General features: G+C 30.1%; 1 long non-coding RNA gene across 4 annotated transcripts; it reads left to right on the plus strand.

Annotated features, from left to right (window-relative positions):
• The first annotated feature begins 24,428 nt into the window (after positions 1 to 24,428).
• Positions 24,429 to 27,463, plus strand: LOC149518875 (uncharacterized). Of its 4 annotated transcripts, none has more exons than XR_016342206.1 (3): positions 24,429 to 24,730; positions 25,965 to 26,659; positions 27,184 to 27,463. It is a non-coding gene; the product is annotated as an uncharacterized LOC149518875 (long non-coding RNA). The 4 variants fall into 4 exon arrangements; XR_016342208.1 differs by lacking the exon at positions 24,429 to 24,730 and adding an exon at positions 24,740 to 25,131; XR_016342207.1 differs by lacking the exon at positions 24,429 to 24,730 and having other exon boundaries at positions 24,740 to 26,659; positions 27,080 to 27,463.
• Positions 27,464 to 72,089: the final 44,626 nt, after the last annotated feature.

The raw sequence follows: 72,089 nt of genomic DNA on the forward strand, positions 1-72,089 counted from the left end.
GAGTTTAGGATAGGATTGAATTTCAAAACTCATATATTATCTTCAAAGTTTTATCTTCAATTCCTGAGCTCATCAAGACCTTAGCTAAAAAATTTTAATTTTTGATTTTCCCCTTTTCTTTTTTTTTAAATAAAAAACTAGATAATTAAAGATCATAAACAAGATAAATGAAATTAAATAATTAAATTAACTAAAGAGATAAACAATAATGATAAAGTAAAGGGGATAAATAAGATTTTTAAATATATATATATATATATATATACAGATAAATACACTAATAGGATAAAGTAAGAAATAAAAAAAAAATATATATATATATATAATCCAAAATTCAACAATTGGGCTTAAATTGAGTTCTACCTTGATTTGTTTGAACCCCAAACTAAATAAAGTGTCTACGATGGGCATGCACACCTAAGCCTTTATCTCTAACATTACTCAATAATCCATCACAAGTCGACGAAAAATCTATTAGGATAAAATAACCTTAAACAATATTCAAATTGTATATGTTATGCAACAAAAATCAAATTATTCCTTTTATATGAATATAGTAGGAATTAAACAAATAGAGCAATACCAATTTTAGCAAATAAATCACCAAACCATAAGCACACACACACAAGCAATTTTACATGGAAAACCTCCCTAATACGATTATGAGTAGTAATAAATAATCTCCACTATCAAAATAATGAGAATACAAAGTTCTCTTTAACTAAAATTAGAGGCATACAACCACAATATCTCAATATTAAACAATATTGACAAAAAAAAAATTTGCAAGAGAAAATTAGAGAAGTTTCACAAAATTTGGAATTAATAAACACCTATGAAATTAATAGGCAAAAAACTTAAAACCCAATCTCCATCGTTCAAATTGAAAAACAATGAGTCATGAACATGCTAATAAAATTTTAGTAATCAGATCACAAATTGACCTCAATAAAACTACTTATTGAAATGGCATAAAACCTCTTTTCTTTCTCCTTTTTTTTTTTCTTATATGCCACTTAACTACCATTTCTTTTTTTATGCCACTTCCATAAGCCATTCCATATGGAGGAAACCTATGCCCAACAAATCTCCCCTTTTCCAACTTTGTGGAGGGAATCTCTATCCCAACAATTTAACAACAAACTTTAAGCTTTTTTCTTGGTAGTGCCTTTATTAACGTATCAGAGCCATTTTGATTAGTGCGAATAGTTTCAAGGTTAAACAAGTTGTTATTGAGAACATCTTGTAACCAATGATAACTCACATCAATATACTTTGATATTTAATGAAAAGTAGAATTCTTTCTAAAATGACTTGCTCTTTGATTGTCATAAAATATCACAAAACATTGTTGCTTAAAACCAAGTTCTTGTATGAACTTTTTCATCCACAACAACTTTTTCCATGCTTTAGTGGCTACAATATACTCTAAATCTATTGTAGAAAATGCAACACATTTCTATAGTCTCGATTGTCAAGATTTAAACCCACGTGAGAATGTAATGAAATAAATTGAAGTATACTTTCAAGAACTACATCTCTTGCCATATCTGTGTAATCAACTAGTATTGGTTTCTCTATTTCAAAAGTGAGTTAAGTCGAAAGTGCCTTTTAGGTATCTCATAATCCACTTAACTGTATCACAATGCTCTTTTCCTAGATTTGACATAAAATGGCTAATAACACCAAGTGTATGTGCTATGTTTGGTTTGGTACATACCATTACATACATCAAACTTCCTACTGTTGAAACATACGAAACTCTTCTCATGTTTTCCTTCTCCTTAGCTATAGAAGGACTCTATGTAATACTTAGCTTAAAGTGTGTAACAAGAAGATAGCTAACCATTTTAGCTTGATCCATTTTGTATCTTTCAAGCACTTTTTCAATATAGTGCTTTGATGACATGTATAACTTCTTCGCTACTTTGTCTCAACGAATTCGAATTCTAAAAATTTGCTTTGTAGGCCCCAAATCTTTTATAGTAAAAGATCTTCTCAATTACTTTTTTATATGGCCAATTTTAGAAGTACGCTTACCAATAATCAACATGTTATTAACATAAAGCAATAATATACTATAATCATCATCAGATAATTTTCACACAAACACACAATGGTTAGAAATCATTTTTCAATAGCCTTGCTCACCCATAACTAATTCAAACTTTTTGTAGCATTTTGTCAGTGCCTATTTCAATCTAAAAAGACTTTTGTTCAACTTGCACACATAATTTTTTTCCTTTTACTACAAAATCCTTTGGTTGCTTCATGCAAATCTAATTATCCAAGTTACCATAGAGAAAAGCAATTTTGACACCATCTGTTTAATTTTGAAATCAAGACAAGCTTCTAAACCCAGAGCCACATGGATAGATGATATGTTAATAGCTTAAGAGAAGATTTCATCAAAGTCAAAACTTTTTTATGATTGAATCTATTAACAACCAATCTAGTTTTGAAACGTAGTTGTGAAGTGTGCTTTTCTAGCTTCATTTTGTATACCCATACGTTCTTCAAAGCTTTTTTTCTCCTTAGGTAGCTTTATTAAAAAATATTACTCTCATACAAAGATTTCTTCTCATCCTATATGGCATCAACCCTCTCTTTCTTGTGTTTATCTTCTATGGCCTCTACATAACATCTGAGTTCTTTCTATTAGTTAATAGCACATACTCATCAATAAAATACCCTCTAGAAGGCTGACGATCTCTAGTAGACCTCTTGAATGAAATGTCTACTAAAACTTCTGATGGAACCTTTGATATTGGTGATTGCACATGGGTATTTTACATACTTAATTTTGTTTGGGATATTTTATCACTTTAATCTGGGCTTAGTTTGCAATTGAGTTTTAACCATAATTTTTCAAGCCTGTTATACAGTTCATTTTCAAATGCTCAAGAATAAGGCCTAATGTGGGCTACATGGTGATGTCTGTTGTATTGACCCGAATAATACCCAAAATGATCCAATAAAAGACTTGATAAAATATGCCTTTTTAAAGCACATGAATGACCATTATTGCCATCAAACAAAAAAATAAAATAAAAAATAAATAAATTATAAAATAATATTAATAATAATAATAAAATTTAATTATTAAAAAAAATGAGCTTGGCCCAAAATAAAATTATTAAAGCCTAAGTGAAGCTAAAATAAAACAAATAAAAGAAGCCCAAAACTAGTTCAAAAATAAATAAATAAACAAAAGCTCAAGTGGGCCACAAAATCAAAGCCAAGGCCCCAAAAGTATTGGTCTCTTTTTAAAGCCCAAGGCATAGCCAAGGGGCCGATAACCATACATGGGAGGAAGCTTTACATGCAAGGAAAAATGAGTTGCTGCTGGCTGTCCCCGGACATAGTTCTTTCAGGCAGTGGCCATTTTGTCCATGGTCCATTGGATGGTCGGTGCAAGGCCAAAAATTAGAACACACTGATTCTGCTCGTTCCCGTCCTGCGCTTCAGGCCTTGTCCCTCGTTGTGGTCAGTACTCCATCGTGCAAAGAAAAATAAGCTGCTGCCAAATTAAAAGCGGAAAAATGGTATAAGCAATGGGACATGAAAAACCAAAAAAAAAAAAAACTGACGAAGGGAACGTGGGGCGTGAAACAGGAAAGGAGGAAGAAACAGAAAAATAAAAAACTGCAGCAGAAGGTGGCATGAGATCGTACAGTAAGGAAAAACTGGAAAAATAGAAAGTGAAGAAAGCCAAAAAAATGACAGCAAGCAGTAAGAACCAGACGTGAGGGGAAGCAAAAAAAGAACCAGAGAAAAGAGAAGCAGTAGCAAAAAAAAAAAAAGAAGTAGAAGGCTTTCGGGACAACAAGAAAATAAAAAGGAAGAGAACAAAAAGTCAAAAAATAAAAGGAACGTAAACCAGGCGGTAACAGAGGAAGCGAAACCAGTAGCAGCAAAAAGGCGAAACGGGGAAGGGAGCAAGTAGGGACCAGCAACAGAAGAGAGGTGGCTGGGTTGATGGAGGCGTGAACCAGGCGGAACAGAGGAAAAGAACTGAAACCAGAAAACGCAAGAAAACCTGGAGCAAGAGTAAACGAAAAAAAAAAACAGAAAAGACATGTGCACGCAGCAGAAGAACAGGGAAAAAAAGAAAGGCAGAAAAGCAAAATGGAAAACCAGAAGAAAAACAGGAAACGGCTATGCAGAAAAGAAAAGGAAAAAAAAAAACCTTAAAAAAGGCAGTCGCAGAAGAAAGGAGAATAAGGTATCCCTTTTGTTTCTCTTCTAGTTTGTTTTCATGCACATGAATAATGTTACCATTCCCATGTGCGTTCTCCTTTTATTGTCTCTGGTTTAGCTGGCAGAAGCTTAGGACTTCATGTTTTTTTTTTTTTTCCTACTTGGTCAACAAAAGATTAAAGCTTTATTTTTTTTCCTTTCTTTTTCGGTTTGGTTGGCAAAAGCTTTTAAGCTTCATTTTTTTCTTTTCACCTGTAGGTAGTTTCTGCATGAAAGCATATAGCTTCTTATTTAAATTGCGATTGTGGTTGCACTTTCGATCGTATCGTATTTATTGTAATTATAAAAATAATGGATAAAATAATGGTACTTACACTTATTATGATCGTGATTTTTTTTTTTATAATTTTGAACAACTTATCATAAAATGAAATAAATAATAATTATAAACATGCTTATTATATTTAAAATAATTTATAATATTTTAATTCTTTAATGTATATATTAAAATAAATATTTTAAATTTTTTAGTTTTGAGGCATAGATCAATATACATATCTAAAATGTTGATCATTAATATATCATTGAATTTTTTCAATCTAAATGCTATAAATGCATATCATTGATGATAAATTATTATTATGAAATTGATATTACAAATTAATCTAATTAAAAAGAATAATAATGAACATTTAAATATTTTTAAATACAATTATTAAGGTAAATATATTAAAATCTAATTATATGGAATAGACACATGTAAAATCACTTGTACATATCATCTCTCATTTTCTTTTAAATTTTTCATCTAAAATCTTCAAAACATTCCGAAAAACTTATTTCCCATCATTATTTGCTTTTGTTCTAAAATTTTTTATCTAAAAATATTTGGTATAAAAAAATTAATAATAAATATACTTAACAATATTAAAATTTTATTATAAAAATATTTTTTAGATAATTAAAAATTAAATTAACTATTTAACAACTAACAACTCTATTAAATTTTTATCCAAATCATAAAAAAAATTCAAATACCCATTTTCCAAAAAGTAAAAGAAAGAGATGGCCAAAATAAAAAATAAAAACCAATTTATATCTAACATCAACCTCCCTCTTATTTTTTACTCTCTATTCACTTTGTTTTTTATTCCAACATAGAGTCACCCACGACCCTATCCAACCTCTCTCTTGTTTTTCCCTCAAGTGATTTCAACTCTCTCCCTTCCATTGGATTAATTTGGGAGCCGTTTGCAATTGCTTTATGGGATCATATAGTTCTTAAATTGCCAAACCAAAAGATCCCATACCTCGATAAAATGGGTTTGGCGGTTTAAAGGTTGGTTCTTTCACTGGAGCTTTATCTTTACATTGCCTTTGTTTTGATTATTTTGATTGAGGTTTAAATTCAACTAAATAGTTTGGACTTGGGGCATGGTTTTTTTACCATTTTAGTATGTGTTTTCATTTTATTTGATGAGAGAAAAACATAAATAGTGACTTTAACGTCCCATTACAATCATATTTTTTTCGTTATGTTATTATTTATGGCCATAAGCAACCATTATTGGTGTGATTACCAATCGCACCCCATCACGGATGAATAATGGGAATGGCAGGTGGTGTTACAGCTAAATAACAGCCGTTATATCACATTGCAAACACTATTTAAAACCTGGGCTTTTGTCTTTTAGGGTTCACTAGTTTCTTTTTTTTTTTTTTTTTTGCACATAGATTATCATAAACACAAGTTTTTCAGGTTTTATTTTTCCTTTTCTTTCTTTCTTGTATTAAGCATATATGTGGGAACATAAAGCTCCATCATTCTCAAGCTTGTTGTCTTGTTGTATAGGGAATTTTAAGGCTTCCATCTTTCCATGGCTTTTGGCATCTTTGCTCTGCATATGGGTTGTTAAGGGATTTGCATATGGGCTATTAAGGTACATGCATAAGGGTTGTTAAGGGATATGCATGTGGGCTATTAAGGGACGTGCATAAGGGTTTACAGCTTCACTTTTTCTTTATATTTGCAAGTTGGGGAGTTTAGCCCTTTTCCTTTCATGTTGACTGCAAGACTTTAAAGCCAAGGGATGAAATTTTGACGGCTATCACACCTCATTTTTCCTATGTTTTATAACTTTAAACAAAAGAGAAAAAGTTGTCAAGGTAACATGAAATTGACTTTGAAATTGCAAGGTAGGGAGTCCTAAGTTTTTTTAGATAGAATTTTTTTAATGAAAAGCAAAGTTTTAAAATATACAGAAAGTTTGTATAATCTCAATAAAGTTTATTTTCATGTATGTTTCATATCATTCAAAATCCATGCATTTTTTTGTATGTTGTTTAATTTAATTACAATTTAAATTTTATGCATTTTTAATTTTCATGTTGGTTAAATTTCTATGCTCATTTTAATCTTTATGCAATTTTCATGCTTTAAGTTACTTTTTATACAATTTATTTTTCACACAATTTAGATTTATGCAAAAAAAATTAATAATAAAATAAAAATATATAAAAATCAAATAATAATATAAATATATATTTTATAAGAAAACAAAGATTTTAAAATACCTGCCTAGATGTTGGAAGGAATTACAAATCGTGTTAAAAAATAATTGCACCTACATGTTGGAGAATTATTAAATATTAAAAATAAAATAAAATAATAATAATAACAATAATATAATAATAATAATAATAATAATAATAATAATAATAATAATTTTAAGGAAAAGCAAAATACAAAGAATATAAAAATTCATTTTTTTTAGAGAAATTATAATAATAAAAAAATGAGTTTACTCAAAAAATCGATCTAAATGTTTGAGATTTTTAGATAGATTTGTAAATTTTTGAAATCCTAAAATAAAACTCTAGGTGAAACCTTAAACTCTAAGTGAAACCCTAAATTCTATATAAAATCTGAAACCTTAAATGAAACGCTGAAACCATCCCAAAATTCAAGGGTTTATGTAAAAATCTTTTGTGAAATAACTTGTTCTCAAATGTCGCATAGATGATAGGGTATTTAGGAAATTTTATTTTATTAAGAATTTTAATATATTTTCATAACTTAAAATAATAAATTAAATAAAGAATTGGGATTTTAAATATAAAAATTATACCCAAACTCTATCTAGAGGTTAGAGAGTTCATATGATTTTTTTATATTTAAGGATCTACTTTTAAATTCACATCTCATTGTCACTTATTACATATATTTTCGTATATTCATTTTAAAATTAATGTTCACACTTGTTACACATATATATATATTTATTTAATGTAACTATTTATGTTTATTGTTAATTATAGCATTTTTCATTTTTATTGCATAAGGAAGATTTTCAAAAAAAAAAAAAAATTGGTTTCAAATAAAATAAAATTCAAATAGCATTTTGAGAAGTATAATTTTTGGTACTCTACTAGATATTGGGAAGTTGCCAACAATTATCATTTGTAAAGAATGTTATTTTTATTATTAAAGGAATATTATTGTAAATCTTATATGAAAAAGATTATCTTTGAATTCTACTTAAATATTGAAGAATTTGTAAGATATTTCTTTTATTTGAATATTTTCACAATATTCTTAATTAAATATTTTTAATTGATTTTCTTTCTTATTTTAAAAAAGAATAATTATTATTAAATTTTAAATAAAAATTATTTTTGTCCAAAATTATAGATAGGGCATGGTTAATTGGTATCAAATTTTATAGGCACTTTGGGAGTGCTAATCATTCCCTACGCGTAACCGACTCTCAAATCCAATCTTGTTTTCATAGACCAAAATTATCTTTTTAATAAACTTCAAACATGTTTTATTGTTTTATTAAAAATATAAAATTTTTGGGTGGCCAATCACATCCTAAAAAAGATTAGTGGTGACTCCCTACTTTTTCATGATTTTAAATTTTTATGTCTAATGATCGAGTGTTTGGAATGATACGTTATGATAGATTGATGACTTCATTGGGGACTTTGAGAGTTAGGCTAAAAATTTTAATCATGTGCTATCAAAAGTTTTAGATTTAATTGATTTTATTTAATATTTAATGTAATTCTCTTTATTTTAAGTTTCTTTTTAAAAATTAATGAGTAAATTGCATATTAGTTATTATCTTTTTTTTTTATTTTATTATTTGTAATTCATTTATATTGTTTAGTTTGATATACTACTTTGCACATTTTTGCACATTTTTGCACATTCATTTACATGTATGAGCTCTAGACTTAGGCTCTGTTTTTATTAGTAGGAAGTTAAGTAGCTATGCTTTTATGATGTAATAATCTCTTTGCATTTTTTAGTGAAACACTTTCACTCAAATCAAACCCTTTTTAATTGTAGCCTATAATGGGTGAGGATTGGTGTGTCTTATTAGTTTGTAATAGATGATAATGTAAGGTTTGATCTGAGAACCTTTAGATAAATAAGTTCTGACTCAGCATATAGTGAGCCATAGAAAGCCTGCCTAGGGTAGAGCCATACCACCTTTTTTAGAAAATCACAAAAAATTGGGACATTGTATATATTCCATTATTTTGTTGTATTATATGGTGGTTTTGTTATTTTTATTATTTATGTGTTTGGATTATTAATTCATTTTATTTTGTATAGTCTTTAATTTTGTTGCATATATTATATAGGCATTAAATTTTAAGATGAGGTATTTTTTTGGGTCAATCAATAGCAAAAGAAACTTTTATGAAGCCATCAGTAGTGTCAGCCTCTTATAGGACTTATTTTGAAGTTAAAAGCCAGTCAAAAAGCACTCAAAGAAAAGAAGAAGATTGCTTAAGATTGGTCATATCTCTACACTTCCATAATTAGTACATATGGATTTGAGTTAGAATGATATAATCGAGTTAGAAACCATATGGCAGTAGTGGGGAATAAAAAAAAAATAGTCTTTCTTGAAGAAGTATGAGGATGCGGCACTACTTATGTCATTAAAGATTGATGAGTCACTAGTTAAGGTTGCAATATAGCTTTGGGATCCATCTTATCAGTGCTTCATGTTCAATCAAGAAGACTTAACCCCCACAATTGAAGAGCACTCATCCCTACTCTGGATAGCGTCTACCAGTTAAAGCAAGATCTATTGGAAAGTGTAGAGACCACTAGATATACAAAGAAATTAGCAAAAATCATACAAATAGGGGTCAAGGAAATAAACAAACATAAGAAAAAAAAAAGGGTCAAGACAATTCCATCAGTCTTTCTGTTAGAGCATATGAGGAAGCATATTAATGATGATCTTCGAATTGCATTTGTTTGTTTTGATCGTGTATGGGTTGATGATATTCTCTAGGTATTAGGATACATAGAAGCATCAGTGGTCGATTTCTTTAAGCAATTGGAATCCTTCATCAACCATCTTGGCTGAGACCATTAGATCGTTAAACTTTTATCAAAAGAAAGATAAAAGATGGTTTATAGGAAGTGCTTAGTTGCTTTATATTTGGATATCGTTTTAACCTTTCTCTATTCATTTTGTTCCTATAAAAAAGTTTGTCACTAAGGAATGGCGGAAAGATTAGACAAAAAACAATTGATGACATTTTTTCTAAAGTTTACTATGAAGATGTAACATGGAAAGCACCATGAATGCTTCCTATAACCATTTTATACAGTTGTAGAGATGAGCCATGGGTACCATTACTAATAATATAAGGGGTAATGAGTTATGCACCTTTTATAGTCTAGAGGCAATATGATTCTTATCATTCATCCTTATGACTCATAGACTCAGTTTGTTTGCGTTTGATTATAGGGCCCCCGATTATATGAAAAGGTCTGAGGTCATCAAGGCAAGAAAGCAAATTAATCAAATGAACCTAGCTAGATATACAGATAATGTCGCAAAAAGTTACCTTATATAAAGAATGAAGAGAGTCAATGAAATTAAGCCCTTACCAACAAATGTTTCATATCAGTTGCCTATCCCTACATCTGAGCATGTATTGTTAAAGCTTGAGATCACCCAACAAAAGTTTGAGATTAAAAGAAAAGATGAAGAAAGAGAATACGATAATGATAGATTAAGTCAATCAGCTAAGGTATGATTTAATGATAAAAGATGATGCATTATAAAAGTGGAACAAGGAACGAAAAATTGAAAAGAGATTTGTAGGATCTTTACCAAGAGATTAAAAGATTGAGGATGAAAATTGGTATTTCAAGGGGATTTTAAAAAAAAGTGAAAGAATTGAGAAAAATGGTGGAATAATATAAGAATAGTGCTAAAAAAAATGAGGAAACAATCTTTACACTCACCAAAAAGCAATGAACATGGAAAGATAAGTTTTCTGGAGTCTTTATAAAGATAGCCAAGTACCATTAGGAAAATGAAAAGCTAAGGGCCAGATTAAAGGAAAAACAGAGTAGGAATCTAACTTGCAAAAAAAAAAAATTTGGAATAGGAGCTAATGAGTTTGGAAATCTAGCTACTCAAGAATGAAACTAAATAGATAAGATTTTGATTGAATGGTAAGAAAGGGAGGATGAATAGGCCTATACTTGCAATATGAAAGTGAAGGCTCAAAAAATATGACAAGCAAAAAGCATAAGAAGGCACCAATATATAAAGCATTTGACTTCTTAGATTTATAAGGCTGAGTAGAAAGCCAACGAAATGGTGGAAAGAGCTGAAGAACTTAAATGAAAGATCTTAATGACTTAAGATTATAGTTAACGATTATTGAGTTTTTTACGTAAAGCTGGGAGTAGTATACTCAAATTAGGTGTTTTTGTGGTTTTAATGCATGAATGATTAATTAATGTACAATGATTTCTATGGTTAATGAATGTTTCCTTTACTTAGATTGATCTAAAATAATACCTCATTTGCATTATATTACATTCGTTGCATACATATAAATTAAGAAAAGCAAAATAATAATAATAATAATAATAATAATAATAATAATAATAATAATAATGATTATACCATGTGTTTTAATTCATGAAAAAAGAATAGAGATTCAAGGATAGCAAAGTCAAAGATATCAAATCCCCACAAGCATAATACCTAATCTAATTTTCTAATCATGGAAGAAAAGAATACAGCCAGGTTTGAAAGGGTTGAGAAGGCACAAAAGGAGATAAAGGAAAAAATCATCGAAATATAATTGAACATCAAGGCACAGATGTTTGAGTTAAGACATTTGTTAATTGGCTCCCTAAAAGGCAAAAAAGTTGTTGGCACGCAAGGATTAGAAAATAGGATAATGCGGAGGAACCAGCATATCCTTTGGGGTTCACCCCACATCGAGTTTTTGCTTATCAGGGAATTTATTTATGGCCACTGACTGCATAACCTTACATGTGTGACAATTTATCCGCTAGTCAATCCCAGATACATGTAAATATCAACCAAGGATCAGGCCCTGTCGATCCTATTATAACATAAATTTTGGATGATCCTATTGAACAAGAAAAGCTAATTAGCATGTCTAAACTGGTAGTGAATGTTGAGATGCAAAACAAGTATGACTTATTTGAAGAAAGACTTATTGGGGTGGAAAGAACAATGTTTTTGAGAGCATGGATGCTAATGAACTTAGTTTGGTGTTTGACTTGGTCATTTCGACAAAATTTAAGGCTTTGACATTTAAAAAATATGATGGAACTAAATGTTTTGAGACACATTTGGCTCAATATTATCACAAAATGGTTGGGTATACTGGTGATGAAAAGCTACTTATTCATGTCTATTAAAAAAGTTTGATTAGGGTAAAAGCCAATTGGTATTATAGTTTGGAAAATAGCTAAATTTGTATTTTGAGAGATTTATCATGAGCATTTTTTAAGCAATACCAGCACATGTTAGAGATGGCTCCAAGCTTATTAGCCTTTCAAAACATGAGAAAAAGCTTCAATGAGAGTTACAAAGAATATGTTGCTAGATGAAAAGAGGTTGCATTGCAAGTTCGACTACCTTTAACTAATAGGGAGCTGAATTTTTTATTTATGGATACCCTTCCTTTTCCTTATTATGATTTGATCAATAATACATCATCAAAATTTATCAATTTGGTATGCTGTAAGCAAAATTGAGGATTGGATAAAAAGGAAAAGAATTATTGATGCCAATGTGAAAATTCATAATGAAAGGCAATGGAATATTTTCAATGAATACACCGAAAAGGTAAATGTTGAAAGGCGAAATGAGAGAAACCTCATCATGATACAAGACGATATGGTGAATGACTATTTTCAATTGTCACCATATTATTCATAACCGGCACCTTAGGCTGATAACTTTTTTTAATCATCTCATCTATGTGCTCTAGTTTCTTTACTATAAACATTTACAGAATAAAAGATTAACCCAAGTCATTCATAAAGTCATAAGAGAAAGAGAGTTAAGATGTATCATTCACTCATAATGTTTTACTCTGAGCTCTTCACCTTATTTTTCAAAAATCATATGATATCCATTGTCCATGCAAAACCCAGAAAGTCTCTCTACCCTAAGTGATATGATCCCAATGCTAAGTGCAAATTCCATAATGAGGTCGAAGGGCATTCCATAAAAGACTATACTACCTTAAAGGATACAGTTTAGGTATTGATTGATGCAAATCTCATGAAGTTTAAAGAATTGGTTAGCAATTATGATGATTGGTAACGGTGAAATTGAAGGTCAATGATGTAAAAACTAAAGCATCAAGTGAGGAACTTTCTTTTGCTTTGTCATTGATGCAAAAGCTGAAACACCAAGTGAGGAACTTTCTTTTGTTTTGAATGTCATCTCAATAACACTATTAGGATGTGAATTTTTTTGGGTTTGTGTTTAAGTGTTTGCATTGAATGAATGAATGTTGTGCATCATAGTCATTTGAGGTTTTTTTTATTCCTTTTAAATTTTAGACTTATAGATTTTTTTTTTTGAAAAAATAGTAGAAAGGAAAAAATTATTAGATTTGAATAAAGCCTAACATGGTTAAGTCCCAAGGTTATAGAAAGAGAAATGACATAAAAAAAGAGAAAAAAGAAAAAGAAAAAAAGTTTTGTGTTAAAAAAAAGTCACCGATGAGTTGGCAACCACTATTAGGAATTTGTCAATTACCTAAACACATTTTTTAAATCATTCAGTTGATTCCATCCATTAGCCATAACTCTTTAAAAGTCATAAATTAGAATTTGTGAACTTTGCCCTTGCCTGATAATGTATGATATCAAAAGGTGGTATTCTTTTCCCAAGCAATGAATAATGAAATAGCTAATTGAAAAAGAAAAAAGAAATGTGGTCCTTAAAAGATCAGACAAACATGATATTTTTTGAAGAATTTAAATATGGCAATTTGATGTGTTAATGTTATACTATAGCTCCAAAAGTTTTCAAAACCAAAGCCAACCCATTTCATATAAAATGACCTCAGATTTACTAATCTTTTAGCATTTCACCCCAAAATTGACTTGACCCATGTGTTTTAGGGCACGTTGATAAAAAATGAAAGACCTTATTGCCCTTAAGATAACTTGAGTTATGATCAACCCATTCGTGCTTTTTTTTATAGAGTGACTTAAATCATTTGATACCTTAAATAGATTTATTCCATATGATCATTTTCTTGTAATAACTTTCATTAAGGATAGTTTGTCAAAATGAGGCATCTTTCATGAATCACACTATTGGAAACTGAAAAAGTGGATTAAAGTTTAAGTTATGGAAGGGCATGTAAAAAAATAAGAGAAAAAAAGAGAGAAAAGAAAAAAAATATTTATGACATCATGCACCTAAAAAAATTTAAATAAATCCAAATAAAGACTGACAAAGCCATATATTTTGTAAAAGAAACAAGGAAAAAAAGAAAAAAAAAAGATGAAAAAAAAGAGAAGAGAACTTTTGAAATGAAGAACATTTTTTCAAATTCATTTTCTCAAATAGAACTGATATTCAATTTAAGTGATCATGTTTGAAATGATAAATAGCCATCTTTTATCATCTTTTTACAAATGTAAAAATTTATCGCTTGTTACCCCTTTGAACCTAATAAAATTCTTTTAAAAGTAAATCCTAATTAAGGATCATCTTCCACACTGGAGGGCAAATGAGATGCATTTAGAGGTTAAAAATAGTGATGTCCAAAATGGAATCTCATGTGTTGGGGCAAAGGCCCTATATAAAAACTCTTAAAAGTTTTGAATCCACTTAAAGAAAAAAAAATGAAGTGAAAAAATGAGAAAGAAAAAGGTGAAGAGAAAAAGAAAGAAAGAAAAAAGGAAAATAAAAAAAGAGAAAAAAATTAATAAGAGGAAAGCACAAGAAAATGATAGGGAATATACCCAAAGTGAATCCTTTAAATGAAAGAATGATCCTTAATTCTAATTACCATTAAGCACCTATTTTGGGCTTGTCTTTCCTTTTTTCTTTTTTTATTTTGAAAATCTTGAATCTTGACTTATGCTATATCCTATGAAAAGTCCATATTCGATTACGCATGGATGCTTAAAAATTAAAAGATTTCTCTTGGAAAAATAACCTTGAAACCTATGAATCTTTTGGTCCCTTTTTATTACCTAATTTTCTATTTGGATTATTATCTTCTTTTTAGGATAAATTTAAATTTTTAAGTGCATGGTGTTATAATAATAATAATAAAAAAAAAGAGAAAACGAAATATAACAAAAAAACAAAAAAATAAATATGGCTTTAAGGTGAAAACTCTATAAGAAAACAGTCTAGAGCAAACCTTGAAAGCCACTTCTAATACTAAATAAGATGGATACTGAACAAAGATAAGTTAGACCTTTTTGAAAGACTCAAAATATCAAAGTCTCAAAAGTTTGAGGAGTTTGATTTCCAAAATCTCAGCTTTTTTTTTATTCCCAAATAACCTTTCAAAATCTTAAACTTTTACAACTAACTTGGACATATATCAAAATGTCACATTTAGAGGCTAAAGAAAGTGTTGAACATGTTTGGTTTTCAAAGGATTCATGTTTTTAAAAAAACTTATCTTTCATCTATGAGCTTACATGGAAAAGTATATACCTCTTTTATCCCCTTTAAGTGGAGAAACCCTTTTGAATGAACAAAAACCCCAATGTACTAAACCATTTAATCCATTTGGAAAGACAATTTTCACTTCTTCATTTCTAATAGGGATCACCAATTCTCAAGAAAAATTTAGATCTAAATTTTTTGGCACTTTAGAAAGAATTTAAGCCTAGTTTAGTTGGCACCCAAGTTTTAAGCTCAATTTAGTTGGCACTCATAAAAATTTAAATTCAATTTTTCTAGCACTCGAGAAAGAATTTAAGCCCAATTTAACTGACACTTAAGTTTTAAGCTCAGTTTAATTAACATGCAAGCTAAGATTAGCTAGTACATAAGCTTAGTTTAGCTTACATGTAAACCCAGATTAGCTGGCATACAAGCTTAGATTAGCTTGCACATAAACTTAATTTAGCTGGCATATAAACCCAATTTATCTGGCACATAAGCCCAAATTAGCTAAAAAAATACACACCCTTTTTATCCCCTTTAAGTGGTGAAATCTTTTTGGATCAACAAAAATCTTTAGGTGCTAAATCATTCAATCCATTTAAAAAGAAAATGTTCACCTCTTTTATTTCTGATAAGGATTGCTAGTTTTTGAAAAAAAATTTAAGTTCTGTTTAGCTAGCACCTAATGAAAATTGAAGGTCAGTTTAGCTTACACCCCATAAAAATTTAAGCCTAGATTGTCTAACACCCTATAATGAAAATTTAAGTCTAGTCCAGCTGGCACCTAATAAAAATTTAAGCCTAGATTAGTTAGCACTTAATGAAATTTAGGCTCAATTTAAGTAGCATTAATAAAAATTTAAGCTAGTTTAGTTGCACCTAGGTTTTTAAGCTTTAATTAGTTGGCACTTATGAAAATTTAAGCCCATTTTAGCTAACACGTAAGCTTAAAATTAATCAGCATAGAAGCCCATATTAGCTAACACGTAAGCTCAGATTAGCAATCATTTCATTCGACTTGTGGTTTAGTTACCACCACTTCATTCGACTTACGATTTAATCTCGATCATTCTTATCTTTTGACTCACAATTTAATCTTGGTCGTTTTAAGGTAAAAAAAAAAAGAAGAAAAAAATAACAATAAAAATAAAAAATAACAAAAAAAAACTTATGAAGCAGCATCCGGACATAATTATTGTCTATGTCTTTGCATTATTGTTGATTTTCAAAAATATGCAAAAAAAGTTAGCTATAAACACCTAAGTTTATCAAAGATATTTTATCACTTTAACTTGAGCTCAATTTGCATTTAGCTATGACTATTAATTTTTGAGCTCAATTACAAGATTTATTTTCAAATACTCAAGGATGAAGGTCAATATGGGCCCTATTATGAGACTTGTTGCATGGACTCGAATAATATTCAAAATGACCTAATAAAAGATCCAATCAAATATGCCTTTTTAAAAGCTATTAATGGTCTATTGTTGCTATCAAACAAAAAAATCAAAACAAAAAAAAATAAATTATAAAAATTATTAAATAATAATAATAATAAATATAAAAATTAATTATTAAAAAAATGGGCTTGGCCCAAAATAAAATTATTAAAGCCCAAGTGGGCCACAAAATCAAAGCCGATGCCCTAAAGTATTGGTCTCCTTTTAAGCCCAAGGCATGGTCAAGAAATGGGCCTATTAACCATGCATAGGAAGAAGCTTTACATCCAAAGGAAAATGTGCTGCTGCTGGTAGTCCCCTAGACATAGTCCTTTCAGACAGTGGCCGTTTAGTCCATGATCCATTAGATGGTCAGTGTAAGGTAAAAAATTGAAACACATTGATTCTGCTTGTTCCCGTCCTGCGCTTCAGGGCCTGTCCCTCGATGTGGTCAGTACACCATTGTGCAAAGAAAAATGAGCTGCTGCCAACTTAAAACTTGAAAAATGGTATGAGCAATGGGACATGAAAAATAAAAAAAAATCGATGAAGGGAACATGGGGGGTGAAATAGGAAAGGAGGAAGAACCAAAAAAATAAAAAATTGTATCAGAAGGTGGCATGAGATCATGCAGCAAGGAAAAAACTAAAAAAAAAAAGAAAGCCAAAAAAAAAGACAGCAAGCAAGAAGAACCAGATGTTAGGGGAAGCAAAAAACAACTAAAAAAAAGAAAAACAGTAGTGAAAAACAAAAAAAAATACAAAAAAAAAGAAGGAAAAGGCTTTCGGGGACAACCAGAAAACAGAAAGGAAAATAATAGAAAGCCAAAAAATAAAAGAAACGCGAACCAGACGGCAGCAAAGAAAGCGAAAGCAGTAGCAGCAAAAAGGTAAAATGGGGAAAGGAGCAAGTAGGCACCAGCAGCAGAAGAGAGGTGGTTTGGTTGATGGAGGCATGAACCAGGCGAAATAGAGGAGAAGAAACAAAACCAGAAAATGCAAGAAACCTAGGGCAGGAGCAAGCGAAAAAAAAAAGGGAAAAGACGTGGGCACGCAGCAGAAGAAGAGCCAAAAAAAAAAGGCTAAAAAGTAGAAAGGAAAGCTAAAAGAAAAACAAGAAACGACAGTGCAGGAAAGAAAAGGGAAAAAACTGAAAAAGGCAGTCGCAGAAGAAAGGAGAATAAGGTATCCCTTTTGTTTCTCTTTTAGTTTGTTTTCATGCACATGAACATTGTTATAATTCCCATGTGCGTTCTCCTTTTATTGTCTCTGGTTTGGCTGGTTGAAGCTTACGGCTTCATGTTTTTTTTCTATTTGGTCCACAAAAGCTTAAAGCTTTATGTTTTTCTTTTCGTTTCTTTTTCGGTTTGGTTGGCAAAATCTTTAGGCTTTATTTTTTTCTTTTCACCTATAGGTAGTGGAAGCATAAAGCTTCAGTCTTTTAAGGTTCACTGGTTTCCTTTTTCTGCATATATATCATCATAAACACAAATTTTTCCAGTTTTGTTTTTCCTTGTCTCTTTCCTATATCAAGCCTGTATGTGAGAGCATAAAGCTTTATCATTCTCAAGCTTGTTGTTTTGTTGTTTGGGGAATTTTAAGGCTTCCATCTTTCCATGGCTTCTGGTTGTTTGCTCTGTATGTGGGCTGTTAAGGGGCGTGCATGTGGGTTGTTAAGGAACGTGCATGAGGACTACTTGTAGGGAAGCATACAACTTCACTTTTTCTTTATATTTGCAAGTTGGGGGTTTAGCCATTTTCCTTTCATGTTGATTGCAAACTTTAAAGCCAGGGGATGCATTTTTTATGACTATCAGACCTTTCTTTTCCCATGTTTTATAACTTTAAACAAAAGAGAGTAAGTTGTCAAGGTAACAAGAAATTGACTTTGAAATTGCAAGGTAGGGAGTCCTAAGTTATTTTAGATAGAATTTTTTTTCTTGTTTTTAATGAAAAGCAAAAGTTTTAAAATATGCAGAAAGTTTGTATGATCTAAATAAAGTTTATTTTCATGTTTGCTTCGTATCATTCAAAGTCCATGCCTTTTTTTTTTTTTAATTTTGTTTAAATTTAATTGTAATTTAAATTTTATGCATTTTTAATTTCCTTGTTGGTTAAATTTTATGCTTATTTTAATGCATTAATTTACTTTTTATACAATTTATTTTTTTATACATTTTAGATTTATGCTAAAAAATATAATAATAAAATATAAAAATAGAAAAATGAAATAATAATAATAAATATATATTTTATAAGAAAGAAAAATATTTTAAAACCTTTGCCTAAATATTGGAGGGAATTAAAAATCGTGTTAAAAAATAATTCTGCCTAAATATTTGAGAATTATTAAATATTAAAAATAAAATAATAAAAGATAAATAAATAATAATAATTTTAAAGAAAAGGAAAATATAGAAAAATATAAAAATTTATTGTTTAGGGAAATTATAATAATAAAAAAAATGAGTTTGCTTTGAAAATTTGTCTAGATATTGAAGATTTTTAGAGGAGTTTATAAAATTTTAAAACTCTAAAATTAAACCTTAGGTGAAATCCTAAATCTTAGGTGAAACCTTAAACTCTAAATAAAACCCTAAAATCATCCCCAAATTTAAGGATTTATATGAAAATTTTTTGTGAAAAAATCTAAATGCCGCCTATAAAATGGGGTATTTAGAAAATTTTATTTTATTAAGAATTTTCATATATTTTTGTAACTTAAAATAATAAAATTAAAAAAAAGAATATAAAATGGAAAAAATAAAATTTTAAATATAAAAAATCGCACCTAAATTCTGTTTAAAGATTGGATAATCCATTTGATCTTTTTATATTTAAGGATCCGATCTTAAATTCACATATCATCGTTATTTATGATATACATTTGTATTTATTCATTTTTAAATTAATGTTCGCACTCATCAAACATATATTTATATTTATTTATTTTAATTATTAATGTTTATTGTTAATTATAGCATTTTCCGTTTTTATTGCATAAAGAAAATTTTCAAAAAAATTGGTTTCAAATAAAATATGTTAGCCTTAAATTGATCCTCATTTTGAAATGACAAAACATTAAAGCTAAATAAATTTGATCAAGATTTTGAAAAATATTTACTTAGTACATGTTCTTAAGTTTTATATTTTGGTATTAAATAAATAATATGATTTTCAAAGCTTAAACAAACCTTTCTTTGTTTCATATTTCTCAAATCAAACCTATCTTTAAAGATTATTTATTTAAGCTTAAATGAAAGTCCAATTGTTTTTTTTAAAGTGAACTTATTCATTTTGGACTTAATACAATTTTGATAACATCGGTTTTGAGAAATAGATTAACTTAAGAAAGTTGTTTTACAATAACAAAATTTTTCAACATTGAATTTATTTTATTTTTCTGTATTAATTCATAAAGTTTTAATAATTAAATTTTATATGGTTGGAAGCTCTTTGAGTTTACTTTCTAATGGATCAAACAAAATCAAAATCAAAATTTTTTAGGAAAAGATTTTGAATTTTTACTACACTCTGTAGTTGTCTAAAAACTGCATAAGAGGTAGATTTAAAAATTCACTATAATTCGTACACAAAGAATTAGATTATAAATTTTATATAGATAGAAAGCCCTTTAAGTCTAGTTTCTAAATCTTCAAATGGTTTGTGATTTGGATTTGTATAACTCAAGTTATGATCAAATTAGTGAGTAGAGTACAAAACGAGAAACAACCACCCAGCTTGGACAGGATCGATTCCTTCAGGGAAGGGATCGATTGCTTTTTTACCCAGAAACAAATTTTTTGTTAAAATGGTGAGAAAGGATCGATCACCCCCTTAACCAATCAATCCCCTACATAAAGGGGTCGATCGGGTAGGCATTTTCAAAGGCAAATTTGGCTTCCAAAAGTGAACCAATCGATCCCCTAAGGGAAGAGATTGATTGGGTCTGGGCATGATCACTCTAACGGCTACTTTTTCATGCTTCCAATGGCTATTTTCTTCTCCCAAACACTTCTAACAGCCATTTCCTCAAATTCTCTATAAATTGGGTACTCTAACACACCAAGCAGGTTGATGTATCAAGAGAGCAAGAGCCAACAAGCCATATTTTCATTCTCTCAAAATAATCAAGAGTTTTTAGAGCTTCAAAGTCTATATCTTTATATTTATTGTATCCAAATTATATTCGTTATTCATTCATCATTTTTTTGTACTTAAACTTAGCAAACACTTAGCCTTAGAAAGGTTGTTCTATTATTTGCAAAATTAATTTTGATATATAAAGGTGGAAGAGAACAAGAGATGAGGTATCCTCTTGAGAGCTTTATAATGAGATTAGATAAAATACTACAAAGGGTAGAGGTTTCTATCTTAAGCCTTAGAAAGAAAAAGATAGGTTGTATTTTCAATTCAAGAATAATGGATTGAAGCCTTAGTGTGGACAATTAAGAAGAGAGGATGTAGGTGTCTTATGGAGAAAAACCGAACCTCTATGAATCATTGTGTTTGATTTCTTTATCCCTATCTCCTTACAATTTATTATTGTTTATATTTGATCTTAGGTTCATTAATTGTTAATGTTTGCATTATATTTTCATCAAAATGCTTATTGCTTTAATTTTCATTCAACTATATTGAAATCATTGTTTGGAAAAAAATTTAGAGAAATCTAATTCACCCACCTCTTGGATCACCATCCCACCTCAAACGCTAACAAAATAAAATTAAAATAGCATTCCAAGAAATATAATTTTTTGTACTCTATCTATATATTAAAGAGTTGCTAACAATTATCATTTACAAGGAATGTTATTTTTATTATTAAATGAATATTATGTTAAATCTTAGATGGAAATGATTATCTTTAGATTTTGTTTAAATGTTGATGAATTATAAGATATTTCTTTAATTTAAAAATTTTCACAATATTCCTAAAAAAAAAAAATTTAATTGATTTTTTTAAAAGAGGAATTATTATTAAATCTTAAATAAAAATCATTTTTGTCTAAAATTATAGATATCGTTTGGTTAATTGGTATCAAATTTTTGGGCACTATAAGAGTGCTAATATTTCCTTACCATAACTAACTACCGAATCCAATCTTGTTTTTATAGACTAAAATTATCTTTTTAATAAACTTTAAACGTGTTTTATTGTTTTATTAAAAAAATAAAATTTTTTGAGTAGCCAATCACACCTTATAAAAGATTGATGGCAACTCTCCGTTTTTTCATGATTTTAATTTTTATATCTAGCGATCGAGTTTTTGAACCGATACGTTATGACTGGTATCATCACCCACCTCAACCTGTATAAGACTAGTATCAACATCACATCTATTATGCTAGTCACCCTAAAGATACATGTGTTGAGAAACTAGATCCAAGTCAATCAAACCATCTCTACATTGTGGAATTGATGTATCAGTTTTATGAATATCATTTATGGTCTAGTTTTTCATAAAAACAACACTGTTGCTTTTCATATGTTTCTTCTGCATTGAATTATAAACTTTGTAGCTAAACTCATCCTAGCCATAACCGAGAAATGCATATTGTCTTATTTTAACATCAAGCTTGAACATTTAATCTTTGAGAATATGCACAAAAGCTTTGCATCCAAAGGTGTGCAAGTGATCATAGAGGACATTCTTACTAGACTAAACTTTATTTGGAACATCAAAATCTAAAGGAATGCATGGTAAGAGATTCAAAATGTGTACAACTGTACTCAAAGCCTCAACCCAAAAGAATTTTGATAACTGTGCTTATGAAAGAAAACATCTCACTTTTCCCATTAATGTCCTGTTTATTCTCTCAACCAACCCATTCAATTGAGGAGTTTTTAAGAGTTGACATTTGATGTCTAATATCATGTTGTCTGCAATATTCATCAAAAGGTCCAATATACTCACATCCATTATCAATCCTTATGCATTTCAATTTCAACCCTATTTTTTTTTCAACCAATGCATAAAATTGTTTAAACACATCTAACGCTTGATCTTTTGTTTTCAAGGTATAAACCATATATTTCTTTGAATAATTATATATAAAAGTCATAAAGTAGATGGAACCTCTAAGTGTTATTGTTCTCATAGAACCATAAACATTAGAATATATTAAATTAAGTATGTCTAACTTTCTTAATAAATGGAATGTCTTGAATACAATTCTAGTTTATTTTTCTGTCCAGCAAGGAGCACATTTCTTCAAGGATATATTCTTCACTCTAAAATGAAAATTTTTCTTGTCTAGAACTTTTAAACCTTTTTCACTCATGTAATTAAGTCATTTATGTCAAATCTTAGTTATATCGTCATTATCTACTCTATTAATGATGGAATCGGATATCTTTACTTGCATCAAATATAATGAAGAATGTTTTGTACCCCCAAAATACAATCATAGAACCTTTAATGAGCTTCCATAGATCATCATATAAAGTGTTGTAAAACTCTTCATCACCAAGCTTCCCTGGAGCAATCAAATTCATGTGAATATCTGAAATATGTTTAACACTTTTTAAGACCAACGTAATACCATTATTGGTCTCCAAAAACACATTTCCTATACTAATGGTTTTAGCTGAGCCATCATTACTCATTTTAACACTCCCAAAATCAGTAGGTATTTAAAAGGCAAAGTAATCTTTTTGAGATGTAGCATGAATTGTGCCACCTCTATTAATCACCCAATTAGTCTCATGGAGTGCAAGGTTAACAACATCATCATCATATAAAATAAGGAAATCATATGTGAAAATAGTGACTTTATCAATACCATTACCATCACCATTCTTCTTTTCTTTATCCTTGTCACTCTAATTGTCTCTTTTCAACTTTCAACAATATTTTCTTATATGCCCCTTTAGACCACAGTATTGACACTCAACATTGACAAATTTGTTAAACTTATTCTTGTTTTTGTCTTCGTTCTTTGAAGCTCTACTATTACTTATTCTCCTATTTTCTATGAGTAAAACTTTTGACTAAGAATATGAACCTAATGACCTTTTTCTCATCTTTTCATTTAAAACACCATTATAAGCCAAATCTATAATGATAACACGTTTTGGGGCTGAGTTAGATAATATCATTCTAAACATCTCCCATGAGTCAAATAATGTACCAAGAAATCATAAGCTTTGTATCTTATTTTTAAACTTGAGATTCGTGTAGCCAACTGATTAATAATACCTTGATATACATTCAAGTGATTTGTCATAAGAGTTTCATCTTGATATTTTAAACTCATCAATTACTTAATTAAAAATAATTTATTATTCTCAATTTTTTGAACATATAACTCCTCAAGCTTACTCCATAAATTGTATGCATGTATCTTTTCACTAACATAGTTCAAAACGTTATCATTTACTTACTGTCTAATATAACACATACTTGTTAAGGAAATAAATTTCATTTTACATATATATTTTTTTTCAGCTTTTTAGTGACAAACACATATAAATAATAATTTTTTACATAAAGCAAGTCTTTCATCTTACCTTCTTACACATGGTAATTTGAATAATTCAAATTAACTATTCTATTTGTATTGACTTTTATTATTCAACACAACATATACCACAACAAAACTAATAACTAGAGGAAATTGTTAAAATAATAAAAGCATAAATCATATTTGTCTTTAAATATAATATCATTTGCCTTTAATTTTCATCATTTAGAGGCAAATATAATATTTGTCTTTATAATTAAATTTATTTTCCTCTAATTAACATTAAATTTTTAGACATAAAAGAAGTTTTTGAGGCAAAATGTCTCTATATCAAAATTGTGTGCCTGCAATGTGAATAGATAACAACCATTCAGTGGCAAGTTGAAGCGGTAACTACTAAGTTCCAAGTTGCAAAAACTTTCAAGCGGCAAGTCGCAAAAAGGAAGTTACAAATATTTCAATCGTTCAAACCCTAGAAAAATAAAACTTTAGACGCCAAAGGTTGAAGCTCGACCACTTTCTCTTCATTGCAGTTGCTTCTATTTCTTTTCATGGCCAATGTATTTCTTTGCTGATTTGCCTTGTCTCAGTTAAAGCTTCTCTCACAACTTTCCTCTCTCAGCAAAGCCCAAATTCCTTCTTTGCACCTTGCATTGAAAAGGTTTGAAATTTCTTTAAATTCCTTAATTTTTGTTTTGATCTTTTTCAAAATAATCCGATATTTCTTTAGAAGCCTTTTTTTTTCTTTAAGCTTTCTAGAGGTTTTAGTTTCTTTTTCTTTTTCAATATTTCATTTTTACAGTTTCAATTGTTGATTCCCCATAATTTTTATTATATATTTTAAATAACACTTGGTGGGGATTTGAGGGTTCGATTTAGTCCCAATTTGCAGTATAATTTTAAAAAATGACTATTTTTTCCTATGTTTCTCTATTAATCAACAATGAGTGATCAATGAAAGGAATACCCTCTCATGGCTCTCCCACCAATCACCAAGCCTATCGAGATCTTGAGGCTAGTCTTGCTGATCAAATTCAGTGTCGATTTGCCTTGAAACGAACGGTATTTTGAAGTGTAATTTTGAATAAGGTTGTATTAATAGTTCCATGTGCAATGGTTTTCCTCAGGTAGAGATAGTATTGCTCTTTGCAAGTGCAAAGAAACTTCAAAATATTTACATCTGTTTGAGTGTTTAGATCATTGGTGAGCTGTAAAGGTATTGATATTAATACCAATTTTCTTAATTTTTTAATTGAGAATTCAAGTGCATTATACTTTTCATGTACTATGGTTTTCTTGGTGAGACTAGGAAAGGGTTTTTATAACTATTATTTTATTGCTTACACTAAATTGCACTGTTCGAGTGTTGGTTTTGGGATGTCAATTTTTCTTATAATTTTGGTTCAATTTTTATATTTTGCACGTGTCTGCTAACAAAGTAAAAATTAGATAACTATACAAAAAAAAAAAAAAAAGATATATATTAGCTACATTAGTCCTTTATTCTGTAATGGAGACAAAAAGCTGTTTTCACCATATAAATTCTAGGTAAATGCAAGTTTACTTCAATTGTCTTAGCCTTTTCCTACTCTTTATTCCCCCATGCTTGGCTTTAACATAGTACTAACTAATATATTCTTTTTCATGGCAGAAATATGTCAAATTTTGTATTTTTAATAAAAACTGATAAAGGTTGACTTTAGATCAATAATAAAGTCATAGAGATGAAAAGTTAAGGACTATAATTTACTTGCCTTTTGTTTCTGGGTATTGAAGTAGATAGGATATTTTTTAATTATGTATTCTTCATCCTTTGGTTGGGAAACATAATAATATTTGATCCGCTACATTTTTTTCTAACCAAGTTTCTGTGTTGTATGTCTTTAAATTTGCAGAGACAAGTCTGGGTGCATAAATCAAGTTCTGGTTCGCAATGAATGTGTACTAACTTGTGCATTATAGTTTTTAGTATGTTTTGCTTTAAACATAGCTTAGTTTTATCTTTGGAATGGTAGAACAGAGGAATAGGATAGACAGTGCTCGACGTGTTCTGTAATGTGTTATGCAATAATAATCTAAATATTCAATTTAAGCAATTATACTAGATTATAAGAAAGTAACAAATTTTGGTTTATCTTAAGTACTTCGACTTCCATCAAGGTTAAGCTATGGGTACTAGTTAAATTTGGTTGTATGAAATGCATGGGCATGGCTATCTTAATCTTTTTCTTTTGTTTTAATTTTCCTTTTCTGGAAGTTGGAAAATTGCAGTAAAAGGAAAAGAGAGAATGGAAGATTATATCTTGTAATCAACCTAATGTTACTCATGACCACCAAACTCTAGGTTGCCACAAGTTGGAAATGTTTTGCTTCCACTGCTTTTTTTTCATAAAATTGCTTTATGTTTCTCTTTGGTTGATCAAAGTTGTACTTATATATGGGGTTGCATGATTTTCCTGCATCGTATAGATGGAGCAAAACCAGTTATGAAGAAATGGAATGAGGAGCTTCAAGCTCAGCCATGGTCCAAAGCAAACAAAGCAAATTATCAGCCTGTTTTTAACTGGCACTAAACAAAACTGCTAGATTGGTACGCATATGCATCTTCTTGTCATTACCATTTTAAGGTTTTGGTACATGCTTAATAGTTCTGATTTGGTTTACTTCTTTATTATGCATTATTAACTAGAAATTTTGTGCCAGTATTGCATATAGGAATATAAAAGGGTTAAAAACCCATCAACCATATAGGAAAGGACTCTTGAGTCCTTGATAAATTTTTTAGGCTTGGGCCATCCACCCAGAGAAAACCCAAGCTCAACAAAATGACCTTTAGTTCTAAGCAATTTTACGAGCTCTTTTCCTACTTCTATGCCTGGCTCTCTTTTCAAATAATCAAAACATACAGCTATAATAAAAGGGTTGGGTTGTAATCCTTGTTGGCTGGCAAACATTGCCTTAATCTTGTTTTCCACTGCCTTCTCCATCTGATCAACTTTTTGACATGCAGTTGCCAAACTACTACATATAAATGCATCAAGCACCTTTCCCACCAACTTTCCATAAGCCTGTTTATATAAGCTTGAGCCCTTTCCAAGAACCCCTTTTTTGCAGGAAGCACTGATCATCAGTTCTGTAACCCCTCCATATATATTGAGATTCCCACTCATCAGCGATCTTCTCTGCACCATCAGGGTCATCCAAGTCCAACTTCACCAACGAGCTTATCATCAACACATATAGCTTAGACTGCGGAGTTTCCCAATATCCTTCTGCAATTTCCATATTCGGTATACATTCACTTTGCTCCCAATATTGGCATATAACTTGAGGAAAATTTCATAAGCTTGCTTTTAGTCTTTATCAGTGATTCCTTGCTCCGCTCACTTCAACACTTTCGCAGCATTTTTAGGTAGGCTTGCTTTCGAGTACCCATTGGCAGTTGTAAAATTTTCAGCTTGTTCAAAGCCATGAACTTTTAAGATTAATTCCAACCGATCGAATGGCAATGTGTCGGTCAAGGTTCCTTTCTTGGCTTTCAAATATGCGCTTTCTGCAACAATATAAGCATGCCAATCAATAGAGATTTCAATATCATTTTCCATCTTGGTCGGGAATTTCTCCATCAACTGAATATCAGAGGCAGATGCCTAAGCATTCAACCGATATATTTTTTTTTTGTGAGCGCATCATGCTTAATTCCCTTTTTTCTTGCATCTCTTGCATTAAGACATCTAACTTATCATATTTTCGTGCCTAACGGTAGAGATTTAACATTACATCATAGGATATCTTAAAAAATTTACATTATAGGAGATTGCATTAATTAAAAACCCCAAATCCCTCTTTATTTTGCTGGTGTCCTCAGATTTTTTTTCCAAACATTTGTTGTGTGCATAGCAATTGAAAAGGGCAGCGTAAACCTGGAATGTTCTCTGACTGTCAAAATAATTTTCAGCTTATTGACACCAAATATATAAATATATATATATATATATATTAAGATTTAAATTTTGGCATCTATAATTTTTTTTGGTGTTCTTAGACTGTTCCTCTTTTATTAAAAAAAAAAGTATTGTTAAGGTTCGTGGGTCGTGAGCCTATGATTGTTAATCTTTCCTTGTTTAACTGTGTGATTGTAAATTTAGGTGATATTATAAAAAATAAAAAAAAAATAAAAAAAAAGAGACTAATTGGGTGTGGATCTGGCCTTCGCCTCTTGGGGTACTTACTTTTTGACATTTTGTCTGTCGTTAGAATTTAGAAACTTAACTGATCCTTCGATCATTCAGGATACTCTCAACTTAACTGATTTGAGATTAATTTTTATAACATCACATCACTTGTTTATTATGGAGGAGGCAGTTTTGAACTCAATTCCTTTTATAGGAGGATACTTGCACTTAAAAGATTTTACATTTCTTAACCGCATTGTAAAACATCAATTAATTCGCAAAGAGGGTCTTGAATTCCTGTGAGAATTGAATAGCAAAGCAGCAATGGACATTAATTATTGGGTTTAAGATAAATATGGGCACTCAGGAAATGGCAAATATATGCTTAAATATAAAATCAATGAATGGAGTTAATTACTTACCTAAAAACCTTTCATTTATTGAATTATTAACGTTTAGGTTACTCAGTAATCACAATAGCATTCTTCAGCAATTATTTCATGATTGATCAGCTAAAACCATCTGTAAGAAATTAGCGCTGCTTACACTCATAATTAATCCAACCAAAATTAATTAATTAAAAGAATAAAAAGGAACAAAGGATATCGAGAAAATGAAAAAAAGAACCATAACTGAACCTGACCTCAACTCCATGATGTGTATATAAATATGTATATATATATATATATATATATATATATAACTTCATCCTCATTCTTTCTAAACAGTTTACAAAAACTATTCATTGGTTTTACTAGACAATGCATGTGTCATGATCACGGATCAGTTTATCTGGGGACTAGGTCCGGATGGAGGTACAGGCTGACCTTTCGGAAGCATGGTTCCAAGGGTCCTAAAGCTCGACTCCCATGTGTTCTCAGTTCGAAATCCGGAAACTTTTGCCATAGAAAATGGCCGTGCATGATACTTTGAACCTCCCACGAGAAAGAGAGCAATGGCTAGAACAACCAGGAAATTCACCAAGGTCTTGGATTGGTTCAAGTTGCCCATTTTGTAGTGCCTTGTATGAGATGAGTAGAAAGGTTTATATATACAAAGTTGGTAAGCTTTTTCGAGCATGAAAGGTCGGCCGGCTTGTCAACTGGGATTTTTTACAGCCTGTATGGGTAATCTTTTGTCGGATGAACCTTGAAATTGCCGGCTTATTTTCAGGATTATTCATTTTTTTTGCTTAAAAATTTCCGGAATTTCTGTTGGCCGGCTACTTGTTGCTGTTAAAAGGGAAGACCGGATTTTTTTTTTTTTTTTTTTTTGGACGCGGAAGAGATGGGATTGGTGCAATCGATTTATATTGGACTGGCAATGACAAATCCAAATTCAAATTTACAATGTTAATACAACATTTCAAGTAGCTCGTGGGTATCCACTTGGAAATTATTCACTGCTAATAATTTTCACGTTAACATTGACATATGTTAAATTTAAAATTAACTTCTTTTCATCTCCAAAAAAGCTAAAAAAGTAGATTCGAACCCAAACTGCTTAGTGATTAAATTCTAAGCAATTTGAATTTATTAAAAAAAATAAAGATTTGAATTGCAAAAAATTCAAATTAAAAAAAATCTAAATTTAAAAAAATTTAAAATCGATGCAACTTAAATTCATTATGAATCAAATTCATAACAATCAAAATCCAAAATTGATTCAATCCAAAACCTATAAAAACCAAATTTAAAATCCAAAATAGCTCAAACTATATATATATAAATAAACATGAATAAATAAATGATAAAATTTTTCTTTATTTAAATAAAAAATTAAAATTTTTTTTGAAAAGGTTATTATTTATAATTATCATAAAATTATATCAATAATGAACCGTCAAAAAATTTAATTAATGTTGAATCTTTAAATTAAGACTTTTTATGAATGTAATTAGTACTCCTTTTAATAATGTCTACTATTTACATTGTGACATTTGATCAATTGATGTATATGGTTATATTCAATGTTTTTATTTTAATGTTAATTGGCGTATATAACTGTTTAATAATTTTTATAATTCAACATTTTAATGGGATATTTGATAATTGGTGTATATAATTATATTTCATATAATAATATTAGTATTATGATTCACGTATAAACCGAAAACAAAATAGATATAAGAATAAATTTTTGAAAATTAAAATAATCTTGAATAAATTATAATCTAATGACAAAAAAAATATAAAAATAAATCACAAAAAATTAAAAATGAAAAATTAGTGGACTAGATGGCCCAATTGATTAAGAGAAAATAGTCCCTCCCACATATATATATATATATATATATATATATGTATGCTATCTCCTCTTCAATTTCTCTTCAATTTGATGTCAAACTCATAATTTACAGCTCATTTCAAATACCAAGTCAACATATTTTATTGGCACATCAATTTTATTAAATATTATTTTATTTAATTATTATATTTTCTTTGTCTTCATACTTGTGTGATACGTGTCCTTTTAAGTTAATTAGATATTTTTTTATATGTTCAGGGTATTCTTGGCACTTGACAATTTAAGACACCAATTTTTTATCACTTTAATGTCGTCACCGCTAGCCATCATTAGATCTGCCACCACCACCGCCGTCACCATCACCACTCTCACAAGCACCACTGTCACCATCACCATTAATCACCAAAAAACCTCAAACCGTCACAACTAGACCCAAAACCCTGTTTCACAAAAAAAAAAATTGCAAAAACAAAATGACCAAGAAAAAAACTTGGCTATTCAAATACTTACAAAGCCAAATAAAAGATCAGATAAAAAGTCAACATTCAAAATTCAGAGAATGCCTAATAATTTGTTTGGTTCCCGAGAAAACAAAGAGTAATAAAATATGTTACATTTCTAAATTTAAGTGAAAAACTCACCTCCAATAAGCCTTCACATTTTCTTAGATTCAAATATGGAAACCAAAGATCTCAATCCACAGTAAATTAAAATATATATATATAGCAGAAATGAAAAAAATCTAAGATTCCAAAGCAACAAAAATGAAAATCTAAAGATACCCAACAGAAAAGTAGAAACTTTTATATTCAAACTAATTTCTAATTTCCCACATTTTCCTAAGATCCAAACTTTGCATGCATCCAAACCCCACAATCAAATCTATTAAATATAGCAAAGAAACCCACAAAAACCTATACACAAATGTCAAGAATACGTTAAAAAATCAAGCGAACCCATAGTAGTCATCAATAAGCGAGAACCTATACACAATACCCAGCAAAATCGAACCCATCACAAACATTCAACATTAGACAATCAACCCACCAAACAACAAGAACAAGCACAATCAATACAATCATTATTAATCAGATAACAATACTACACAAAAAAATAAAAATTGCAAGAAATTTTCATAGATTTTTTTGGCTTAAAGGTTTAGGTTTTGGGAGTTTTTTTAGGTTTTTCAAATAGAAAGCAATAACTAGGGGAATTTTTTGTTTTTTTTTTTTTTTTGGTTTGCTGGTGATGGAAAGCAAATAAAATAGCCAGTGATGATTTTTATTTAGGGTTTAGATTTAGGCTTGTGTTGGGAGATTTAGGATATCTAGACTTAAAAAGAAGAAAAAGGAATAAAGGAGTTGAACAAGGGTTTCTTACCGTCGGTGAATGGTGGGCACTGGCAATGGACAATGGTGAAAGGCAGGTTCGGTGACGGTTTTGTGAGTTTATGCGACGGTTGTTCATGTTAAAGAGAGAGAAGCTTTAGAGATAGGAAGGAGACAGATTGGGAGAGATAAAACAAAAAAAAAATCTAAGGAAAAGAACTAAATTTCATACTTCAAAACCAATAACAAAATGGAGTCGTTTTGATATCAAGAAGCACAATCCGCAAGTTGACCCATGATAACCAATGTTAAGACTGCAGAAATCTGACCTGTTTGTAAGCTTGATTAATATTGGTTATACTCTTGATTAGATCAAACCAATAATTTCTTTTAATTTTTTTAAAAGAATATTTTTCATAAATTTTTTTTAAAAAAAAAAGAAAAGCAAAAATGAGATGATTGAAATTTTTTGTTCTCTCTTTTAATTTTACCCATAATTTTTGTAAATAAATATTTTTCATGAAAAAATATAAAATATAAAAAATAAATATCAATAATAAGTAATCACCAATGAATTAATAATAATAATAATAATAATAAATTTTATCCTCGAGTAAGGAAAATCCTATTTAAATTTTCAATTGGTTTCTATTTGCAAAAAATAAAATAAAATAAAATAAAATGACCAAGGAAAGAAAAATTCAAAATATAAAAGTTTTCATTATTATTTATAATAAACAAAAGATTAAAATCTTAAAAATATATAATAATAAATATAAATATAAAATACATAAAAATAAAAATTGTTTCATTAAAAATTATATTTTTGTGCTGTTTTTATTTTTTGTTTTCACTAAAAAATTATAATATACAGTAAAATAAAATAATCATACAATCGATAAAATAAGAAAAACAATCACAACTCTCTTAAAATAACATGAAAAGTCCATAACAAAATAATAATTTGTTGAAAATAAAGTTGAAACTTCATTACTCAATACAAATTTTCTCAATATCAATTAGAAAACTAATTTCTGCTGGAACTTCCTTAACCTAGTAGCTATCCTTACTATATTCCAAAGCCATCTTTGCTAATACATGTGAAACTTTGTTTGCCTCTCGTCCAATATCCTGGCATTCCCATCCAATAAACGAGTTCAAAAGTAGTTTAACTTCATCAATGACATTACCTTCTGAAGCTAGACCCATCTTTTTTGCACAAATTGGGTAAAGACTATTAAGAAATTGCCTTCAAGTTCAACCCTTTGAAAACCCATCTCCAATGCAAATCTCACAACTTCTGCAGCTGCCATTGCTTCAATCGTACTTACGTTTTTGCATCCCTTGGCTAGTTTGTTGGTAGCCCCACGGGTTTAAGTTTTTAGTGATATTTTTTTTAAGATTTAGTGGCATTTATAAATGTCTCTAAAATATTTATAACTTTTTCTTAAAATGTCACTAAGAGCATCGGCTATATCCGAGTTGGGAAAATAACGACGTTTTATACGAAATGCTGCTAATTTAACGGCGTTTGTAAGCACAATAGCCACTAAATTAGTGGCATTTGTATTAAAAAAAACTTTGTTAATTTAGAGGCGTTTGTATAATAAAACGTCACTCTATTTAGCAGCATTTGTAAGGACAATCATCACTAAATTAGTGACATTTGTATCAGAAAATGTTGCTAATTTAACGACGTTTTATATAGAAAATGTCGCTAATTTAATGACTTTTGTATAAAAAAAATGTCACTAATTTAACGGTGCTTATATAGGAAAACGCCTCTAAATTTAGTGACGTTTTATGCTATAAACGCTATTACATTTTGAATTTAGCGATATTTTTGAACACAAACGTCACGAAATTAAAAAATTTACTTTTTTTAATTTCTTTTTATATTTATTATTATCGTTCAATAAAAATATTCAAAAAAATAAAAATGAACTTAAATTCATAAACTGAATATTATAAATACATAATTCGTTCAAATATGCATGTAATACCAAGTTTAATAATGCTTGTAATAACATTCAAATTATTTTAGTACATTAACCAAAAAATTTAAAATATATAAAATTGATGAGCATATAGATATGGAATACTACCATTTGATGAAGGAGTTTTTTCACTTTGGTCACTAGTGTGCTCAAAAACCTATTGAATAATATCATACAAGTTTTAACACTTAATAATAAGGTATTTTTACATTAAAAAAATATAAATAGTTACTAAATATAATACCTAAGTTGGTGGACCACCTAAATTAGTTTTTGAAAATTGTTGTTGCATAAAATTTATAAGAGTATCGAATCGATCATGCAAATGTCCATTCTAGCCCGTTCTTTTTCAATTTTAGCATGTTCATGTTCTCTTTCTGCTTTTATTTGCTGAAAATATTATTGCATAGTTTGCAAATCTTCTCTCAATATGGAAATGTCTCACGAAGATTGACTTACTAAGAATGTAAATTACTTAGAGCTACGTCCATAGTAGTTAGATGGTGTTGGGCCCAATCCAAGGCCCCGGACCTGTCCATGTCTTTCTTTTCCAATAACTTCTGTGAGAATTTGATTTTTCAATGCTTGCATATTGATAGAACCATCAGATGCTACTTCAATCTCAGTAGCTATTTTCTTTTTCACTTTCTTCTATAAATTATTTAAATAAAATTATCAAGTTTAATGATTAATTCATAATATGTTTAAAATATTAAATATTTACTTTATGTATAAAACATATGTAACAAATTACCATAATTTTTTATGTTTTGACATTTAGTTAAGATCCGTCTTTTTTTGGGTAGGTTAATTGAAAAAGTTTCATACGTCTAATTTTTTCACTTATCTCAATTTCCTATATAAAAACATATGTTATTGTTAAATATATATCAACGGTAACCTATTCATGCATATCAAGCCTATCAATCAAGTTCAAAAATTCGAATAAGTTTAATATCATGCATTTAATCTATCTAAATTTTAAAATAGAAATGTAACTGTAAAATTATATTTTTACCTTTTAACAGCACAAAAATCTTAAACAAAAGTAAACAATAAAAGCATTTAGGCTTTTCACACATATCAATCATGAAAACCAAGTTCAATCATTTGAAAAAGTTTAATATTACGTATTGAAGCCATCCAAACTATTAAAATAGATTAATAACAATAAATTTGTATTTTTGCCTTTTAACAGCAAAAATAGTCCTAAATAGATGTAAACGATAACTTTTTCATACATATCAACCGTAGAAACCAAGTTCAATTATTCAGATAAGTTAATATAATGTATTGAAGCTATCCAAACTGTTAAAACATAACAATAATATCAAATTTGTATTTTGCCTTTTAATAGCATAAAATATCCTAAACAAATGTAAGCGTTAGCTTTTTCACACATATTAACTATGGAAGCCAAGTTCAATTATTCTGACAAGTTTAATATCATGTATTGAAGCTATGCAAACTATTAAAATAGAACAATAACAACAAATTTACATGTTTACCTCTTAACAGCACAAAAAGTCTTAAACAAATGTAAACGATAATTTTTTCACACATATCAACTATGGAAACCAAGTTCAATTGTTTGGACAAGTTTAATATCATATATTAGAGCTATCCAAACTGTTAAAATATAACAATTTGTTCAAATTTGTATTTTTACCTATTAACGGCATAAAATGTCCTACATAGACGTAAACAATAACTTTTTCATACATATCAACCGTGGAAACTAAGTTCAATAATTTGGATAAGTTTAATATCATGTATTGAAACTATCAAAACTATTAAAATAGAACAATAACTATAAATTTGCATTATTACCTTGTAATGGCACAAAAAGTTGTAAACTGACATAAATTGCAAATTACGACACATATATCAATAATGAAAACCAAGTTCATTCATTCGGATAAGTTTAATATTATAAACTTACTATTTCTTTTTGCTTTCTTGCAAAACTTTTTTATTAACTTGTGTGGCTATATTTCTGTTGCTTTCTGCTACCAATCCCAATTTGTTCTCTTTTCTGTCATAAAAAATAATTGCATATATGGTAGAAATACAAATATTACCAACTTAAATCATAAAACACTTTTATTATTTAAACTAATATTAAAAGTTATAAATTAGTATCTCTCATTTTCTTGATAATCAAAATCTAACTAATTGTTCATATTATAACATAATCATATTATGAAGTACATTTTCCATTGTGGCCTCTACAGTAGTATTTCAATCGAAACACTTTTTCTTCAAATTATGCTTATAGTCTTTCAAGTTCTTTTCCAATGACTTAAGCACAAGTGAAGTTTGTATTTCAAGTACAAATCTTGACTGTAATAATACAAAAAAGAAAATTTTTAATTAATAAATTAATTTTAAAATAATTAATTTTTTATATGTAATTAATTATACTAATATCTCAATAAAGTTTAAAGCATTTGCCTTAACTTCGGTTGGAACTTTATGCCATGTTTCATAATGAATAGGCAATTTCATTCCATTACGGGTAATCATGCCTAGAAATTCAACCAACAGTTGAGACTCTTCACCAATTGGCTGCTTATCAAAATTTGTAGACACTACAATACGCTCTTTCGAAGGTAGTGCAAACAATTCTTTTAAAGTTGTCCAGCCTCTAGTCCTCCATTGACTATTGTTATCAGCTGTAAAAAATAAAAAATCAATTTATAAATTACTAATACTTTAATTATTATAATTGAAATCTAAATATGGGGTTTATGATACCTGTATTGAAATTAAAAGTAGAATCAATTGATGAGATACTATCTAAACTTGCACCTTTAATATTACTAGATCTAATATCAGTTGAAGGGTTAGAAGTGACTGAGTTAGAAATGATAGTACGTACATTCCCTTCCAAAGGATTTAGTTCATAGCCAAGATTAACTGGTGCCATAGATAGTTTTAAACTAATATCTCTGATATGTATTCATCTCAATCTACTCCTCTGCATTGTAATTTAGCTGCATCATAAAAGCAAATATATAAAAAACATATGTAAAGAACATATATAAGGACATTTAGAAGTTAAGAAATCATAACCAATGATATATAAAGAACATATCAAGTTAATTAAATTAAAAGATAATATATGACTTACAATACAGTAATTGAAATAAAAATGAATGTGACATAAATTACATACAAGCATTTATTACATTATGTTTTAAACATTCGAATTATAAAATATGGATGATTCATCATGATTCATAAATGTCTTCATTAACATTTTCCAAACCCACTGAGCAGAGGAACTGGAGATATTTTCATCCAAGTTTTGTTCAGCAAAAGAAAAACATTCAGTTCCATGTTCAACATCATCTTTGGTATTTGACCCCATATTAAATACATCTCTAGGTGTGTTTCAAAGAACAACAAACTAAACCAATTCTTTAGGGTCTTTAGAATAAAAAACTTATTTAACTTGAAAGGAAAAAATATAAAGTTCATCAATGAGTTGTTGTCCAATATGGATTAATCGAGAAAAATTCAAAATTGTAAATCCAAACTTATCTTTTTTAATACCCCTCACACTATTCACATTAGCCCAATCACTTTGAAATAAGACAACTTTTCACCTGCCATAATAATCCAACTTAATGATGTCATTAATCATGCCATAATAGTCAACATTTCCCTTTAAAGGGTTTGTGTCCCTAACACTAGCATAGCTAGTAGTTGATGAAGTAACAACTCCTGAATTTTGTTCTTAATCTTTCACGGAATTTAGTGTGAAATCTAAATTCATTGATGATGAAACCTTTGTATCATTTTACAATCCCATTCAGCCCTTGTGAAAGACACTTCACTTCTTTACTAACAAGTCTTTCACTCCAAACCTATAAAGGTGGAATAAATATATATATGTTATTAATTTCATTTATACCCTAAGCATTCTATGTACATTTCTCATAAAGGAAAGTATGGCATTACTTACAGTTGCTCCTAACTAGTCATGAAAGTTTTCGTTGAATAACTTATCAAGCTCTTGAGGGTTTGATCATCAATAATGTGCATGAGCTCGCAAATTATTTTTATGCTCGCTGCAATGCATCATGATAAAGTATTAACAATAAGACAAATATAATATTCTATGCTTAATAGAATGAATAATTTCTTTGCAAGAAAACTTAAGTGCAAAACGATTCAATTCTATCATGATGGAAACAAACATATCGATGTGCTTGTATCCAAGATTTATCATCTAACTCCACCATTTCAGCTTTGCCTATTAGTTGTCCAAAACTTTCATAAAGATAACTATTGGCAAAGTTTGTATGTTGCATACTAACATTTCTTGATGGTCTATTAAATCTCATTTCAACATCTTCCAAATAATGAGAACAAAATGTCATACACTCTTCTACTAAATATCCTTCACAATAAAATCTTTCAGATAATGTTTGTTGCGACAATAAGATTTTAACCTCCCCAGAAACCTAAGGTATAAAATATTTATCATATAACTTTTTAGCTAGAGTGATATGATCAACACTAACAACCTAATCAAGCTATTAACAAATAATATCTTTCGATAGGATACATCCATTGATAATAAATTGATCCACTAACTTTTGCTTCACATGAAATGTGGATAACCAAATACATCATAATAGTGAAGAAGTTTGGAGAAAAAATATTCTCTAAATGGCATAAAATAATTGTGGCTCGATCTTAAAGTTTGTCAAGCTCTTCCACATTCAAAACTTTCCCATAAAGAGCTTTAAATATATTATTCAATTTAATTACCATTGAGGTGACTTACTTTGATATTGATGAACGTAAAGCAAAGGGAAGTAAATTTTACATCATAATATCATAATCATGTGACTTTAATGAAGAAAATTTTTACTTCTTCAGATTCATATATCTCGATTTATTTGACACATAGCCATCCGAAAATTTCACATTTTTTAAAACCTTACAAAACACATTTTTCTCAGCTTTAGAAATCCCAAAACAGGCAGGAGCCAATCGATATTTGCCATTGGGAAGGAACTTTAGATGAAGGTCAGAACAATTCACCATATCAACTACGTCAAGCCAACTTTTTAAGTCATCATTTGATTTTTCATTCATATTAAGAATTGTCTTGATAAATTTTTACAAACATTATTCTTTATATGTATCACGTCAAGGTTATGACGTAATAAATTATATTCTCAATATGGCAACTTAAAAAATATACTTTTTTTTCACAACTTAAACTCATTAGGGTCATCTTCTCCATCTCCCTCTTCATCACTTTGAATATCTAGATCACAAACTTGAGTATCATTATCACCAATCTAAGTAATAGAAGGCTAGATACCTTCAAAGATCTCCCTCACTCTTTTCTTTGATTGAGTCACTTTTTCATATGTGAAATTAATATCTTTTAATTTTGATAAGATATTAGACCTATTAATTAGTAAAAATAATCTTATTAACTCTTCAGTTTCATCAAAGAGATGTTTTTAGAATCTAAATCGATAATTATCATTTAACCATCGACAATATCCTATATAACTAAACTTCTTACCATTATATAACTACTTCGAACATGTTTTTGCAGCATAACATGGACAAGTATAACGACATTTTGTACTTCAACTAGATAAATTTGCATAAGCAGAAAAATCATTGATAGTCTATAATAAAGTAGTACATATATTGAAAATTTTTTTTAATGCATCATAGGTCTAAACTCCTTCTTATAATTGCTTTAACTGTTTAATAAAATATTCTAAGTAGATGTCTATATCATTACCCGAACCTTTATCCTTGAAAATTATCATAGACAAGATAAATGAATGTTACTTTATGGCAATCCATGGTGGCAAATTGTACGAAATCAATACAACTGGTCAAGTACTATAAAAAGTACTCATAATTTTGAAAAATTGAATCTATCAGATGCTAGTCCAAGCATAACATTTCAAGGATTAAAAGCTCAGTTAAAAAACCTAGAATAAAATGATTTTCATGCTAAAAAATTTATAGGATGCCTCAATGATCCATCATCCATCTGTTTGTCATGATGCCATTTCATGGAATCTATAATTTTGGAAGACATGAAAAGTCATTGAAGTCTTGATATTAGTGAAAAATATTGTAAAACCTTTATAGGCTTCTTTTTTACATTGACTTTATCATTATCTTTGTCCAACATTTTCATTGGGATTTTTTTTCACCCAATAAGAATTACCACATAAATAATAAGATTTTTTATTTTTTCTATCACCCTAATACAACATGCAATCATTGGGATAATTATGAATTTTCTCATATCTAAAACCCAAATCCTTGATCATCTTCTTTGAATCCTTACAAGACTTAAAGATTTTTGCAAAAGAAAATATTTCTTTCATAAACTCTAATAATAAAGTCAAAGAATTTTTCATCCATCCACATAACGTTTCAAGTGAAAAAGACGCACACAAAAAGATAACCTTGAATGCTTAGATCTTTCATAAAGTTCTTCATTCATATCCTCAAGCAACCTATAAAACTTTGATGCTTCTTCACTAGGTTGTTGGTTACCTACACCTATCCCATGTTCACCAAATTTATTCATTTCAATATTTGACTCATTAAATCCATCATTTTAGAGATAAGGATGATGGAAATGTTGATTATGAATGTTAAAAGCATATCGTAACATGTCTTCAATATTATCTTGTCTAATAAGATTATGTTAGTGCTGGGAAGCCCTTCATATTGAAGAAACTCTCGACGAAGACCTTGACGGTATAGACTCTCCATGAAAATACCATTTAATATATCTCGAGATAATTTCAATACAAATTAAATATTCTAAAATAACTTTATGCATTTGCCATTTGATATTAGCACATTTCAAACATGAGCATAATATCATATTATCTTCACTTGTATTTTTAAATGCAAAATTAAAAAAAATTTTCACTCCATCTTGGTATTCTTGACTAAATCTTGACTTTTGCATCCAACTCTTATCCATTTAGTACTTGCTACATCATAAGACCAAAATTATATAAATAAATTAAATGAAAATGAACATGTCAAATACTTAATTATACTATGTATTAAACCAAAAATAAAAATAAGACCAGTACTTATAAAAGATCAAAACAACAAAGTAGTTATGCACATATGACAACATTAGTCGAAGGATCTCCTTATAATACTTGAATGATTTCTCAGTTTATTCAACCACAGGTATGAATCACCATAAGAATTTACCTCAGCAACTTTATTTAGCTTATCACTAACAATTTGTAACAAATAGGAAAGATCAGCATCCCATTTATAAAACTCCAACTCGTTGTTGTTAAGTATTTTCTCAGCTACCTAATATAATGGGTTCCAAATGGGTATTTAAGAAAGATGGGTTTTGGAGAAAAATTTTATACCAAAAATTATAACGAAAATTGCAAAAGCTAAAAGAATAGTAGAATGAAGTAAATGCTAGAGTAAATAACGAAGAAATAGTAGATATAGGCTTTCAAAAGACAAAGCTCAAATAGTAAAAGCTGAAAGAAAGGGAAAGTAAATTGTAGTTAGTATGGAAAGAGAAATAGTAGATTAATGAAGCTGAAGCTTAAAGTTAGAGATTTGATATGGTAAGTGTGAGGACAATATTAATGGAGTTGGTAAGACAAACGCCCATAAATATGACAAATAGAGGTATTTTCAACAAACAAATGCCATTAACTTTTAATGTTTTGAGTTGGAGAGAGTTTTAAAAAAATTACATTTAACCTTATTAAAAATTACAAAATGATTTAGAAGGTATATGATTCCAATTTCTATGATGAACAAAGCCTTCAATTAATAATCCTTTTTAATTTTTTTTAAGCGCTTATTAAAAGCATTTTAGGCAAAAAAATACCTTCAATAATCTCCTTAAATTTTGATGAACAGATTATTGAAGGTATTTTTAGTAAAAAAAAAAAAACCTTCAATAATCTCTTAAAATTTTTAAAGAAAATTAGTGAAGGTGTATTTTACAAAAAAATGGCTTTAATAATCCTCTCTAATTTTTTATGAGGGCATTATTCAAGACATTGTCTACCAAAAACACCTTCAATAAGCCCCTTAAAATTTTTTATAAAAAATTATTAAAGGTGTATTTTGAAGAAAACGCCTTCAATAATCCCTTTATATTTTGATAAGGAGATTATTGAAGGCGATTTTAACGAAATTATTAAAGAAAATTATTGAAGGCATTTTTTGTAGAAAATGTTTTTAATAATCTCCAATAATTTTTTATCAGGGGATTATTGAAGGCATTTTTAGTACCAAACACCTTAAACAATCTGCTGAAATATTTTTTAAAAAATTATTGAAGGTATTTTTTTTATGAAAAATGGCTTTAATAATCCCTTTCAATTTTTTATTAGGGGATTATTGAAGGTAATTTTAGTAAAAAAACACCTTCAATAATTCTCTCAAAAATTTTGAAAAAAATTATTAAAGGCATTTTTTTTGTAAAAAATGCCTTCAATAATCCTCAATAATTTTTTATCAGGGGATTATTGAAGGCATTTTTAGTGAAAAACACATTTAATCCCCTGATAAAAAATTGTAGGGGATTATTGAAGGCTTTTTTTGGGTAAAATACCTTCACTGATCATTTTTTATATTCATTCCTGTCTTGAACTTTGGAATCCCAAACTGTTATTATAAAGAATGATTAAAAGCTGTAATATTGCAACCAAACCAAAACCGCTAAACCCATACAGCTTGCCTTTAGGTTTTTTTATCTCTCTCGTCGTCGTCGACCTTTAATAACTTAACACCACACACATTTTTGTTTATCGGTATGTCCTTATTTTATTTGCTTTTTGTATTATTTATATTCTTTGATATATGTATTTTTTCATTCCTTACTCTATATATAAATATATATTATTTTTATTCATTCCATCGTCACATTAGTCGTCCAAGTACCTTTCATTGCATGTATGGTGTTTTTGTGTAGTTTGATTTAAATATTATGGTTTGCTAAATGGTATTATGGAATTTGTGTCTATTTTTTTACTCATCATTTGTTTTACATGGAATTGTTATTTAAGGTTGGAATCATAGTATGGCTTATACTGGTAAAATATTATGGGTTTAAAGATGATTTATGTATATTGGTGTAGTAATTATGGTATGATATTGGTTATTTTTTATTATGTACTGTGTGAAATTTAGATAGACAGTTTAGTGTATTTCGTATAATTATGATAAAAATCACAAATACTATGGAATTCGAACAACATACTTCTTCTACTATTGAACATGAAAAAGACACTCATGTAGGCTAAAAAAGAAAAGCAAGGGGATGAAATAAAAAAAATTGGAGTGATTGACACCAAAATTCATGTCGACTTCAATCAAAGTGGGTAGAGCTATCAAGTTGGCTACTCATATTGGAACAGTCATCCGTAGTACCATTTTAATTACGTACCATAATTAACGATGAGTTCCTGATGATATAAAGGATAGTATATGAGAGTCGATTATGGTATGTTTATTCAACAATTTCATAAATTTTGATAAATGATCATTTAATTGAAATTCTCTGTGTTTATACTAATTGTGTTAAATTTTTTAGGAACACTTCAATGTCCCAATTGAGTGTAAAATGCTTGTGTTGCAATCAGTTGGGAAAGCATTCAAAAGCTTTAAAAACATATTAACAACCTAATATGTTTTATTGCTCGCTGATCAGGGTGATGTATTGGCTGTTCCACCTATGTCATATACAAATGTTATAAGTTATGATGATTGAATGACTTTTGTTTGAGATCGACCATCAGAAGATTTCTCGGTATGTATACACATTACAAAAAATTGTTTATAAAATTTTATGTAATATATTCGATATCTTAATATGTGATTTACGTAATTTTTTTTCTAAAAATCAAAGAATAACAAAAAAACATTCAGGCCAAACAAGTATATCACTATCAGCATTGAGAAAGTGATATGCAAATGTGAAGTATGAGCTTATAAGTATTCACACATTTGTTTCATACTCATAATAGAATATTTATGAACATTCGTTTAATAGATTCTGATTCTTATATTGTAATAATTTATTAGGAATTAGCTAGCTCTGGCATTGAAGTTTTCAGATGGGATATGTGAAAACAAAGACATCTGTAGCAGGATGGATGGTTTGTAGATGAAGCAATCGAAGAAATGGCTAAAAGATTGTATGTATAACTACTCATTATATCATGTATGATTGGCTTTGTGCTTGTATGCATGACTGTATACTAGCTTATATAGATTTGTTGTCACGACTTATCTTAATTATCTTTTAGGATGATTATACTACTAAAGTTAAATCTAGTGAACTAACAATCCAGTATGGTGAAGATCCCTTGTCTTTAGCATTAGGTGTAAAAGAAAAACATGGTCGAGTTCGTGAGATTGGTAAATTTGTGTTGCCATCAAAGCTTTTTAGTAATCAACCCAAAACCCCTCAAATGACAAATGCACAATATGAAGCAATCATTGAGCAACAATAGCAAAGACTTAATGACCAAGAGTAACACCTGAATGAGCAATAGTAATGACTCATAACTTTAGAGGCAATGTTAGTAGCAATGAGCCTAGTATGCCTATAGGCTAATTGGATAGCATCATCCACCTAGGACAAGCTTCTGTTTGCAAGTTAAGCAAGATACCCAACCTCCAGTACAGCCATAAAGTATGATATTGTTTATTCACTTAATATTTATTTGTTTATTATATTTATTGATTTGGTTTTATTATTTATATTTCATTATATATTGTAGCAGGATGTTAGGACTCAGAGTATGACCCTTGCTCAGGCTGCCATTGATGAGTTATCCAATTATTCACTTGATCATTTATCTAAAAAAAACTGCATTAAGATTGAGTCCGATGATGGATTATTTGATCAACCATTAGTTTCTTACATTGGTGACAAGGTTAAGGAATTTTGTAACCTGGATAAAATATCAACTGCTGATATTGTTGCTCTTATGAGTTTATTTTATGAATATAAATATGCAAAGTCAATATGCATTAATTTATATTATGGTGTATTACTAACTAGTATTGTAGATTGTTATCATGCACCTTTCTATATAGAGAGATCAATGCGAGACAAATGACCTATAGATTTAGATTCGTTGATCTAAATTTCATTAGTGACCCATAGATTCAGATTCGTTAACCTGAATTTCATTAGTAAATAAAGTGGCACAATCATTTTTCATGCTCGTCATGTGATTCAATGCATGAAAAAAATGGGCTGATTATTATTTGCTCTAGTATAATACTACGTAAATTATATTCATACAAATAATTATTCCAACCTTACCTAAATGTAAATGATGCCTAATCTGAGTATATAATTCTTATTATTTTGCAGTCGTCATTGGCAACTTATTGTGATTAATACCAATTTCCTTATGCCATACTTATTTAATTCTACTCAACTAATGACGATGCGTAACCCCAATATTAAAAATTTTATAAAAAGGTATTACATGTTATTATATTATCTTTTGTTTCTTTATAATTACTTTTATTTTTGTATTAAGTAATTTTTTTTCATTTCAATTTAGGGTAATATCTGCATTTGATAAGAAAGTAAAAATAAATTGGGTGTCATTACCATTAAATGTGAAATTTATTTTTTTATACTGAATTTGTTTAAATAAATGTTTCATAAACCCACTCAATTTATTTTTTAGGTGCCTCGTCACTAGGATATACTGAATGTGGATATTATGTCCTTTGTTTTATGAGAGAGATAATTTTATATGATTTTATGACCACACCATTCAAGGTTAGTATTAATTTCATAAATTCGTTATATCTTAAAAAAAATGTTAACTTATGTTCTCGTTTATTAACATTTACTTTTGATTTTTTTAAGTGGAAGAGTAAAGAAAGCTTCACAATAGATGAACTTGATGAAGTCCATAAAGAGTGGTGTGAGTATGTATTATCATTTGTTAAACCTTGAGGTTGGAGATTGTTGGTTGTGTGTAATTATATGCATGTCATTTGTTATAATGTATTTAACATGCCATGTTGAATGGATAATTTAAGTTTCAAGATTAGGGTATTGGTTTAATATTATTGGTATATAGTTGTTTTATATCAATTGGCAACTTATATTAATACGCATATATTGAGTACGATTATTTGAGAAAAGTATATTTATATAACAAGATTATCAGTTTTAAATTCGGATGTATAGTCAATTTATTGAAATACTATAATATTCGTAATGTAAATTCCAAAATCTAATTCATAGCTTCACATATATAAACCTAATGTTTTCTAGGCATAAACTTACAAATGACTTCAAATATTTTTTGGGCATAAACCTACAACTGACATTAGATATATAATTAAATCAAATGTTTTTTTATGGGATTACTAAAGGTGATTTTAGCTAAAACAATTCCTTGAATAATCCTAACAAAATGTTGAATGAGATTATTGAAGGCGTTTTTTCCTTCATAAAAAAATTTGGAGTGATTATTAAAGGTGTTTTTAACAGAAAATGCCTTTAATATTCTTTCTCCAAATTTTTTTTAATGGATTGAAGGCATTTTTGATCAAAAAATGCCTTAAATAACCCTATTCAATTTTTATAAGCGATTATTCAAGGCATTTTCTAGCCAAAAATGCTTTAAATAATCCCTTACAAATAATTCATTCAAAAATCCAAAAAATGCTAAAAGGAGGAATTGAACTTACGACTTTTTAGTTAACAACTGTATGATTTAACCGACACAACTATTCAAGTTTTTATTTAAGAGGTGATTTCAGGCCAAATACCCTTTTTAATTTTGATGAGGATATTTATTAAAGGCGTTTTTGACTAAAATCACATTCAATAATCCTCTCCAATTTTTTTAAAAAATTATTGAAGGCATTTTTAGTAAAAAATACTTTTAATAATCGTCTCTATTTTTTATGAAAAAATTATTCAAGACGTTATCTGCCAAAAACGCATTCAATAATTCCCTATCCATTTCTATGAGAAGATTATTCAAAGCTTTTTCTGTAAAAAATGTCTTCACTAATCATTTTAATTTTTTAGAGAAAATTATTCATGACGTTTTAACCGATAAATATCATTAATTTTTGTCTTTAATGGTGAATATAAGTATGAATGTCGTTATTTAAATATTTAGTGACGTTTTAATAAAAAATACATTAAATTTTATAAAAACATAAAAACTAGTGACGTTTTTAAGTTAAACATGCTATAAAACTGTTATTAATCTTTTATTTTCTTGTAGTGCCCCATTACTTCCTTCATCCAGTCTTTGGCCACCACCACTATCTCTTTCGTATTATTCCTTACATCCAGGGCCCCATTAAAGTTCAGCTTTATGGCATTCTCCCTTAGTGCCTACCATGTTAGCTATTATTATCTTTGTACTGTTTACATGTGTTGTGCTTGTTGGTATTCCTCTACGTTGCCTTAAGCAAAGCTCACGGTACGCTGGTATGTCCTGTGGACATTATTAATGATTACTTCATTTCTGTTATACCAAACTACCTATGCCAACATCATGGTTCGATCCATTTCTTATGAGTTTGCCAGTGGAGTGTTTGTGGCCATCTAGTGTTTTGCATTCTGCCAATCCTATCCGGCCACGTAGGGAATCAAATGGGCTTCCTTCCATACTTTTATTGCATGGGTGCATTTCACAACTGCATGCATGTCAATTTCATCCTCTTGTTCGCATCTTGGACACATTCTCATCTTTATAATCTTTCAATCCTTTAGATTGGCGTATATAAGTAGAATCTGACGGCACAGATGCCATCTAAAACCTTAATCTTGCTTGATATATTAGTCCTCTATATCCTTCTTCATAGACTCAAGTCACGCGTATCCTCCCTCCCTACTCTGGCTACTTGTTCGGTGTGGGTTTGGGCATCCAGCGAAACCATTAATTTGTACCCACTTCTTACACTGTATTTTCCATCAGTATTGTAGCGCCATACCATTCCATTTTGCCCTCCCACCCTGCTAATTGGAATCGCCATAATATCTGCCATCGTCTCTGTGGAGAGTAAGCCTTCAAGTTTCTTTACATCCTATTACTTTGTGGTCTCATTGATCAAATTCTTTGACCAAAATCTCTTGGGGTTGAACAAGCTCCTTTGTAGTGGGGATGAAATTTTCGTCCCTTGATATCCATGGTCACCCCATATATTAATCTTCTCCCCAGTGCCTACTTTCTACTTTATGCCTTGCCTTAGTAATTCTCACCTTACACATAAGCTCTTCCATATATATGATGGAGACCTTCCCAGTTCAGCCTCAATAAAGGACGTCCTCAGAAAGTACTTTTCCTTTAGCACTTTGTATGCTAGAGATGAGGTGCTTTGTAAAAGCCTCCAACCTTACTTTGTTAATAAAGCTCGATTAGCAAAATTCCATTTCCTGAAACCCCATGCCACCCTCATTCTTGCTCCTGCAGAGTTTCTTCCAGGAAAGCCAATGTATCCCTTTCCCATCTTTGTTCGGCTCCGCCAATATTTACTCATTATCATGTTTAGCTCTTGACTCAAACCTTTTGGCAGGTAAAAACATGACATTGCATGCGACGATTTGGACTATATCACTGCTTTGATGAAAACCTCGAAATGCCCTCATCAGATATCAACCTTTGACTCCAAATCTGTACCCTTTTTCCTTATCTTATCTGCAATCACCCTAAAAGCCTTCTTCTTTCCTCTCCCAACTATCATTGGTAAGCTTAAATATTTTTCAAGATTGTTCGTGACTTGGATGCCACACATATTCTTCACAACCTTCTGTTGGTGTCTCCTAGTATTTTTACTAAAGAACAGCCCTGATTTATTATAGTTAAATTTCGGTCCGGATCCTTCGTAATAAATCTTTAGCAAGTGTTTCATCATTTCGCCTCCAGTCTAGTTTGCTTTAATGAACAACAGACTATCATCAGCGAAAAAAGGTGAGTGATCCTGGGCCGCTACACTAGCATGTATTCCCCTCATACATCCATCCCTCTGGGCCTTTGCAAGAAGCGCTGACAAACCTTATGTACAGATTAAGAAATGGTAAGGTGATAAAGGGTACCCTGTCGTAGCACTTTTTCTGGAACAATAGTATCAGTCACCTCCCCATTAATTACTATATTGTATCTGACAGTCCTCACATAGTGCATTACCATTGATACCCACTTTGAATTGAACCCTAATTTCCCCATTATAGCTTCTACAAATCCCTATTCCACCCTAACATACGCTGGACTCATGTCCAGTTTTAGTGCAACCCTACCAACTTTTTCATTTTTTCTATGTCTCAAAGCATGCAACAGTTCATAAGCAATAATGATGTTATCCGTGATCAATCTATCAGGTACTAAGGCGCTATGATTTTCATTAAAGCAGAAGGGTAATACCTATTTTAGTCTGTTAGCTAATGTCTTAGAAACAATCTTATAAAGTGCATTACATAAATTGATCGGGCTAAATTGAGTATGGTGGAGAGATAAATCATACTTGGAGTCTATGAAAGTATATCAAAGAGTTTATACATATATATTGAATATCACTTGGGCTCAAAAGCTTAAGCTACTAAGTTCTTAAGTCTTTTATGTATATAGATGATATCTTATTTAGATTTCTTAATAATGTGAAATTCTTTTCTCACATATGAATCATATCCCAACAATCTCTCTCTTTCACTTATAAATTTTTATCAAGTCTCACCTCGACTCCTTTCTGCAAATAAGTCTTAACAACTTTTGGGTCGGTAACCTCACATCTTTGGTGCGTTTTTGGGCTAAGCTACAGCACTCAAACTAGCCACTTAGATTGTCTTAATGCTCCATCAAGCTAACACTCAAGATTGACTCAACACATCACCCATTTAGGTGTTTCGCTTATGCATATTATCATTTACTTGTTGTTGTTGGTAGTTTAGAATATAGTGCATCCCACATTGGATAAAAAGATTTAATTATTGATGAATAAAATTAATTTTTGTATTAGTTTTATTTATATTTTAAATAATTATGTTTGAATAGAAACAATTATCATATAACAAATTATCATAACTATTTGAATATAAATAAATTACTATTCATAAAGGTCATGATTATACAAAAAGTCATAACCATCTGAATAGAAGTTTATGTCTGTTCATACATTCTAAATAAATCTTTTAGTATAATCATTCTCACTGCTTCTGATTGGAGAGTTTGAAGTTTTGTTGTATCTTAAAAGCATAATTGCCTTTAAGAAAGTATTCTTCACGCCTCAAAGCTAAAATTTTTTTTTATTATTTCTTTTTTCTTATTTATTTTTCTAACAATTTAAAGGTAATTATAATAAATTTATATTTCGCATAAAGAAGATACAAGAAAAAAAATTATCATGATTTGAATATCAATATTAGAAAAAGCTCAAGGTGTCAAAAGATTAATGTTTATATGGACCAAAATATTAATTTTTATAAATATCTTCATTAGAAGCGTGCGCTGGTGCAAGCAATTTCGTAGGTTGATCACGAGGAATAACTCGAGATAGGAAAGCATCAAGCAAGAAAAGGCTTATTTACTAAATAATGCCACTTTTCATAAGCAATTAAAGGGCTACGATTTTTGCGGGTAATCCTAAGTCAAATCAACAGGAACAAAGACAAACCTATTTAGATGAGGCCTAGGGACGTCCATAAGCCTTGCGCTCCGCATAAAAAAAGTTTCTTGCATTTGTCGATAGTATCACAGCCTGTTGACGGGATCAAATAAGGTCTGCATTGCGTAGCTTGGGGGTGCTGAGTATTCAATTGGAATCCACTCCACCATTCTTTGACTCAAGCTCTAACCTATGTTTCCACCCCAGCTGGTAAAAGAAGAAAAGAATAGGAAAGGCCTAAACACACATATTCAAGTCGAAAATAGGCTCCAGGCTAGGATAACATGTTGGCTTCATTGGCTTAAATTCAACAATTTTCGAGGAGGTCTATCATAAAGTTAAAAGGCAATCAGGACTGAGAACACCTGCTAGAGCTCAAAATATGCGCTTTGTTAGGAATTTGTTTATTGGAACAAGTCGTTCCATTGTCTCTGAGTCAAGTTCTATCCCCGAATGGTCTGTTGATCCGACGCAACCGACCAGTGACGTAATATACGAATCTTTAGCTCTGATGAGACTCCTTAATTTGATGTCTTTTTGGTGGTGCTATTCCCCTATCTCTCGATTTTTTTGCAAAAGCGTGCGATTGGCTCAATCTCGATTGATTTGAAGTTCAAATCGTAATGCCAGCTCGAACTTCAATCATATTTCTATCTCTAAGCAGGACTAGTCCTTTCTCTATCGGTCTTGGCATGGAATAGAGTCAAGTCGGGAGAAGGAAAGTAAGATTCATAGCTTTCTTACATCGCCGGCTTAAGGAAATCAGTTAAATCATCGAAATTCAGTGAAAGTGGAAGCAGCAGCGGAACCAATCGGGAACCAGATACTAGTAAGAGCAACCGTATGTAGAGGGCCAACATAGGACCAGGGGGAAGGCTCAGGAGTACCAGAAGGAGCAAAGAATCAAGCCAGAGGAAGAGATATAATAGACAAGGGAACGGATCCCTAGAAGAGGGAGTACGCTCAAGGCAGTGAAATGGAAAGATTCTCTTCGTGAATCAGTAGTCAATCTGAGTAAGGCCTTAGCCACAATAGCTGTAAATGCTTTGTTCTGACGTTGAAGAGGATCATCAGTTGATGCAGAAGAAGCTATCTGAGCATGGTTTTCCCATAAATAAAAGAAGTGCACGCATTGGCAAACATACTTCAAAATTTGATCAGTAACCAAGCAGAAAATACGAAGACGAAAAATAAGTTATTTAGCTCTTCTTTGTCAATCCGGTGACCTTAAGTGGGAACTGAACTTAGTCTTGCTGTGGAGGTATAAAAAAAAAAGGGTCAAGTAGTAATCCCCGAGCCGAGGACTAGGTCTATCACAAAATAAATTCATGGGCGTCGGTCAGCAGTGGCTTTCTGCCCCAGAAATGAGTTGATCTTCTACAACCTTTTGGACAGGCTCTGTCAAGACCTTGGTTTCTTCCCTTGACTCAGTCTGGTTCTGTTTCCTGTGGGTCGGGAATTCATTTATTCCAAAACTTTAGGCAATAGAGGAAATTAGCTAGCAATCACAGGAAAGCGTACAAAGACTTCGGTCTCGAATAAGCAATTGGATTAATGGCCAATTCGTCCTAAAGTATTGTTACATGTTACTTTTTGTTGATTTTCTATTGTAATCGCCAGGGCCCAAGATTACGGTTAAAGCATAGGCTATAAGAATCAAAGGAATACCGTGCGTAAATGACTTAGGAGTGAAAACCAGGCAAAGTGTTTGCCTTACTTACCCGGCTCAAGGGGTTCGCCAATTGAATCCGTTTCTTCATCTCTCATGAGGACCTCATATCCAGAAAAGCTTACATCGACCACAGGAGATGGTCTACGGAAGGATGATGCTGCAAATAGTGGCATTCCTCTAAGTGGCAGTTTTAGAAGACAGCTCTATCTAATTCAGTGAATGTTTCTGACTTTATAGAAGCCACTGCAAGGGCATGTGATGTTTCTATGGAAGGTAAGCATAATGCATCAAGAGGTAGGTTATTTTCCTCTGACTCTGCAAAGGATGATTCTTTGAAGTCAATATTCGAAACGAATGGAACTACTGGCAAAAAAAAGAAGTGGGTTAAGCAAAGTAGTTCAGTTGAAAAGGGTTGGGAACAGAGTATCGTAAATTCCCATAAGAATGCTTTGCTTGACCATGGGGACAATGTTGGGAGCAAATGTTACCAAAATTCTGCCCTTTTTAAAATGTAAGGAGCATTCGGTGGGTGTGGCTCGTTTTTATCTACTTATGAACGGTCTCCTTCAAGATTATCATGTCCAAAGACACCACAAAGAAACTTCAGCGCACCAAGGTCTCCCATCAATTTATTTATGGAGGTACATGGACAATATCCTTATTATAGTTTTTTTGGAAAATATGTCCATAGTTGTTGCATAGACAACTTATGAAATTCTAGTTTACTTTGAGTGCTGTGGACTGTGTTACCATGGTGCATCTCTAAATTTGAAAGCTCCTCCAAATGCATCCCTAACTAGGAGACTTGAGAACTCTTTTTGCCCAAGCATTGATATAGTGAAAATTTTAAAGTATATTTACTTTGAAAGCCACAAGTGATTCAAACATTTTGTGAATTTGAAAGCTTTTATAATAGCATAAAGAATGCTATTTGATCCATTTGGGTGATGAAAATGGTTTTGTTCATGGTAATAAAAAAAATGATGATTAATAATGTCCACAATGAAATAGATTCATATAAATATTTATGAATTGACATAAAAGTTTTAAAAGAAGACTATGAAAGTATGATTATATTTGAAATCTGCATATTGATATAAACTCTTATATTTAGTTAAAATATAAAAGTTTTGAAACTTTTATTGAAATATTAAGATATCAACTAGTTATCTTTCACTAACGATGGATTTGGAGACCTCCTACTTAAAAAAAAAATCACCAAATAGTGAAAAGATAAATGAAATGATAATTTGATTAAGTATATATGATATCTTGATAATTGAATGAGATATTCTTTAATAAAAGAATGCATAGTTGCATATGGTGGGGGTAATAAGAATCAAAAGAAATAAAAATTAACACCATAGTGTTGTAAGATTTTAGTATAATTTTATGAACAAATTATACAAGCTAATAAGTTTAAACACTTATTAAAGTCATAAAAAGGTCCTTAAAATCTTAAAAGGACTAAAATCATTTGGTTTATTCATTGAGTTTATCCAATTGTACTAAAAGTATAATTATATTAAAAATGTACAAAAATATGAAAATAGAATGGTTGAAATTGATAAATATAGAGTTGTGGCCACAACTAAAACCAACTATTTCTTAAAATGATAAGAATGAGGCAACAATGTCTGAAGCATATAAATGATATGCAAAATAAAAAGTTTGAACATATTAGCCTAAAGTGATTATATTAGAGATTTAATCTCAAGTTGGGGTAATTATCATAAAAGAAAAAATTGAATTCCAAAATATTTGGTTAGTAGTACTACAAGTAGAATAGATTTAAACCCTTACTATTAGACATCAATAATGGTAACCCAACTTTTAGTAACCTCTAATTACAAAGTTTAATGGATAAAAACAAGTTATTGTTATGTGTCTGTTAAATACTAGTAAAATCCATGCAAATTTTAGAAACTAGTGTGATTAGTTGCTTGAAAAAGGATGAGTTTTTATACTCTTAATGGAGTTTAAATGTCTAAAGCAATGGAGACATAATGGAAACTCTACCATATAAACATAGAAGTGGTGCCGCTTCAACAAGAAGAATTGGGGTCTCTCTTGTAAATGTTTATGAATAGGATAAGCACATGGCCATAATAGTGCTAAAAACGGTAATAAACCTCTGATAGAAGAATAAATAAGTATTATGTGTGTTATATCTTCAATTCTAACACTAAGAGTTGAGGTTTAATCTGCAGACATCGTCAATTTCATTAGAATTCTCAGATATATACACTAATTGAAGGTTCAATTCGAGAGATACCTTCTTGTATTCATAATATTTATTTATGTGAAAGGTAAAAAATTAAGCACCAACATTCCAAACTAGTAGGGGATTGTTGGTAGTTTAGAATGTGGTACATCCCACATTGGATAGAAAGATTTAATTATTGATGAATAAAATTAATTTTTGTATTAATTTTATTTATATTTTAAATAATTATGTTTGAATAGAAACAATTATCATATAACAAATGGTCATAACTATTTGAATATAAATATATTACTATTCATAAAGGTCATTATTATACAAAAGGTCATAACCATTTGAATAGAAATTTATGTCTGTTCATACATTATAAATAAATCTTTCAGTATAACTATTCTCACTGCTTCTGATTAGAGAGTTTGAGGCTTTGTTGTATCCTAAAGGCATAATTGCTGTTAACAAAATGTTTTTCATGCCTCAAAGCTAGAATTCTTTTCTATTATTTCTCTTCTCTTATTTATTTTTTCTAACAGCTGCATCCAAGTCAAATATTTTAATATTGGTGTTTGAGCATGTGGAGTTGATAAACACGGCCAACCTCTTCTCACCCTTAAATTAAAATCACATGCTCTAAGACGTAATCTGAAATAGAAAAATTTCTCTCTTGAAAGTGCTTTGGTGAGAAGATCTGCTAGCTGCTTGTCCATTCCACAATGCTTTATTTTGATTATGCCTTCTGCAACTAAGTCACAAATAAAATGAAAGCAAATGTCGATATGTTTTGTTCTCCCATGAAATGTCGAATTCTTTGTCATAGCAATTGCTAACCTGTTGTCACAAAAAAGTTTAGTTGTTCTATCTTGAACCTGACAAAGATCTATGAGAAATCTTCTAATCCAAATTACTTGATAAGTAGCTGAAGTTGCTGCTACATATTTAGCTTCTAAAGATAATAAAGCTATTGTAACTTGTTTCTTTGAACTCTATATGATGGCACCTGATCCAAGAATGAAAACACTTGTCGAAGTACTCTTTCTATCATCCAATGAACTTGCCCAATCACTATCTATGAAACCATATAACCTAAAGTTTGTAATTTGCCAATACCAAATCCCAAAATCACTAGTTTTGGTAATATAACGTAAAACTCTTTTTGCCGTTCCAAGATGTTATTTTGTGGACTTTACACCAACAGAAAATGCAATATTTGGTCTAGTATGAGTCAAATAAATCAAACCTCTTACTAAGCTTGTAAAAGTCTTTGTATCAGCCTTTTCTGAACCATTTTCAAGTTATAACTTCTCATTCATGTTCATTGGTGTGGTAGCTAAATTACAATTAAGCAAATTAAATCTTTTAAGTAGATCCATTACATACGTTCTTTGTGAAATGAAATTTCATTCTCGTCTTGCTTCACCTCAAGCGCCAAAAAATAATGCAATAGACCCATGTCTAACATTTCAAATTCCTTCATCATGTTAGCTTTAAATTCAACAACAAAAGAATCACATTAACCCATATAAATAATATCATCAACATAAAGGCAAACAATTATAAGATCATTTTTTCATTTATTCACATAAAAAATAGGATCATTCTCACTCCTTGTGAAGCCATTGTGACAAAAATAGCTATCAATCTTACTATACCATGTCCATGGTGCTTGCTTCAGCCCATCCTTCATCGTTACATTCTCGTCATATCCAATTTCTACAAAATCTCACAGATCTTAAGATTTGAAGAGTGTCTTTATCTTAATGCTCTAGAAGTCGTTACGTTTTTCATCGAATATAAAAATGAGAGGTTAGGCTACATTTGAATTGACATCCACTGTCATCATTGACAATTCATTGGATACAAAAAATAGGTAACGATCTTAAAGCTTTGATACCAAAAAATTTGTTGGAGAAAAAGGTAGGCTTTCTAAAATTAAATCATCGACCCAAAAGAAATAATTAATTTTAGGTAATTGTAAACAAATTACTCTACATTTCTATTAAATTCAATCAACCTTTTAATAAGCTTACAAGATAATTAATAGAAAAAAAAAACTCAAACAGTTAATAGATAATGAAAAAGTAGAGAAAGTGGTTAAATATTAGGAATCACTCAACCACGTATAACACTACTATCAACTATATCCTAAAAACCAATCTCTACTACCAACTATATCCTAAAAGCTAGGACATTAAGCCCAAACATGAACTCAGTTTTGAATCATTCTTCAATAGAGTCATTCTCTTTGGGCTAACTACTTTCGAGATAAGCACTATATGTGTGTCATTTATCTCATCCAATTTATTGTCTCCATTTAACACTAATAAGCAAAATATAGTAACATGATTACCTATAATGTGCCAAAATTTATGCAAAAATAGTTGGCATACCAACTAGTCCTGATGCCTTCGTTGGATGAATCTACGTGGCTGCCTCGTGTATCTCTTCCTCTGTAAACTTAGCAAGAACCTATTCATTTCCATCGTTATTCTTAGACTAATTGCTTGCAAAAATTCTTCCATGTTAAAACTCCTTTGGGATTGAAAAATCTCCTTGAAATAGTTCAATGCTTGTGACTTCACTTCTTGTTCCCCTTCATGCCATGTGCCACCCTCATCTTCTAGCCCTACAATCCGATTATTCCTCCTTCTTTGGGATGCTTATGCATGGAAAAACCTGGCATTCCTATCCCCCTCCCTAAGCCAACTGACTCTGAATTTCTGTTGCCAAAATATCACTTCACTTTTCATTAGGCTATTGAGTTGTTTTTAAATCTCCTTCTCTCGTATTACATCGTCATTACCACGCTAGCATTGCAATGTTTGATGGTCTATGTTTAGCTTCCCAGTCTCCACGTGCAACCCATTATTTTTCCCCTTTGCCCACTCCGACAAACCTCTCATCACCTTTTCTATTTTTTATTTTATTCTCTCATCTCTATCTTTTTACCAACACCTATCAACAATACCCAAACACTTGGCCTTCTTGACCCACATAGACTCAAATTGCTTTTTCTTTTTTTTTTTCTTGCCATTGTTCTGACTAGTCTTGTCCTCTCGTCTTGACCATAATCGGGCAATGATCCAACACAGTACTTGTTAGATGCCTCACAATATAGGATGGAAACATTTCTCACCAATCATTGCTTGCCATAGCTCGATCTAATCTTTCACAAATTTTACTCATTTTCGTTATCCCTCTACTTCATGTAAACTGTGTCGCTTTAAACCTCAAGTTAAACAAACCAATTTCTTCCAAAATATTCCAAAAGCCTACCATTTGCCACTCTAGTCCGGTTCCCCTTCTGTCTTTTTCACTATCCCATAGTATCTTGGTAAAGTCCGCAAAGCAAAGCCATGCCAACTGGTTGTTTCTTGCCAGCCTTCTCATTGTGTTCCATGTCTCCTTCATTTTCCTTGTGTCCAGGTCTCCATAAAATCCAGTTAGTCACCATTTGTCTCTCTCATTGTTCGTTATCACAACGTCTATATGATACTGGGAAAAAATCTATAGGTCCACTGTTATGTCTTCCTTCCACATCATTACCAACCCTCCACTTCTCTCGATCGAATCAACACCAACCATTCTATACATTTTGCACTTTTTTTGAATTTTGTCTAACTTATTTACCCTGGAGATTGTTTCACTTAAGAACACCACCCTGGGATCTTCTTGTTGGGAATATTGACTCAAATCTCATAAGAGATTTGTTTGTGATTTGTTAGAGATTTGTTTGAGATTTGTCAGATATTGCTTGATGGACAAGAAAACTTACAAAAAAAAAATTTTAAGAGAAAGATGATTCTTAATAAGTAAGTTTGACTTGCAATAGAAGAATTCTAAAAGGAAAGGGATTTTTAATAGGTAAGTTTGACTTATAAGAGAAGAATTTTAAGAGGAAAGAGATTCTTAATGGGCAAGTTTGTATGATTATAAATAGGTGAAGTCTCTACAGGATTAGGTATGAGAAAAAGATGTAAGAGAGTTGTAAGATTTTGTAGGATAGACATCCCATAAGAGTATTAAGACTCTACGTCTTATGGGTGTATATGTTTGTTATGAGTGAACTAGAGGAGACTGAGAGGGTCCACATAAGTATGATGTATGGAAACATATGGGTATGTGTTTGGTTATGTTGAAAGGGTGCACAAGGGTTTGGGTTTGTATTTGTTTGGGTTGAGAATACTTCATAAGACTAGAAGAGATTGAGAGTATCTTATGAGTATTGATTGTTGAGTGAGGTTGATGATTTGATGTAAGTTTATAATTTTTTACAACTAGTGGATCTTTTTTTTCTTCTGTAGATGTAGGTCAGTTAGATCGAACTACGTTAAATTGTTGTCTCTGGTATGTTTGATTTATTGTTTGATTTCACTTCCGCTGGTGTGATTGGATTGGAGGTTTTTAGCCCAACAAAATGGTATCAGAGCTATGGTGTTCCCTAACACTTCTCTCCTCAACATTTTTTGAAGAGCCCGAACTATATGTGGGTTCCTAAACCTATAGCAGTTCCATGTTATGCACTTCATGGCTCTCAACAAGACTAGACTCCAGTCTTCGCCATTTGTTGTGGTGTTTTTGTTGAGTTTTTAGCTTGGTCTTTCTTGCATCTCTTCTCTGCTTTATCAATATCCAGGTCTTGTATCTCGTCCAATACCTTTTTTTCTTTACCTACTTCCAGGTAAGTGCTTTTCGTTTCTTTTTTGGCCACCTATGCCAATTTTTTCCACTTCAATTTTTCTTTTGCTTTGGTCGCTTTTTACATTGCATTGGGGGTTTCGTTTTGTTTGTCTTCCTTGAACATCGCTCTTTTCTCCCATGTTACTACATTTCCCCACTTCTTTTGCATGGCCTCTGTCATTGTTTTTTAGGGCTTCTACAGTATGGGCCCTTTGGAAGGATGATTGCAGGCCCTTGTAAATTGTCCCATATTTATCCTTTATAGTTAGGAGCCGCTGTTGTTTTAAACTTTTGTCTTCCATCGGGCCCGCTATCATTTCCATGTCCCCTCTTCTATTATTTTTTAGTCCCATAATCAGGGTCCTACCCTCCTATGCCTGTTCACCTTTCTCACGTATTATGTGGTCCTCATTCTCTAATGGCCTTCTCATGTAGACTTTTAATTTCTCACATGTTTGATCTTTTTCCTTTCTTTCCATATTCAAATTCTTATTTTCACGCATGAGATTAACTCCTGCATGATGCTCGCATTCATTCTTATATTCAACCCAATTCCCTCGTTTCGTATCTGACCTTACCTCTCCTATGTGATCCATCTGATGTCTACACGCCATTACTCCACTGTATCCCACGGTGGCGCTTTCATCCTCCCGTTCCATGTCTTTTATTATGGTTTTAGGGTCTAAGTTTGACTTATATCCTTGTTACCGTTATAATATATAGATCCATAGACTTATCATTAGATATGAAATAAAATAAGTCATCACCAATCTTTTTTTTAGGTGAAATTGACCACATAATTGAATCTAGCACATTTAAAAAGAAGTTTCAAAATTGACATAGGTATATGCAAATAATAGATTCTGATCTACGAAATTAGATTTTAGGTTCAAGAGTATAATTATGTGTGATGAAGGTTATAACACTCCTACAATGTCCATCCGAAGAATGGTACCAATTTGATTTTAAATTATCCAAACCTTAAATATATTTATGATTTACCAAAATATTTAATATTAAAAATTAATTTTAAAATTACTCCAATAGTTTGGTAGTAATTTAAGATAATTCTCTCACCTCATGAGTATTTATGGAGACTAATGTCCCACCCTGAAGAGGCTCCATCATCGGATTTATTCATGTATTTTATTTAAAAAACTTAGTAAATTTCTCTAATAGTTTGGTATGATTTACTTTGAGATAGATCTCCCAATAGTTTGGTGAGATTTTATTCGAAATATATTTATAAAATTTTACTTTTAAAAAATTTATTAAATCTTCTAATAGTTTATTAAAATTTAACTTAAGATACAATTCTCCAATAATTTGGTAGGATAAAAATTATTTTTTATTTTTTAAAATTTATTTATGAAATTTCTCAATAGTTTGATGGATTCTATAAAATTTAAATCCATGAAATTTCTCTAATAGTTTAATAAAATTCATGAATTTATTTGAAAGTTTTTTTATATTATTTTTTAGAAGTAAAAAGAATTTTTGCAATAAAAGTAAATAAATAATAAAATAGTAAAATAAAATAAATAAATAAATAAAAACTAAAAATAAAATAATAATAAAAGTATAAAATTAGAAAAAATTAAAATTAAAATAAAAAAAGAAAAACCTACGATTGGGTTAGATCAAACCACGAGTGATACGCAGATCGTATTCAGGTTACACACGTATCTGGACTCTTCAAAATGATGTCATTTTGGAACCTTATAAAAGCCAAGTCTATCGTTTTATCTTCAGAAGCTCCATGCTCCTCTCTTTCTCTCTCTCTAACCAAAAATTCCTTGACTTTTTTCTAAGAAAAATAATAACATTTAACCAAAAACTGGAAAACCCACTAGTTTTTGAAAAACTGATCAAAAAATTCAAACATCGTTGGAACACTCATCAAAAAATTCAGACCTCCAAACATTCAAATCCAGTTTTCCAAAAAAATCTAGAAATTTTCAAATTTTTTCAAATTCCTTCAGAAACCTTCCAAAAATTTAACCCTAACCCTAGAAACCCAAATTAAAGCCCAGAAACTTCAAACCAAACCTTAAAGTCTAAATCTAAAATTCCTAAAACCTAAACCCAATAACTTTTTTCTCAAAATTTCAATGTAAAGTTTTTTTTTTCCCCAAAATTCAATTATGTCTTATTATTTGTAATATTGTCCAATTTATAAGCATCTTTAGTAGAAATTTTAAGGATCAAATAAAACCAATTTGAGCATGATTTTAAGCCTAGGTTCTTGCATTTTTTTCTAAATTGAGTTGAAAGTCTTTTGATTTGATTCTGCATTAAGACTGTTAACCATGTAGGATTGAATTCCATTGATTTGATCGATTCTCTATTTTAGTTTTCTTATTCAATCACAAATCATAAAGAAAGGAAAGAGAATAATAATAAAAATACTAATATAATACAATATAATATAATATAATCATAATATAATATAATATAATCATAATATAATATAATATAGTAATATAATACTAGTAACAAATAATAAAAAATACTAATAATAAAAAAATAATAATAGTAATAGTAAAAATCGATCTGATTAACTCTAGACATAGATTAGTGTCTACAACTGTCACTCTTTGCACCTCTCTGTTAGACAATGATGATGTAAAGACCTAGACATCTATTTTGTTTTGGTGTCTAAAAATAATATTCAAATCAATAAGCAAAAATGATCAAGATTGAGTCACGAGTGAGAAAGGTGACCTAGACCAAACTGAAATCGAACGATCGAGATTGAACCACAAGTCTGGAAAATGACCTAGACCGAGTCAAGGTCGAATAACTGGGATTGAACCACAAGTCTAGAAAATGATTAGGACTGAACTGAGATCGAATGACCAAGATTGAATCATAAGTCTGGAAAACGATTTGAACTGAGCTAAGATCGAATGATCGGGATTGAATCATAAATCTGAAAAATGATCTAGACTGAGTCGAGATCGAATGACCGAGATTGAAGTAGAAGTCGAAAAAACTAACTTGGATCAAGTCAAGATTGAATGATTGGGATTGAACCATAAGTCTGAAAAATGATATGGACTGAGTCGAGATTAAAACTGAGTGATAAATAATGATGCAATGATGCAGACACCTGTCCTATCTAGGATGCAAATGCAATTATCAAGAATTTAAACATAATTTATGTAATGTAGATGTTATTAAATCAATGTCATGAAGTTTTAATCATGGTAAAAAGGTTCTCAAGACTCCATCATTCTTTCTTAACTTCTTAGTATTAATAATCTTAGAATAAATTCTGTCAACTAATTCATGTCATTCTTTTCATCTAGTCATAACTCATAGGTCATGTCAACTAATTTATCACTGAATTCATCACTGGGTCACTTTGTTTTCTCTTTTAAAATCATTTTCTCAGGCTTCTTTCACTTTTTTCATCTTAAATTTCTTTTAAAAGTAAGAAAAAATCTTTTATGAATAATATCAATCATTTATTTGCCATCATTCAAATTAGTAACAGACATGAAACATTTTCTTGATTCATTCAGGAGATGTACATTTGGCAAAGGATAAGAAAAATTGGTCTTTATTATTGAAAAAAAATATGGTCAATAACAAATTAAAGGTGAATAAAGGTAAAATATTTTCACTGTTCAAATAGGATATCAACTTTCAAAGTAATGATTGTTCAGACAATTTTAAACTTAAACTAAGAATTCTCTTTCAAAAACACATTCCATCAATATCCTTAGTCTTTAAGCCAATCATCATCCTCATTCCTAGGATCCTCACATGATGTTGTTTCTTCGAGTTTTCATATTTATTTAAATTGTCTTTTTAGATTTTTAGTTTAAGTCTTCTTTTTTTCTCTTTTTTTTTTATTTTTATTTTTTGCTTTTTGTTTTTTTTTCCTTTTTCGTTTTTGATTTTTTTTTTTTTGCATACCTTTTTCTGATTTTTTTTCATTTTTCTTTCTCTTTTTTACATCAATGATACTTTGTTCAAAGTCTCAAATAATCCAATGGTAAATCTACCTTAATTCATTTCATAATTCTCTAATTCGAGTACTCACATTCGATCAAAATAGACTTTTAAGGGACGTAACATAGGCTAGAATGAAAAGTTATGAAAGAAATGGACAAAACAGACTATTTGAAGGGTTATTAGACCAAGAATCATTTTTTTCATATAGAACACACTGGCATTTTGCCTCATAAATTTCTCTTTTATTTTTTTCTTTTTTTTTTCTTTTCATCATTTTTCAAGAAAAATTTGAGTACAAAAGGGCTTTGCCTCTGAAATCACTAAGGATAAGCGAGCTTTTCAAACTTTATCCCAATATAAGGGTAATCTTTGGTTAGAGTTCTTCAAAAGAAATTTTCAAAAGGCTCAAATAGGATAGCAAAGGATAATTTTACTTTTTTTTTAAAGGATAGAAAAAAGATGACCATTTCTCATTTCGAACATGAATACTCTCAATGAAGAATATTTATTGATCAAAAGCAAGCTTGTCAATGAAAAATTACAAAGATCATATGTTGTATCACTTTCAAAACTCTTCATCAGATTTATCTTTTTTTTATTCAATAGTTTTAATGAATCAACAATCTTTATCTATCAATCAAATCATCATGAATGCTATTTTCAAAATTGAATCCTAAATCATCTTCATAACTGTCTAAACATTCATTATGTGAAATCAAAGAATGGACATGGAAAAAAGGTATGAAAAAGTAAAAATAAATAATGATGATTCACACAAAAGAAGAATGTCATGAAAATGTATCAAATCTGTCACTTTTATTAAAATAATAAAAAATAAGATGAAATTCAAGCACATAAAAAAAATCCATATTCTCAAAAATTCTTAAGATGATAATCAATTTCAATCAGCCTTCTTAAAATCATGCCCTTCAATGATTAGACAATAGGTTACCATTGACATTAGGTGCTGTGTTTCTATTAGTGTCAAAACTTATCAGCCCTTCTTTAATCAGATTTTAAACCTATGTTTTAAAAGGGTACCATTTTTTATGGAATGGTTAATCATCCCATAATGATAGTCACAGTAAGCAGTGGGATCATACCATTTGAGATATGAAAATTCAAGTTGTTTTACAGTAATGGGAACAATCAAGTGATTTTTATAAAGCTCTTAGTACAATTCTATGTAGCTCATGGGAATAGGATCAAATGTAGGCTTTTCTTGATTTTAAGATTTTCATACACCAATTGTTGGGGTAGTTGGATGAATAAGGGGCCTAGTTGTAGATGGATAAGAAGGTCGTGTAGTTGATTGGTAAGATGAAGTAAAAGCATGGTTTACAGTAAGATGATATATATGATAGATTGGCTGAGGATAGTTTCTAAATTGCTGCCTTTTGATACTCACAGCTTAAGTTTCACTTCTTTTTTCTTGGGCATCATTTTAGCAATATAGGATTCATCCTCTTTCTGTTTACCATTTTTATTGTATTTTCAATAATCTCACCCGAAATCACTATGTCAGTAAAATTTTAAATTGTATTTTCTATCATCTTTTCACAATATGGTGACTTTAAAGTACTTATAAACAGCATCATTATTTTTTTTCTATTAGTGGTGGTTGTACTTGAGTGGTGACATCCCGTCATCTTTGAGCATACTTTTTAAAAGACTTAAATGTTTTCTTCTCAATACCTTGTAACGAAAAGTGATCAGGAGCCATATCTATGATATGATGGTATTGGTTGATGAAAGATCGAGCTAAATCTGTTCACAATTTTATACAAGTTCTATCCTAGAACACTTGCATGAATAGCTTCTTGTGTGTTATCATTTTATGACAGTACATTACGACATGTGTAATGAGACACTTAGTACCATCATATTTCTCAAACTCTAGTACTTTGAATTTTGAAGGTATCATCATGTCTAGTACCAAACAAAGCCCCACATCATCTATGGATCCATAGAAATCAATGCCTTCTATAGCTCATAATCTTTTCTCAATTATGCTCATGGTTTGATCAGTCTTAGAGTTTTTTGAGGGTGCAACCATCTATAACTTCACTTTTTTTTTTGTCACATCCATAATAAAGATTTGGATGGGTTCAATTATCTTTTCAGTGAAAATATGATTAGTATAACTTTGAATATTCCCTTGATTGGGAGCATAAGACATTCTTAAATAACTGTAATTTGAAAATGTGGTTTGTTGTGGCTGAAAACTTGGAATGGTTTAAGTCTATATGGATCAAAACCTGAAGGATATAGTGACTTAGTAACTTCATGTGAGGTATCTTCTTGTACTATTTTTTTTTTGTTTATCTTTTTCAAAACTTCAAAGATCTTACTTAGTTTCCCTTCAATTACCTTTTAAACTATTTCTAGCCTTTCGAAATGGTTTGCATTATCTTGCTTCATCTTATTAGCTCTAGCTCGAGTGTTATATGGATGTTGAGCTATTCTTGCACTTTATTTGCCACAATGTGTAAATTTAGAATGATGTCTATGTAACCTTTAAATTATGCATGAGAAGGAATGCGAAAACAAAATGCATGAATGCAATAAGGATAATTTACCACATAACAATTGTTATCAAAGAAAATCTTTATTGAATTAAAAGTCATTTTTAACCAAATCCAACATTACATCCATAAAAAGTCTAGAATTTATTGGGTAAAAAAATCCATATCTCATCAATACTGGTTTTGTATTTCATTAAGGACATCAATCAATTCTTAACCATGTGCTCTTATTGGTGGCACCCTTGCATTTCATTTTTTAATCTTTTTTACCATGTCTTTGGCTTTGTAAATAGCCACAGTGATTCGATCAAGTAGAAACTCCAGTTGGTCATGTTTTCTCACTTTTGCTTCCCTTATTTGTTCATGTTATTTGATCACAGCCCTTATTTGAGCTCTGATTTCCACCATCACTCCATTTAGCATTTAGATGTGCCTTTGTGCTTCAAAGAGCATTTCATCCCTATATTGTAGCTTTGCTTGCAATTGTCCATTTTCATGTAAAAGTTGAGCCAGTTCTTTATTAATGGATAATTGTGTTATGTTAAGGTCAGTGAACAAACTTTTTCATTCACCATTCTCTTCTTCAAGTGCTTGGACTTCTTTTTCTAGCCTTTTATTCGTAAGCTTCAACTCTTCGTACTCCTTCTTCAGGTCAATAGAGGATTTTACTAGATTTTTCATAGATGTAACTGAGATTTTCCTTTTAAAAAATTATTTTATGGTAAATATTCCTTATGATAAATCTAATGATGTGAATGCATGATAAAAGAAAATGGTTAGTAGGCATAAAAAAATAATAATAATATATAAATATAAGGACCAACATATAAGATTAGTATAAAAATATACACAAAAGACAATAAATAATCTTACAAGCAAAATAAACATCCAATCATGTATCTTTTTTAGGATTTTTAACACAAGAGAAGGCATGGCTCTACCTATGGTTAGGCTCTTAAAGTTAACTATATGTGGTTTGGACCATTTCTAAAAAGTTTTCAAATTGTTCTTTACACTATTGTCCATCACAGACAAGTAAAGTACTCCGATCCTTGCCCATCATAAGTTACAAATAGAAATGTTTCAATCTGAGTGGGAATGTTTCAAAAGCTCAGAATGAGACATGAAATCTCATAAAGGCGTATGTACTTCACTCCCTCTTAAAGGCAAAGCTCGGGTGGAGAGTTTTATGTTATACACATGTAAATGAATGATATATATGTATAAGTGAATAACTAAATAGAATAAAAGCAATGAAAGGAAAGAATTAGGAAAGAAAGAAAATAATCTCAAATTTATTAGGCAAGGCTTAGATAGTAAGAAATCATTTACTGGCTTGACTCTCAATATCCCTAGCGAAGTCACTAAACTATCATAACATATAAATTTGTAGGCTTACCGCTAGACATATATTAAAAAGAGTCGCCACTAATCTTTTTTATTTATGTGTGATTGACCACTTGATCGAATCTGTCCCATTTAAAGATGAGTCCCAAGATTGACTTAGGTATCTTTAAATATTATATTCTAATTTATGAAACCAGATTTTAGGTGTCGTAACGATTTTGTGTCCACCCGACGAATTTGAAAACGAAATAAAAAATAACGGAGTTACCATCAATCTTTTTTTGGCTAAGTACGATTGGCCGCCTACTAAAACATATCCTTTTAATAAAGTTTTAAAATTAATTAGAATTTATTAAAAAGATAATTTTACGATCTGCGAAACTATCTGAGTTCGAAAGTCGGTTACACGTGAGGAAGGATTAGCACCCCCACAGCGCCCATTAAACGGTACTAATTAACAACGTGTTATCCTTTGATTTTGATAAAAATAGTCCAATTTTTTATGTTCGAAAAATAATTTCCTTAATTTTTTATTTATTAGAAAAAAAATTTATTCTCTAGAAAAATAAATTAAAACCTTTTTATTGAAATAATTCTTAAAATGTTCCAGTACGTTGGTAACATTAGAAGAACTTTTTCTCACCTAGAGATTTCTTAGGCATCGCTTCTCGGAATATCTTAGAATCTCATCCTCGGAGGCTCAAATTTACTTTTCGTAAAAAAATGTCATGCATGCAATGCAAAATGTTACCATGTTGATGCATACATTTTATTTTCCTTTGTTAGAAATTTTATTAATTATTTTATTAATAGTCTTATTTAAAATTTTGAAGAAAAATGAAAATTTCATTATAGTGAAGATTTTTTATAAATATTCCAATACACTGGTAATATTTTACAAAAAATCTTCTCACCTAGAAATTTCTTAAAGCATCTCTACTCGAAATACTTTTAGAATCCCATCATTGGATAAAATTTCTTTTATTCTTATTTTTATTACTTATATTTTTAATATATTAATCAATTTTTATTTATTATTATTTTATAACCAGAAAAGGAAAATTTTTATTTTTATTGAAATTTTTTTTTATAAATACTCTAATACACTGGTAATATTTTTAAAAAAATCTTCTCACCTAGAGATTTCTTAGGCATCACTACTCGAATACCTTTGAATCTCATTATCGGATAAAAATTTCCTTTTCTCTCATTTTTTATTACTTTAGTATTATTATTAAATTTATTTTTATATTATTTTATTTTTAAAGTTTATTTTAAAAATTAACAAAATTATAAAAAAAATTTAACAACATATTTCATCATTTTAATCTAAAAAATATAAATATTTTAATATCATAAATATTAATAAAATAATATATAAAAATAAGAAAAATTTAAAAAAATTTTACTTGAACCAGACCGGTCAACAGTCCGGTCAACGTGCAGTTCGATTTGATGGTTCGGTCTGGTGGTTCGGGTGCGGTTTGGCTTGGTCTGGACGTGATCTAGTTGGTTTAGCAATTCGGTACCGGTTCAATTCGACTGATCGAAGGTTGATAAAGGAAGCGAGTTGCGGGTCGGGTGCACTAATGTCGGGTCGGGTCGCAGGTTGATGCGCGGATCCTGAGTGCTTAAAACGACATTGTTTTGGGCATTTATTGAAACGACGTCGTTTTGACTATTAACAGCTTATATAAAAGTTAAGAATTTTTTTTTTTCACTCATTTCCTTCGTTCTTAAAAAAAAAAAGCTTTTTGTTTCTCTTCTTTTTTTTTTTGTTTCAGCCGCCCTTGGGCTGGTGGTCCTCCGTCGCGACGATCGCCGTAGTTCTTGTCGACGACGAGCTTCGACTGCCGTCGTCGGTGTCAAAAATTTTTAAAAAATACTCACAAATTTCTTTCGACCTCCTGAACACAAATTCGACCTCCTTTTCACCAAAAAGAGTCACCACTTCTCTAGATCTACTTTCAAAGTTTCAGTGAGATTATTTTTTATTTGTATTTTGACTCTTTCTTTTTTTTTTTGAGATTGACCCTTTTTTTTTTCTTCTTTCGTGCAGGAAGCTCGGCTGGGTTCCTCCTAGCGGAAAGGACTGTTGATTTTTTTTTTTTTTTGGCAAAATCTCTCTTTTTTTTTCTATCTCTTTTTTTAGATTGACTAGGAGCACTATTTATAGAGCTCCAATTGTGTGTGTGCTTAAGGGAAGGACATAGGGCTTGACATGGGGTATAAGCACGAGCCTCATGCCTCTTTTATTATTTTTTTTTGGCAACATTTGACAGTGGTAGAGTTAGGTGATCAGAGGGGTAGGGGGTTAGGGTATGGTGGCAGTGGTGCCAAGGAAGGTACCATTGCCATCCTCGATTTTTTTTGTTTTCTGTTTTATTTTTTTTTATTTTTTGTTTTGTATTTTGTATTATTTTTGATATATTTTTTTTATATTTCGTATTTTATATTTTTTGTATTTCATATTTTATTTTTTTTCTAGACGAATTGATGTCCACATTAGGTTCATGAGTATGATTACGTGTGAGAAAAGTTATAAAACCCCTACAGTGCCTATTTGAAAGATGGTACCAATTTGATTTTAAATTATCTAAACCTTAAATATGTTTATGATTTACCAAAATATTTAATATTAAAAATTAATCCTAAAATTACTCTAATAGTTTGTAGCAATTTAAGATAATTCTCTCATCTCAGGAGTATTCATAGAGACTAGTGTTCTATCCTGAAAAAGCTCCATCGTTGAATTTATTAATGTATTTTATTCAAAAAAATTAGTAAAGTCATTCAATAGTTTGATAAGATTTACTTTGAGACAGATTTTCTAATAGTTTTGTGAGATTTTATTTGAAAGATATTTATAAAATTTTATTTTTAAGAAAATTCATTAAATCTTCTAATAATTTGGTAAGATTTAACTTAAGATGCAATCCTCCAATATTTTGGTAAGATAAAAATTATTTTTTATTTTTTTTGAAATTTATTTATGAAATTTATCAATAGTTTGGTGGATATTATAAATTTTAAATCCATAAAAATTCTCCAATAATTTGGCAAGATTCATGAATTTATTTGAAAAGATTTTTTATATTTTTTTATATTGTTTTTTAGAAATAAAAAAATTGCAATAAAAGTAAATAAGTAATAAAATCAGTAAAATAAAATAAATAAATAAAATAAAATTATAAAATTATAAAATAATAAATAAATAAAATTAGAAAATAAAATTAAAATAAAAAAAAACTTGCGATCGGGTTAAATCAAATCACAGGTGATGCGTGGATCCTATTCGAGTTACGCATAAATCTGGGCTCTTCAAAAGAATGTAGTTTTGGAACCCTATAAAAGCCAAGTCCTTCAATTTATCTTCAGAAGCTCCCTCCTCTTTCTTTCTCTAACCGAAAATTCCCTAACTTCTTTCTAGGAAAAACAAGAACATTCAACCCAAAATTGAAAAATTCACCGATTTCTGGAAAACTGGGCAAAAACTAATTGAAAAAATTCAAACCTTGTCGGAAAACTCATCAAAAGTTTCAATCTTTCAATCCTTCAAACACAATTTTTTAGAAAAATCCCAAAAATTTTTAGATTTTTCCAGATTCCTTCAGAAACCCTTTAAAAATTTAACCTTAATCCTAGATACCCAAATCCAAATCCAAAAACTTCAAACCAAACCCAAAAGTCTAAATCCAAAATTCCCGAAACCTAAACCCATAAATTTTTTCTCATAATTTCAACATAGTTTTTTTCCCAAAATTCAATCCTATCATGTTCTTTGTAATATTGTCTGATTTATAGGTATCCCTAGTAAAAACTTTAAGGATCAGATAGAACCAATTTGAGCATGATTTTAGGCCTAGGTTTTTGCTAATTTTTTTGGATTGAGTTAAAAGTCTTTTGATTTGATTCTGCTTTAAGACCATTGACCATACAAGATTAAATTCCATTGATTCAATCGATTCTCAATTTTAGTTTCCTTATTCAATCACCAATCAAGAAGAAAGGAAAGAGAATAATAATAATAATAATATAATATAATATAATGCCAATAACAAATAATAAAAAATACTAATAACAAAAAAACAATAACAATAATAATAAAAATTAATCCAATTAACCCTACAGACATGTATGAGTATCTACAGTTTCCTCTCTCCCATGCTGACTCTTTCTACTTTAGTGGTGATGCCCTAAGCCATGCCCCATACTGTCTGTCTCCACTCTCTTCATGTTCCGTTTGTAGTTTGGCTTCACATTCGTATTTCGTCCTCTACATGCCCCAGTTTACCACATGAATAACAGAAACTTGGCAGTCTCTCATAGCTTAGCCTTCCCCAAACTTGATTTAGATTTCCTTCAATGGCTATCAAAACAACCCTACGTAATGGCTTTGTGACATCTATTTCCCTTAAGCTTGAGAAACCTTGACCATCCACCCTTGTCTAACGCCGCGTCAATCTCTTTTAACTCTCTTATTTTCATTATGATTCTTGTTGCACATTCGTGGTTTCTCATCTCTAAGGCAAGCCGTACACTCCAATCCAAAATATTGCTCTATCAAACTTCTAGTCCTTTGGTCTAAAATTCCCATCATACTTTTTGAAAAGTGTTAGCTGCTTGTCTAACGACCACGGTGCTCCTTCCATCACTCTCTTCGCATCCATTATTGTGGCGAACTTGAACAAAAGCATATTTCCTTCTAGGTCAACAATATCTGCTTATTTGGCCAACCACCATAACAGTCTGAGAGCCCCTTTTATAGTTTCTTTGTTGTAGGGCCTCCTGGTTAGTAGCCTTCCTACTAACCACGCTCTCCTATCTTCTGTGCCAGATGCATTCTTGCCCATCTCTAACGCCATATAATTTGTTTTCGCTTCTGTTAATTTTAGGTTCTTCCGTAGAGAATCCATCACCTCTTCCATTACTCGTCTCCGCTAACCTTTACTACTGTTGTTCTCAATATACTGAGCCCAACCACCTGCTTACTGACTAACAAACTTAAAAGATTCAAAAGCAAGAGAATTCAAACTTAAAATAAACTCAAACCCAAAATAATTAAACCATAAACAACTCAATCCGGACACGCTGTTTACCATCTTTAGATTTTAGTGTTTTTGCATTATACCAGCCTCCTAACACCCAACACAATAGACTTCGATAAAGCAAATCCGTTGTACCGCATTTATAACTTGTTATAGAA

Source organism: Durio zibethinus, chromosome 5 (assembly GCF_047325235.1).
Source record: "Durio zibethinus cultivar Kanyao isolate XHJ-2024 chromosome 5, ASM4732523v1, whole genome shotgun sequence".
NCBI classification, from domain to species: Eukaryota; Viridiplantae; Streptophyta; class Magnoliopsida; order Malvales; family Malvaceae; genus Durio; species Durio zibethinus.